At 42.8% G+C, this 72,089-nt stretch overlaps 2 protein-coding genes and 1 non-coding gene across 5 annotated transcripts; 2 read left to right on the top strand and 1 right to left on the bottom strand.

Annotated features, from left to right (window-relative positions):
• Positions 1-12,312: 12,312 nt before the first annotated feature.
• On the top strand, positions 12,313-12,386 carry trnat-agu (transfer RNA threonine (anticodon AGU)). The gene has a single exon. It is a non-coding gene; the product is annotated as a tRNA-Thr (tRNA).
• A 14,806-nt stretch (positions 12,387-27,192) lies between these two features.
• Positions 27,193-47,843, top strand: LOC139654969 (carbohydrate sulfotransferase 11-like). Of its 2 annotated transcripts, none has more exons than XM_071532253.1 (4): positions 27,193-27,652; positions 42,433-42,509; positions 43,901-44,065; positions 44,282-47,843. In XM_071532253.1, the coding sequence occupies exons 1-4, from the start codon at positions 27,559-27,561 to the stop codon at positions 44,963-44,965; spliced, it is 1,020 nt and encodes a 339-aa protein (XP_071388354.1). In that variant the 5' UTR covers positions 27,193-27,558; the 3' UTR covers positions 44,966-47,843. The 2 variants fall into 2 exon arrangements, with proteins under 2 accessions (XP_071388354.1, XP_071388353.1); XM_071532252.1 differs by having other exon boundaries at positions 42,427-42,509.
• A 3,217-nt stretch (positions 47,844-51,060) lies between these two features.
• Positions 51,061-71,331, bottom strand: LOC139654968 (solute carrier family 41 member 3-like). 2 transcript variants are annotated; one of them, XM_071532249.1, is made up of 11 exons: positions 71,260-71,331; positions 70,265-70,614; positions 60,651-60,758; positions 59,733-59,804; positions 58,218-58,362; positions 56,916-57,062; positions 55,674-55,818; positions 54,646-54,725; positions 52,193-52,327; positions 51,658-51,806; positions 51,061-51,234 (listed from the first exon to the last, which is right to left on the bottom strand). In XM_071532249.1, the coding sequence occupies exons 2-11, from the start codon at positions 70,577-70,579 to the stop codon at positions 51,061-51,063; spliced, it is 1,470 nt and encodes a 489-aa protein (XP_071388350.1). In that variant the 5' UTR covers positions 70,580-70,614; positions 71,260-71,331. The 2 variants fall into 2 exon arrangements, with proteins under 2 accessions (XP_071388350.1, XP_071388352.1); XM_071532251.1 differs by lacking the exons at positions 70,265-70,614; positions 71,260-71,331 and adding an exon at positions 64,053-64,247.
• Positions 71,332-72,089: the final 758 nt, after the last annotated feature.

The following is a 72,089-nucleotide window of genomic DNA, read 5'->3' as shown; positions in this document are numbered from 1 at the left end:
TTCTACATTCTCTAATTGTGTTAACTTCTTGTAAATGAAATAATGCTGAAGACCCCCTGGAACCCCCTCAAGGACCCCTGGTGGTCCCCGCACCCCACGTTGAGAACCACTGCCCTAACCTAACCCTAATTCCAATCATAACCCTAAACCCAAATCCTAACCCTAAACTAGCTAGGATTTCCCTCATCCTTCTATCCTTGTGAGGACATTTGGTGAAAGAACACACACACACACACCTATAATCCCCTCCTTCTCGCCGTCCCTCTCTCCTCAGCCATCCATCACATCTCTCTTTTCCTCGCCTCGCACCCCTCCTTTTTCCTTTCCCTTTTTTCCTCCTGACTGACGTGCATCACTCCGCTGCCTCTGCACCCCACATCCCCCCCCCCCCGACCATCTGATGGATGGACGGACGGACGGACAGATGGGTGGATGGATGGCAGGAACAGAGGGAAAAGGTGGATTTGCCGCTCCACCTCTGCGCTGTTATGATATCGAACGCCCTCCCACTCCTGTCAACGCCGCGGTAGCAAATAGATTACCGTTACCCTCAGCCACTTCACACGTCTGAATTGCTCTCTCTCTCTCTTTCTTTTTCTCTTTTCCCCCCCCTTTATTTCCCTAAAGCTCCTCTCCCTCTCTCTCTCTGTCTCTCCCTCACTTATAGAGTTTCATTTTTCTCTCCACCCCTGGCATATAAGCAACACCGGCGTGACGTTAATGATCAATTTAACAAATATATATTGAGCACGGTTCCCGGGAGAAATTTGTAATCAAGAAGCGTATCGATCCCGGCGTATTATTCTGTAGTTTGCTGCGAACGTTGGAACGAAGACACATAATAGTGCTCGATTATGGGCAGATACATCCCCAAATAGGAGAAGAAGAAAAAATGAGACAAAGGTAATACTGTGAATTGAGTTTCTCAAGAGAAGCGCAGTGCCTCGGAGAGCTGCTCACTGTAGGTTTGTTACGTTGATGGAGTGCGAGGTGCGGGGGATTAGATGTAAACTGCGAAGCGATGTGTCACTCCACCGGCATTTGGAACCGCTCCGATTCCTGCTTGTGTAGCGTTAACAGCAGAGTTTAGGGGCAGGATTCAGGATTTCCCCTTGCCTCTTTGATGATAAAGGAGTTGGATGGTCTATCTAAACATGGTGAAAGTATCAAAACGCACGGTCGGCAACTAAATCCACACAATCCATATTAGAAAAGCGAGCCTCTAAACGAGCCGTTTGGACTTCCTACTTCCCTACCTGTAGCTGCCGGGCCGTGGTGTCTCACGTTTCACTCTTGAAACGGTTAGCCAATCGGAACAGAGGGGTCGTTAATATTAATGAGCCTTAAAGACACGGCGACAGACACAGCCTGTTCTTGGTAAGGCTCAGAGAAATGCTGGAAAATGAATGCGTAAAAACAGATTGAGAGACACCACACACACAGCTTTGAATGGATCTCAAGACACAAAATACACTGGACTGGAGAACTGGACTGGACTGGAGATTATGGGACCTGTAAAGCTCCACCTATGTAATCAGCCTAAATCAGAAAACAGCACAGTTTTCCCAGATTAAACAGCAGTGAGCAGTACTCCGTCCACAGAAAGCTGGACTCACCAACATTAGATCTTTTCCTCTCTCGTCTCTTTGGTTTCCTTTGGTTGGTAAACAGTTTAGTAATGGCACCTTACAGGATTTCTGGGTACTGAAGTTCAAATGCATGAAACAGTTCCCTCTCACTGTTTCTCTGAGTCTCTTTCACTGTTTATGTGTCTGCATCTGCGCTTCTGTGCCTCCATTTGAACCTTTGGATGTGTGTTCCTTTACGCCTTTGTGTGTGTGTGTGTGTGTGTGTGTGTGTGTGTGTGTGTGTGTGTGTGTGTCTCCCTTTTCCTCGAAGACTCCGCAGCCACTTTGGCGAACCGCATGGAACAAGTCTCCTCCGTCGCCCTCGCCGCCTGCGGCACGCGGCGCCTTCCGCCGCTAATGCGCCGACCCGCCGGGAACCATGGGTAAATGGAGATCCCCGCTGCTGCGGCCGGATCACAGACACCCCGACCGACTAAACAAACACAACAAGCGGCGCTCGACTCAGCGGAGGCTGTATTACAGCGCTAATGGAGCGTTCACACTGTTCCCATTTACATTAGGGCTTTTTTTTTTTTTTAGTTCTGTTTTTAAATGATTGTGTGTGTGTGTGTGTGTGTGTGTGTGTGTGTGTGTTAGAGTCCATCATGGCGGTGTGTTTGTTCTCGGGTAGATTCGATCACAGTGGGGCTGTGCACACAACACACACACACCAGTCGCTCCTACAGTATCCATCTCTCTGCTGTGAGCAAATGGCAGGAGTCAAGCAGCTCTTCCCAGTGCCTCTCTGCTCCCTACAGTACAGCTCCGGCATGTCCGACACACACACACACACACACACACACACACACACACCAGTCTCTCCACGTCGAGATCACCTCTGCGGAAGCTAATCCATTTAGCTCAGCTGTGGCATTTTTTTATTCTGAGCCGGGCTTATGATATGTTTGAGGGTGCGTGCGTGCGTGTGTGTGTGTGTGTGTGCGAGCGTAATACGTGCCCACTTCCCATCACCAGATTAGTCGACTAAGACTTGTAATTGAAGTCTGACGAGCCGAATAATGTCGGAGAAAAGACTTCTTTGTCTAGCAGCGGGCTTTAGCAGACGTGGAGAAGTCTTTATCTCCGTCTCCAGCCCCCGAGCTTCAGGTGGCCACAGAACACACTCCCTCTATCCAGAGTGACACGCTTTTGAAGAGTCCTCCGTGTAAGATCTCACCCATAAGGCTCTGCTTTTTTAAAATGATGGGTGGTCCTTACGTTCAAGACGCTTCTGTCCTGTCAGACGTTCCAGAAGCTGACTGGATCCCTCTATCGCTCGTTTCAACTGATTCACATGCGCTGGAAACATGCCACCAAGGTTTATTATAGTAATCCAAAACCAAGGCTGAAACGAGGGGTTAGAAACACTGAAATAAGAATGTGAAAAAACTGTCTACATTTAAAACGAACTCAAATAAAATTTAAAAAAAATAGAGTGTTTTTTTTTAGAAATGTCTTTTTGTTCATGCGCAAGGTGAAAAGGATGAGTGAATTCCGGGCAGAGAATTTTTTTGGCTAATTGGAAAAGTCAATTATAAAACAGAAATTGAAAAATCCCAAAACTATAATAACCTTGGTCGCCACAAGTAGTCAGAACCAGCACTTCATGCTAATACTCAGCACTTGTATTAAAAGAGAAGCAGGTATCTGCTGGTGAACACAAGGCCTCGCAGCTACAATACAGAGCTGAGGTTTCTGCTAATTAGCGTTCTGGGCCTGATATGGGATTTTGAAGGCCAGTACAATACAAATATGTCTAGAATGAAGCTGCCAGAAGGTGATATTTGGTGCCAGTATTCAATATCTTTAAATCTGACCATTTTCATGCCAATAAATGTTAGGTTTTTTTCCCAGAATTTTATTCTTGTCAGTGTGGAAAAGCTTCTGAAACGACATTTAGAGCATCATGGAACACTAAAACTCTCCACTGAAACCAATAATAAATAAATAATAAAAAAAAAATAATAATAATAATCAAAATGAACATTCAGGTTAAGCGCTTCCTATAGACAACCAGTGTAATATTGATCAAGTCTACCAAAAAATATATGTGCGCAAACAAACTGCATCATACTGACATTGATTCATCGACATTGATAATATGAGATTTTTAATAAAAGGCCGATATTCGCCCAATAAATCAGTGTAACCCGACTGGTAAAATGTGACTAGACCTGCTGTAATGTGTTAGTCAGTTTGCCTGTTTACATAACTGCATGCACAGCCTTTAGGGAAGCTCCTGTGTGTGTGTGTGTGTGTGTGTGTGTGTGTGTGTGTGTGTGCGTACACGTGTGGGCACAGTTAGTACTCGGTCATGTCAAACTCCTGTCAAAGGCACCGAGTCTTACCTGTGACTTCCAGAGAAGATGAAAGCCGTTTTTTTTTTTTTTTTTTCCCTTTTCTCTGAGAGACGGTTGTTTTTGCCGTCTTTCTATCCCTCTGTCATCACCAAACTTCCATAATCTTCTTATGGTAATTCCTAATCATAAACCACAGGGCCGCAGCTCGGGCGATGTAGGTGCGCCGCGCGATGAAACGAAGATGTAAATAAATAATATTAACAAGCGACACCTCGCTCTCGGGGGGATTGGGACACGTCCCACGTGGCTTCACTGTTCCCACTTGTCAGCTGGGGAGAAATAAAAAATTATTAAAGAAAAATCATAATCCAGCCGCTTTTCACCTAAGAGCTTAGGTACGCAGCGCCGCCGTTTCGGGATAATTTTGTCTGGAGTGGACTTAGCATACATCAGCCTCATTTTACGCTTCTTATCTTTCCTCCCTCTTCCTTGTCATCCTTTCTTTGATTCGGCTGACTTTGTTTTCCCGCGCTGTTGACAGATTCCGCTCCTTTGTTTGTTGTTTAAACCAAGTAGGGATTTAGCCCCGCACTGACACAGCTTTTGGCCTTGGAGCTGAACTGTTTGACTCGAGGCAAACAGGTTTTTTTTTTTTTTTTTTTTTTTTTTTTTTCCTCCCTCCCGGCGCAGAGTGTAATCCTCACAGATAAAGCAACCTCTTCGAACACAGCGGAGTGTAGCAGTTGCTTAGGCAACAGACTATCCCATCTAATCCAACCAGGTTCCCCCCCGTCTCCCTCGAGTCTGAATACCTGTCCGATGGAAGAGGCTTCCCGAGCTCGCTCCGCTCGTTAGCCTTGAATCTCGTGAATAACATTTTTTTTTTTTTTAAAAACTGCGATTTCAATAAACGCCATTTCGGCTTATTCGTTGCAATTAAAGCTGAAACTGAACCCCTAACTCGTTCGGGGCTTGATGTCGATTCAACCGGTTCAATTTTTTTAAGGCGGTTCGGGAAACGACGATTCCGTGACTTCCTTAGCGGTTTCTCCAGTTTCTCCTGAAAATCGAATTGACCGCATGTTACCCCCGCAGGACACAACAACACTGTTTGTCTTTGTGTCCACCCCTCCCCCTCCTCCCCCACCCCCCATTCCTCCCGCTCTCAGTTCCCCACCTCAGAAAGAAATGATGGGGGCAGAGATGATCTGGCCGAGCGCTCTATAATCCTCCCTGGGGTGCCGGGGCGCAGCAAAGTGTTGGGGACATCGTATTGATTTATATAAAACCCAATGTTCCCTCCGCTGCCCAGACCTGAGTGTGTCTGGACGGGCTGAAGAGCGATAAGGGATTGGACTAATGTGAGATGAGAGCAGAAGGGGGCCTTGATGCCAAACGGATAAGCTCGGGAGTTTTAACAACCGGGCCCCGAAAGTTTGCTCTCTCTCTCTCTCTCTCTCTGTGTTTTCTCTTCCCCGTGTCGCCGTTACAGCGCGAGGTCCTGATGAACTGGAGCGTTAAGGATTACATTTGTCGAGGAGAGTCCAACCCCCGGTGCCTCAGGGGGGGGTAAAAAAAACCCGGAATACGTCAAGTCGGCGTCTGAGCGTTTGGGGGGGGCCCCCGAGACACCGAAGAACCCGCTCGCCGCATGGATTTCCGGCCAGATTTATACGCCCAATTAGTGGCGGCGGACGACTTGGCGGCGTCATACTTCCTCTCTAATGCTATCGAAGGGCGCCTGAATCTTGGAAATGTTGCTGCGGTGGCAAATGCGGCGCTTGATTAGCTCTAAAAAAAAAAATGCCCACAAATACAGTATAGACTGCGTGCGAGGAGGAGTCCGCCCGTGGCTAATTCCCAGAAAACGCAGCGTTGCAGTTTACAACTCAAACAGGCTCAAAGTCATTTACATGCGTTTTAATGTCAAATCTCAGTCGTCTTAATTGTCTCGTGAAACATCGCCGTCTTATTATTTCCCAATTATCCAGAGTGGCTAGCAAATTGCTTTTCTTTAATTACTCCATTATATTTTTCCTCACCGCGTTTAATAAACACACCCCTCAGGATCGGTTCTGTTGTCGGCGTGTTAATTAAGATATCCTGTTCGCTGAAATTCCAGAGAACCGTTTCGAACCCCGCGAAGCCCGCGAGTGAGGATGTGCCGCGGAAATTATAGTCGGAGCGGAAAGAGAGAGGAAAAAAGGTACAGTAGAGCCTGAGAAAATATTAGGAAACGACTCCAATGTTGCCTCGAGACTTAAATATGTTTATCTAGCCTCGCTCTTCCCCTTTCATCTCCGTCTCCCCTTTCATGACTCGATGGGGATTCATCCGGCAACATCGGAAAAAAAAAAAGGGATAATAGTTTTCAACCTGGAGTCACGCCGCCGTTCTGTTTAACAGCAAGAGTGTATGTGTTCCTAATGTAAGTCCACATTAAGGCACAGGCGCTTAACGAAACGCAATATTAAAGCGCTAATAACCAGAGCTTCCTTTTATGGATTCAACAGGTGAAGCTTTGCTGCGGTGCATTGTGGGTTTCCGACGTGAAATCTCGTGATCCCTCCAGTGCGGCGACACTCACTCGCTCCTGTGTTTCCATTACAAAGGGCAGCGTATGCCCCTTTGATGACAGGTAGAATGTGCTTTCTCTCCCTCTCTCTCTCTCTCTCTCTCTCTCTCTCTCTCTCTCCCTCTGAAACCCTAATGATACCTGCTTCCAAGAGCCAATTTCTCGGACATCAAAAAGGATCAAGTAGCGTAAAGTGCTCGGAGCCGCGGCGTAAAGGGACACATGAAAAACCCCCGCGGTCCTGTTTTGAAAACTCCCATGATTACCATACTGATGTAAGGGTGGGGGGAGGTGGGGGGAGGGGGAAGCTAGTTTTCCGTTGCAACAAGCAGGGATTCACCTGTGTGAGACGGCGGACTCTGGCGGTCTCTAACGTGGAGCGATGGCGCCATCCCGTGGACGCCGGCGGTACTGGGGCTTTTTCTCTTTTGAATAGAAGATGAAACCGGGGAAATAAGACAGAGGTAATGGATAAGATGCGGCTTATGTTCATATCTCATTCTCAAACGCACACTTGATCTAATTAGTTCCTCAGGAAATTTGAAGTAGGCTTTGGAGTGATGTTTAGGGGGCATTTGGGAGAGGTGTGTGTGTGTGTGTGTGTGTGTGTGTGTGTGTGTGTGTGTGTGTGTGTGTGTGTGTGGAGTGCTCTGCTTAAGCTATTTGTTGTTAAAAATTGAGTTTTGGCAGACATTGACAGTACATGACAGTCTAGCTGCCCATCACCATGGGGCATTGAACTTGAATCACATCTGTTTTTTTATGTTTTATGCTTTTAATATTGTATGTGTTAATAGGTTAGGCGGCCTTGTGGTGCTTAAGAGACCATCCTTCAACCAGATGACCAGGGTTCAAGCCTCATGTCTGCGAGCATCCTCCCTGCTGAAGTGTCTTTCAGCAAGAGAGCTCCAGACCCTGACTTGACCTTTGACCTCCCAAGTCATTTCCCTACAGAGATCATTAAAAATCACATTGTTCTTACTTGAAGAGCGCTAACCTGATTCAGTTCAACTTGTGACGGGTTGGAAAAAACATCCTCCAACAGCATCTGTTGCTGGAGGAAGGCCATGGAGCGCTGTATCTGTTGCTAAGCAACCGCTTTGACTCTTTATTTATTTATTTATTTTTTTGTTGTGCAGTACCGCTAACTAGATTTTCACCCAAGGTTGCAACATTCTGGTTTGAGTCCTCATCCCAAAAATGAAAGATAAGACTTTTTTATTATTGATTTTTCTACTTCAGCATTCACTATCCAATATCTTAGCAAACAGTTTCAAGCTGTAAAAAACGTCCTTGACTTACTCATTAGCAAAAAAAAAGTGGTTGCTATGTGAGACATAAGTACCATTATGAATATATATATATATTGTTAATATGTGATTTTTGGTTATTTAAATAAACTGTCATGTAATTAAAGGCCAAAATGTCGTCTCCATTCTTTACATCATTTTTGGATCATTTTGTATATTTCCAAACACATCTGCAACATCCTCTTAAGTATATGTGACATGCATTCTTTGTGGTATGGCTCCAGACACAATAAGGTGACTCTATTTTAAGTTAGCATCATGGTGAGATAACCGAAACACTGTATTATCTTAAGTACTCTCTATTTGTCTCACTCTTATCTGCATCTCTCGCTGTGCTGCTGTGATGACCCAATTTCCCCACAGGGATCATTACAGTTTCATCTTACCTAATCTAATCTAGAGGCATCGCTTATAAGAACGAGGGCGCAGAAACGTCAATATGTGGCACTCCGGTGGGACTCCGAAGTTTGTTCAGCAGGTAAATAATTAAAGAGGGAAGCGTAAAGAAGACCTGGGGGTGAGGTACAGTATGTGGGTCTATACCTGCAAGCACAACCCCAGCAGGACTGACTCAACAATCCACTATCCTTTGTGGTAAAGCCCCAAGGGCAAATCATGTTTCTTTAACTAGGTCCTGAACACATGGACACACATAGACATATGCACCCAGCCCCTACTCTCTCCTTCCTTCTTCCTCTGTCTCTTCTCTCTCACTTTTCGATCTCTGTCTCTGTATAGGAGTCTAAGGAGAGGAAGGAGGCAGCTTTGACCAGACAGCAGAGCCTGGTCAACCAGCTATTCAATCAATATCTCTAATATACAGTATAGGAGACCTCGCACCCATCAGTCACCTACACAAATGGAAGGGGAATGGGAGGAACTGGGGAACGTAGTCTCTCTGTTTTCGTTTTTTTTTTGTTTTTTTTGTTTTTTGTTTGTTTCTTTTGTTTTTTATATATGCACTTTATCTTGGTTCTGGAGTGGTGACACCTTGTCTGTAAAAAAAAAAATACAAAAAAATGATAATATACAGTATAGATGATCCAGTTAATAAAATAACTATGGTATTGTCAACTGATTTCTCTTGATTTTATCTAATCATATGATGTGACAAGGTTTCCATTCTTTAAAATAGCAGATAGCTCAATCTGGAGCATTTACCTGCTTATTTACGTACTTTTGTACTTACTTTCTTACATACTTGCTTCCTTACCTATTTGCTTAAACCCACCTCTAATCTACTTCCTCTGTACTTGTTATGGCAGGTTAGCTTGTTCATAGAGAGACAGACTAACACCTGGAGAGATGTTGTTTTGATCCCAGCAGAAGGGTGTATTTCAGCTCAGACCCGGGCGGCTTTGATTGCATCTGCTGTGCTGTGCCTCTCCCCAAGGGTGTTTCATTTTCTTCATGCCAGCACATATAACATTTGAACCAAGCTGAACCGGGGGAAAGTAGGGCAGGGTTGGAACGTGTGTGTGCTTCAGACATATGAGCATCCGGAGACGAGGGTTTTATGTCTTTAATCTGTCTGTATAACCTCAGTCTCTGGTGGTCTTAACTGTTCCCTGACCATAGCTGTTTACTGTTGGTTCAGTTTTGGAGATACCAGCAGTATGACGGAAATATGGCTTTGTCCTCAGGTAAAAATGTTTGGTTCTCCTAATAAGCAAGCTGGTTTGTTTTTGTAACAAGTTTGATTCTTGGCCAATGATATGCTGTTTCACATTTGTTGCTCATTTTCCCTCCTATATTCAAGCTGTAGTACTGCATGGCTGCCCACTCTTGATCAGCATAAAACAGCACATTGAAAGATAAATCTACAAATCTAACCCTATTCCTAATTTAGCCTAGTGTTGAGCCTTAAAAATCATATTTTTCCTAAAAAAAAAAAGTATAATCAAGCACGTAATTGGTGATAACCTGCGGCCAGTTAGGTGCAGGTTATCTTACTGGGGCCTTATTGGAGCCTAAAGTAGGCCTATACTAGATTGTGTAGTCACTAATAACTGTTCATGAATAGGCCTAATCAATGCTCTGTTATATGAAACTAAAAGATTAATTTTGGTGTGTGAGGTCATTTTCTTCTTGGTATATTTGGTGGTAAAACGCTACCTTTTAAATTGACAGTGTCAAACAGCATAATGTAAACATTTTGTGCTTTTCAAACAGAGTCAAAATCTGATTTAATTTTTTTTTTGCTGAGCCCAGAATTCAACCGTGAGAATCCACATGAGAGTCTGCTGCCCCACCAAGCCAGCTAAAGCTCCAGTGTGGCTGCTTGTTGAGAAACGTCTAGGTGTTGTATCTCTGGATCCTCCTCCATCTGTGCAGCAGGGTTTCTTGACATTTTGGCACTGACAAGACTGTCACACTGACTACCAGTGGGGTGTGAGATCATTTCACTCTTACTCGTGGAGTGATCTGCCTTTGTCTGTGCCGTTTAAACACTCACACACGTACTCAGCTCTACTGATTATTCTTGCAGTTTATTTTTGAAACACCGGAGGGGGTTCAAGCACACTGCATCCAATTACGTATCCAATGGTGTCGTATTGTCACTGTATGCACATGTACGCGAGTGTAGGTGTCAGTGTGTGCATGTGTGTGTACAGTATCGCCTGTGAGGAGCTTAACCTGGGTCTTGGTCCTCTGTGTCATCTTGTTTCAGAACAGAATCAAAAATGAGTCCCTTGTTTTGCTGTGGGACAGGCTCATGAAAACATAGTGAAACTTGTGTCGTGCGGACACACCAGGAAAAAGGCTCACAGCCCATTTCAGGGGCCCAACCCATGAATTAAGAAACACTGCTTTTGTCAACGATGCTTGTGTTTCTGTGCCATACTTCACTCTATTACAGATGGTCTTAGAACAAAGGTGCAGATTCATAGACACTAAGAATCAAAAGGAAAATCTGGATTCAAAACAACAATAAAAGGTTTGCAGCAGCTGCTTGTGAATGCTGCGACTGCTGCTATGCCACTGCGAAAAATAAACACCCACAAATTGTTTAATCTAGTTGTTGTTATATGCAAAACAGCAAAAGTCAATACACCCTATTTCCAAAAAACAATTTGGAGACATCTCATGACTGGAGAGCTGTGACATTCTATTATATTAAGCGGCAAATTATTAAAATTTCATGTCCAGCATTGAATTGTTTGGGAAAGGCAGAGGTAACAGAGTAATTCTCCTATTTTTTTTTTTAGATTTATTTATTTTAAATAGGGACAGTGCAAATGTAAATATGCCAGATTTAGCCACCAGGCTGATTTTCATCTGTTGTCCCTTGGCAGGTTGATGTCACAGTAAAAAAGAATAAAATCATCATAACCACTCAAATTAATTCAAATCGCTCTAGTTGTCCTGTTTGACTTTCTCTTTATAAACTTCTTTAGAGGAGGAGGGGCTAGCCCATGGAGGATTTTATACACCAAAGTAGAATCTGCATATTTTATTATGTTTTCCCAGCTCAACAAATCATATTTCTTCAAGATGTTACAATGATGGTACGCATTGGGCTTTTTGTCTAGAATTTTTAGAGCTTGTTTGTAAACAGTTTCAAGAGGCCCAACTTGTTATACAGTATGTCATATGTGGGATAATCACTGCATTAAAATATAATATAATAATAATAATAATATAATAGTTAAGTTATTTCTAATGTATCTAAAGTTAGACTAATTACATTTTATTCTATTTACAGTTCTTTTCACTTGTTGTTTAAAGCAGAGCTGTGAATCGATAATAATTCCTAAATATTTGAACTCATGTACCACTTCCTGCTTTGTTCCGAGTACAAACACATCAGGGTCTATATCTGTGCTTGCCTTTTTAGAAAAAAAACCTGCAAACAGTTTTCGACACATTGAGATGTAATGTAATTCTTGTTGTTGTGACTGCACTGGAAAGCAAAGTGACAGATTGTTTTTGGCAAGTCGCTAATAGAGTGCTGAGGAGTGCTGAGGATGGTTACAGCGGTGACAAGTGTCTCCAATTTATGTTTTCATTTGCAAAGTGACACACTTCTGTTACAAATAGCACAGACCCGGCTCCAAGCACCGCTGTGGGACCAGGGCCCGCCGCACAGGAGAAACTTAAAGCTGCAGTATGCAACTGTTTTCACATTTTTAAAAAACAATAAATAGTACAATATATTACATTATCACTCACTGTGTCTGTGACTCTATTCATGCCTAAATCCCTGTGATTGCTTGAAATTGTCTTTTCAAAGATGTTGGGGATGTTTTTGGGGTGTATACCATTAGATGTGGGGGCGTGGCCAACTGTGAGCTGGTTGTGGCTATCAAGGTGAGGCTAGCAGCCACAGGGCAGGAAGACACAGCAACAACAATGGAGGAAAGCAGGAAGAAAACAAAGAACAGCTAAGCTAAATGTTCAAAAACAGCATTTTTTTTTATTGCAGATTTGCTGCAATAGCTATGTTGACAGTAGTTGTTGAAGCAGAGCAGAGTGCACTAAAAGAAGACAGATATAATGGCGCTGTGGCTTAGTTGGTTAAAGCGCCTGTCTAGTAAACAGGAGATCCTGGGTTCAAATCCCAGCGGTGCCTTTTCAAGGAGGATGGAACAAAGTCGGCTCCATTAACGCCATGCTGCAATGAACCTTGGTTTCCGGTCTTCTCCAGCCTGCCGACACTTCCAACTCCATCCTCTGTGGCAGCCAGCCTGACCTGGCCACGTTATATATGAACAGTATTTTAAAAAATGTGACACACTATTTTGTTGGAATGGATGAGCTGTAATGCCCTGTGATGGTGCGGTGGTTAAGACCCCCCACCTCAGGAAGCACTTTTACCCCTGCTGGCCTGGGAATTGAATCCCGCAGAAGCTTTTCTCCTCGGTCTCCATGGCTCCGTGGCCCTCTCAGCTTTCCTACTGTTTCAATCATAACAGCTGCTGAGGTGAGTCGACTTCCTTTGAAAACAAGTTTACGTGTGCCTAGTGGTGGCTGAGCCTTTCTGGCGCTATGGTGAATGGTGTCTATATTTCTCTAAAACATTTGTTATTTAAAGCTTTAGTTATTTTGGCTACATTTTATTAGCATAAATTGTACTTATTAGGACCTAAAATGTTTGTCAAAAAATGTCATTGTTATCAATTGTCTATCTGATTAAATACATTTTCCTCTTTTGTGGTTAGGGTTAGGGTTAGGGTTACAGGCTTTTGTATAATCCAGTTCATTTCCCCCTTCCTTTACTCAATTACTGTCAAAACAAGTAATCTGGTTAGTATATCAGCTAACTCACTTTCCAGGTAAATCCTCTTATACTATATACTAACTATACGTTACATTCACTAGTGCATGTAGGCCTAGGTAGCAAAGTTACACAACATAGCTTAGCACTAACGTTAGCATTGTTTGACAAACTATCACTAAATGCCCAGCTAGATAGAGTCATGTACTGACGGTAGAGCATAATAAATGGTGTTCATTGCCTGTTCAGTAGGCCTACATGTGTTAGCATTACTGACAACATGGTGTAACTCTACAAAGGACTATTGGCTTATATTCACAGAACTTGAATGGATAGAACGTATTCCCATTCCAAACTACGTTCCTGGATGATTGAAGCGGCATCCATTTTCATGTGTAGTTGGGCTAGCTTCCATATAAACTGACTTAAGGCAAGTCGCTGAGAGGAGAAGTTTTGCATCAAGGACCAAAGGACTTTCTCTGTCTCCTTGCTGCCATGGGTTGCTAACATGCTAATGCTGACTAGAAGAGCTAGAGAGAGAAGTACAGTCTTAATGCTACGTTAACCTCATCGCTACCGTTAGCTTTCAGTTGAGCTTTGACAATTTGCTAAGCACTTGTGCTGCATCTGCACAGTTCTCAAGAAAGTGTGACACACTTTATGGCCTTATTGTACATACATACATAGAAATTAACCCTTAAAATTCCATAATCGACAAATTACCATGGCAAACAGTGGAAGGACCATTCTATCCATTCAAGTTCTGTGGTTATAGCTCATTCAACTCCACACATCTTCACTAGACGTCATCCTCTGCTTTGACTGGGTTTACTGCACTCAGCAGTGCTACAACACCTTGACTTGACTCATCCTTTTTGAGAGTGTGCAGTAAGCTTGATTTATCTTGCCATATCCTAAGTGGAAACATCAGCTGCAAGTTGAAATGAGATCTCATGTTTGTTCTTGCAGCAAGTATTTTGTGAAGAGAGGGTCGCACTCAGAAATATATCATTCACTTGATTTAATTGTTCATCTGTCACAGAGTAATTGTAACAAATACTACATAGGTCAAACATCGAAAGTTGAAAATTAGGGTCAATGAGCACAGAAGTAGTATCAGACGGGCAGATATGACATCACCCGTGGCACGCCATATCTGTGAACGTGGGCACAAAGTTGAGGATCTAAAATGTATTGGAATTGAAAAAGTGTGGCTCAACCGAAGAGGTGGTAATCATGAAAAATGACTCAGGAGACAACGGGAGTGTTTTTGGATGCATCAGCTAAAAACCCTTTATCCTGCTGGCATGAATGAAGAATGTAATTTGATCCCTTTTCTATAAACATAAGTCAAGTGACACTATATCTTCCAGAGTGTTATCTGTTCCTGCCATTCAAAAAAAAAGTTCAAAAAGTTGAAGTCACTTTGTAAGGAATTAAGAAAATTGTTCAAAGTTGCATTATACCAAATTAGTAAGTGTGGCTTTGATAACAGATGTGCAACTATTGGTTTGAACTGATTTATGAACGGTGAGAAACCTGAGGCCCACAGTGATAGCAATAGGTGTTTTGGAATATACTTTATGAATAATGCTAATTTTAAATAGTGTTATTTCAGTATGTCTAACTGGATGGTGGATGTACTTCAGATGAAACTGTTTGAAATTACAATGCACAGTATTGACTGACATTGAAATTCTATGTGATTACATTCTATGTGATGCGTTTCTATGTGATTACAACACCATGATTAGAAATGAGGTTTACCTGGCAATCTACCTGTCCCCTATAAAGAAGGAACGTATTCCTTCATTTGTACACACTGATGAAGGCTGGATGGCCGAAAACGTTCTGTGACAGATGAACAATTAAATCAAGTGAATGATATGTTTCTGAGTGCGACCCTCTCTTCACTAAATGGATGGTTTTCTGGAAATATAATTGTATTTTGTTTACATTGGTGTCTGGTTGCCTTATCACCAACCAGAGATCATAGTTTACCCAGTTTTTTATTTACCACTACATCACTGCGTCTGACCGGCCTGATTGCATGGCCAGATGAACTTTACAGCGATTGATGAGGTAAACTGACCTCAGACCTCCCCTGCAATTGGCGGATATTTTATGTAAACAGGCTCTGGTTCCCATTACAGGGACAGACAGAAGTGGCCAAGGCCCATTCATGTTTGATTTCACTCACTTTCACGCAAAAAATATTTGATTTGATTTAATTCAGCTTCTTGTCATAAGAGATGATTTGTCAGCTTGGCCTCACGTTCAGTTTACAAATAAAGCGATTTTCTTTTAACCATTTTTTTATTGAGTTTGGCAAGTCCCACTTTGTCTTGCTGTGGGAAAACGGTTTGTGATAGATCAAGTTTAGTAACCATGAAGGACTCTTACATTCAATCTATCAAATTAAATACATGTTGTCAAAATGTGATTTTGTAATCTGATGTGTAGCTCTGGCATGACACTGACACTGTCAGTGAAATATAGATCTGTCACATATCATTTATCATACATCCAGAATCTGAAGGTCCTGTAAGCAGTGAACCAGCTTCCGATTTTGTCTCAACAATTCATCCTTTCTGAAATATTCTTTTCTTTTGGTGCTCAGCTAGTCAGGTGGTCCGCATGTGTGTCTTTCAACCTTCCAGTTGCATTTATCCTGGTAGGCTTTGGGTCATGATAAATGGGGCAACAGGTTGTGAGCACATGTTTCCTGCTGTAAAGATCAGGTTTAGCGTAACATTTGGGTATAGATATGCGCTGATGTCAGATCCTGAAACTCCACATCGTTAACTTTTCAACATTAACGTTAACTTGGCTCTGCATGAGTGGCATGAAAAGGGCGTCAGTTGGTTATCTAAGTGAGTCCAAATGTGATCTTGTAGATTTTATCATTATAATGGAGAGCGAAGATCAAGCAAAAATGACCAGAAATCTATTTGGAAGCCATATCCAGGGCCATTGAGGACTAATGTTCCCTGCAAGCTGACAGTTTGGTGACCTACGACTGATATTTTATCACATTGAACAAATAATAATAATAATATCTTGTCAGTCATCAGTTACTGTTCTGTTTGTCCTCAGACATTTAGTTGATATAAGTGGGTCTGGTCTTTTTGCCGGAAAATTATATTAGATTCAGAGACTTAGTAAATTGACACTCCTGGTTGTGAAGCAGTGGTTACATGTACAGTAATTGACTATCAGCTTTCAACTACAGCGATCAATCCAAAGTAGCAAAATTGGACATGATGTTTTATAGGACACCGAGCGCATAAAAATCTGTCATCACATTATTGTTCCACTCATTTAACAAAGCAAATAATCAAAAGAAGGAATGTGCCACTGCAGGGACGGCCTCTCTTTTCTGTTGATGAAGTTTGAGTTTCTGTAGTTGGCGCTCTTTTCCTCCTTCTTTTTATTCCAAACAAACTGAAAATGTAATGTAATTCATGAACTGGATATAGGCTGACTCACTATTGTGATTAGCAGAAATTTATTTATATGAAAATGTCAAGCACTATTACTTTAAAGTAGCACATACTATGTGAGCTTGAACTTTTTCGACAATTGATTTATTTCATCAGTCTCTCTTTTGTTGCTGTTCTTGATCTTGGCCCTTGCCAGGATTCTCTGCAGTTCCTGGCCTCTGAAACGGGAAGAGTGAGACCGGTGAGCTTTTTATCTGTGGGAGAGGGCAGATGGAGGAGCGGGTAGAGAGCGGACTGATCTGCCAGACGCCTCCGGGCACGACCAGGTGGTCTGAGGCCAGATGTAGTCTCTGTTCTTGGACCGAGCAGTTACCCAGGTTTGGCTGCTCCTGGTAGTTAACCAGCAGCGGGCTTTGCTTTTGAATTGGCTCAATCGTCTGGCATGCACAGTTATAGTAACAGTAATACTGGCAGACAGATTAAAGAGGAAGCTGTAGTGTCTGTGACGCCCTTTTCACGTCACTCGTATCGAGCCAATATCACCTGCAATGTTAACACAAACCTGAGTGTAGTTCTATCTAATCCGCACGTACCAGAGTCTTTGTGGATGGGTGATCATGTGTGTGTGTGTGTCTGATGCCTGCTTTGCCTATTTTCCTCAACTGTGTCCCCCCCACCCCCCACCCCATATACACACACTGCTCCTACCTCATTCTCCTCACTCCTCTCCATCCTCTGATCCTCCCAGATGGTATATAACTGATATCCATGATGTGGTTGTTGGGTGATCAGTGCCTCCTGGTGGCCAAGGTGCAGTCGGATTCCTGTGTGAGCTGTGCCGTCTTCCACAGGGTTTCTGACACACACACACACACACACACACACTCATACACACAGGCACCTGACGTCCACCATATGTCACCCCCAAGAGCAGCTTTGTCACATTTGAAGAAAAATAAGATTTTACGACTCAAAATAGAGATTGTTGCTATGTGTTTTGCATCTACTGCAGATTCAGACATCTATGAGAACTCCTATGTGATGTTTCCAGTCTCTAGTATATTGCAAATGCCTTTCTTTTCGCTCCAGCCAAATTGGAGAGCGGAGGGATTGCTCGGGTCTGAGCACCACATGGGTAAAGCTGTATACTTTGGGAGCTGTTCAAGTGGCTTCGTTGTGGGTGAATATTCGGGGCTGTTTTACCCTCCGACTGGATGGCGGATCTTTTATAGATGGAAATGCCGGAGCCGTTCCACTGCAGCGAGAATCCTCCGAACGGTTGGAAGCGCGCGGAGTCCGGGGTCGGCGGTAATTGCACTGTCACTGCGGATAATGGCACAGTCAGCGGGGCGAGCTTCTACTTAGGAGGCTTCACTCTGGAAACGCAGAAATCACAGGCCTGATCTGAGGGCGTATTGTAATCTCTACCGAACGGGATTAGATCGATTTTAATGACAGCCTCGGGTCTCGCCATTTGATGTGGCACGGTAGAAAGTACCCGGAACATGATGGCCCTGCCTCGGGGCTCTCATTAAAGCCGACGTGCTAAACCGTTGGCGAAAGACGCAACATGTGGAAGCACTCGAGCTGTGTGTAGAGGCGACTCCCACTCCGAGGACCACCTAACCGCGCTGGAGAACAGCAATTACCGTGAAAAGAGATAATCAAAGCTACGTGGGGTGGCGCAGATGGACTCAATGTGACATCTGGGTTCTGCGGTGTGTGTGTGTGTGTGTGCATGTGAAACCCCTACACACTTTCCTGGAGATCTCAAATTGGAGCATGGGGTAGCATTGGAAGGTAGAGGCATCTTCAAAGCGATACTTTCTCTCTTAATCACCTTTTGCAGCGTGTCCGCAGGTTCTGAAAAAGGCGTAAAAGTGCCATAAATTCCATTAACTCAACTCAAGGTCGTACAACGTTTTGACTACAGTCAAATAAAGCTTTTCAAGTCTTAAATTCGTTTTTTTGACAGCTTATAAATGTGGTGGCAAGAAATCAGTCATGCAGAGGTTTATTCTGATTGGTCTGTGGCTGTTTTAAATAGTTGTTTCATAAGTGTCATTAAAAACTAACTACTTGCCACCCTGTTTTATCACTGAAATTGGTTTGTGCCATTTAATCAACTTATTTCAAAAGATGATTTCAATAATTGTTCCTCACCCGTATTTACCCACTTCAGTGTATTACTATTTCCTGTTTGTCCAGGTTTCAACCCAGTGTATGTTTCATATTAGAGCCGTTACTCTGTCTTCATTTATTTTGTTGATGTGAACGGCATACTTTGCGATGAAGTGTTAATAGTTTGATCTAGCATCATAGCGTTCCTGCTGCAGGAACACAGGCCTGTAAAGTGCTGAGGTCATATTTGGCTTCCCCCGTTTGGCAGAATGACTTATTGCAAGTCGGTTTAAGACGGCCGTTAAATGCCAAATGTTGGACCGGTCTGTGGACTTTAGTATTTACTTTCTGTGGTAATGTTTGTTGAAGTGGAGTCCTGCAGAATGACAGGATCTGTGGGGTACTGCAGTGATTTTCCCTTATTAAGTGCAATACAATCGTTTGCAAACATAAAATATATGATTTTGTGTAAATTTAAACTGCTTTAAATATAGTAGATAGACAATTAAAGATCCTGAATTTGAACGTTTATGTGTGTAATTTAACTTTTATGCACCATGTGTTTTGTACGCCAGCATGTGCCACAGAAAATAACTGAAAAAGCTGAAGATTCCACAGGTGATTGACAAAAGCCTTTTATGCCATTTTAAAATAGAAATCAGTGCAAATGTGATTGACTTTTTTTCCTTCAGGCACCATCAGCGTTTGTGACCTGTGAAATGAGCCTTCTACAAAGGACATCTGGAGTATCTATCAAGATAATGTGTAGTGGAAAGGTTGGAGCACAACATGGTTAATCTCAACACACTACACTTTGACTGGGCTCCTTCCACACATCAGAGACAATATCATCTATTAATAAAGCTTCAGTGAAAAAGGACACTGAAGATACGACCACTAGAAACTTATGAGCTTAGAGGGTTTTTATGTAAATAGTTGCACAACCCCATGTGTATAGTATGTCATTAGTGCATCAATATGGGTTGGGTTCTCTTTAATTCCAAGGTTTTATTTTTGCTCCTATTAGAGGAAGGAGGGAAGAAGACATCTAACATCTGCCATGTCTGCAGCCAAAACCTTGACATCTCTATTGCCAGAATAGCTGGCCAAGCAAGTTCCTGATGAAAGAGCAAGCGCTGGTCCAACGACATGACAAAAAAGTTTTGTGGCTGAGACACCAACTCGCCCTGCAAATAAAACACAGAGCTCCTGGTCTATCACCCAGCTGTAGCAAGGAACATTTCATCACATATACTGAGGCATGGCTGTCAAAATGCAGAATGGGTTACGCTTTTGTTACCTACTCATACTGTACTCTACATTACCAGCATAACAATGGCAAGGTAAGCTGTCTATCTCAGTGATTGTGTATCTTGTTTAAACAGCAATTGTGTGTTTGTGTTGGCTTTTTAAGTGTGGCGAATGTCAAAACCAGCCGACTTGGCTGTCTCCACTGAGTATTGATGCAGAAATCTAACAAATCACATATGCCATTTATGAATTAATCGGGTGGGAAAGTTTGCCAGGCGAGGAATTCAGTTTTTATTTATTCAATTCCAAGTGAGTAATTCTTTGCATTGTGGTCGGTATTCAGTGGTGTCAGCCAACAATCCTTGTATTGGCATTCCTAACATACTGACAGGCCAATAAAAACATCTATTTTATTTTTCAGTCTAACACCACCTATCTGTCTATCTATCTTCCAAGTTTTCCTCTTAGCTTGACTTCATTTTCACAATTGTATTGTTGACCTTTGTAAAAGGCTTCTGCAATCAAGGCAATTCACGAATCTTGGCTTATTCTGCTTATTCTTCACTTGAAATGGATAATGGCATCAACAAAATGCCTAAAGGTCATTCGAATGTCTTTGAGTTTTTGAACCCCAAGGCTTTGAGGAGGAGGAGGAGGAGGAGTACAGCAGAGGAACTCCTGCTTGCGACCTGCAGCAGAGGACTGACCGATGGCCACAATTACAGAGGTGGATCAAGTGGTGTGCAAGGTCCTGGCAGAGCAGGGTGATCATTCAGGCAGCAGGGAGGGACAGAGAGACGGTGAGGGCTACGAGACAGCAAGAGAAAAGAAGAGGAAGAGAAAGAGGAGAAAAAGTGGATGAGGAAGTCGTAATGTAGAATTCACAGGAGGAAGCGGAATGAGAGGGCAAGATGAGAAATGAAGAGAGGAAAGAAGAAGAAAGGGCGGAAGAAAGGCGGAGGTGATGAAAAGATGAGTGAGACCTAGTCAGGGGATGGAATGAGTGGGATACTGCAAGATGAAGAGGAGGAATGACAGAAAACAGAAAACAAACAGAATGCAATGCTGTAGTTCAGACCACCTTAGTTGAGTCCAAGTCAATTCCAAGACTAGGTCCAAAGGTGGTCGAGACAAAGAAAGACCTATTTAAGACCAAGACCAATAAAACAAACTATGTATATTTCTCTCCAAATGCAAAAATGCCAATGAAGGAGTTTCTAATGGGTGAACAGAGATGTAGATCTATCTGCAAATCTCTGTACTAAACCCTTCAACATCCAACTAATCAATGCATAGAAGCTTGAGGACCATTACTTACTTTCTACTGGTGAAATCCCTTCAATTGTTTGTATTGCTGGGGAGAAAATAGACCAAACATCGGCGGGTCATCGTCATCGTCCAATAGTAGCTGAGACCAAGAGTGTCCAAAAGTGTTGAGACCGAACTCAAGTACTACTAGAATTGGCGAACGAGCAGCTTTAAGAGTCTTGATGGTCAGGTGGGCATCACTTCCTCATTAACATCTAACAAGTGGTAAACAAGTACCATGCCACCTCGCTTTATTCCTCCCCTAAACCTTGCAGCCTCGAGTGACTTCTCTCATTTAACAGAGGAAATTCCCTTCTGACATCATGTCTTACACATGTTCACAATAAATACAACAGTCCATCTGTCAGGTACAATATACAAAAATCAGTCCTGTAAACACGCATACACTCAGCTCTTCAAAAGGCAAGGGGAACACTAGTAAATACTGACCGTTCACCTCCGGTGGTGATCTGACTCCTGATGGGAAGGGGTCTCCTGACCCCAATCCAGACGAGGCACAAATGGTCGCCAAATGGTTTGATGAGCATGAAACCACAACCAGAAACACATGGCATCTGGGATCTCAACCCAGCTGAACAGTTACGGGAGAGTCTGGTGGGCCATGTGAGACTGTGTTTTCCACCTTCATCAATAAAACATCAAATGATGTCATTCCTTGCGGAGGGATGGCGTTGCATCTCTCCAAGGGCGTCTCAGACACTTCGGAAAGTACTCCAAGGCGCGTTCTGAAGGTGTTCTGGCAGCTCGCGGTGGTACAACACCCTATTAAGACATGCAGCGTTGGTCCGTCTTTTATTCTGGCGCTTAACCTGCGAGTTTGCGGAGTCTTCTAGAAACAGGCCCTAAGGGTGTTTACCAGCAGTGTTCAGGGAGCTGTTTGCTTAATGCCTTCTACTGCTGCGTTTAGCATGTACCATTACACCCTTAACAGCTGAAAGAACACACGTGCATACACACACATGTACGCACACGCAATGATTCATGCTTTCCACGGCGCTGGTAATGGTTCAATAAAAGTGCTTTCACAGTCCAATAACCCAGCCACAGTTTACACTATAGGATGACTAATCAGCCTCATCAGATAGAATGCGCACAGTGGAAAAACGATCCAACGCCACATCAGTGTTTGCTCGAAAATGTCCTTTGTTGTAATGGGGTTTGCGGTCGGTCCTTCTGACAAAGCCTCCCAAGCACAAGAGGGACATCGATTCATCACGGGAGCGGGTGCCTCATCATCATTTCAACAGTCATCATCCCTTAAATGAAAAAGCTCAGTAGCAAATATGAAGATAGACGGGACGTGTTTACATATGCAGGATTGTTCGGTCGCATTGATGTGGTCTAGATTAGTGGGTTGTGCACGTATTCATCATGCAGTGTACATGTAAGTACAAAGTTCCCGTGTCGTGAGGTTTTCGTGGGAGGTTTGCTTATCCTCAGTGAGGGTCTAAGGTTGGGGTGGGGTCATAATATACTGTGAAGCCCTTTGAGACTGTAACTCTGGTTAAGGCCTATGCAAATAATGTTGAATCTAGTGAAATGTGCAACATATGAGAGTTAAGAGCAAGCATCTAGAGTTACACTTTCAGCAGATAGTGTATGAAATGTCCTCTGCAGCATTCTCACTAATGTGACATATTGCAGTTCATTTAGGCGTGGTTGTTTGAAACAAGCTGATATTACACAGTTGGTATATTATAGGTTGGTTTAACAGACTTATGGTTGCGTCTTTTCCAAGACAAAAAGCAAACTGACCACTTCCATTTTCTATATAACTGCTACATAATTTCATGGTTCTATCTTGGAGACGCCAAAAGAAATTACCAAGTACTTACCAACTCTACCATAGAACCTCTATTTTTAGTACATAGAGTTATGGTTCATTCCAGGACACTGGAGAAATGAACCGTTAGTTTCTGGGAAATTATTAGCAAATTGCAAACCCATAAATAAACCCATGGTAAAGAAAAAAGAAAAAAGGAAAATGCCCCTTCATGTTCTGCAGCATGTTTTAATGCCTTTCATACTATCATTGTCTTTCCAGTTCACAGGAGGTGTCTACACTTAAGGCCAGTCATCCCAACCCTTCAACACTACAAATACTTTAAACCATATGAGATCAAAGACAAGACTCTAACTGCAGTTCTTACAGTATGAGCTGAAAAGAACGACTGCACGATACTGTGGGAAGGTTACTTTGGTGAGAATTTTGCGATGGTGAGTCCTTCCAGCGATGACAGTTACCTGGATCCAATCCCCCTCAATCACAGAATCACTAGCCACATCCAAATTGTGCTCCCACTGAAAACGTTTCATTGGCTGCCTGATTAACAACAGGCCGGGCACATTGGTACAGCGTGACTTCATATTGCTGAACAGCTGAGACTCTGCAAGGACCCAGCCACTGTTAAATTCCTTTGGAAGACCGCCCTCTCTTTAACCGTGATTACAAGAAAACATCTGTAATGTCAGACTGAATTAAAATACTGTCAGACAGCGTGAAGTTATAGATCCACATCATACTTAATACAGGTGCAGGATGGAGGAAAATCAGAATTGAGGAGAATGGAATTGGATTTCTGTTTACAAAATCCCCCCCAAGATATATTTAATTAATCTTAATACATCAACACTGTGATTGCAAGGGCCTTCATTAGGACGTTTTAGTTTTGACAGGAGAGTTAGAAGCCAGGGAAACCTAAAACCCATTAGTGGTCCTTATCTGGCTCTGCAGGATTCATGTTGAAAGGGTTTCCACACTCAGGAGGATGCCAAACGTTGCAGACCATGCACAAATAAGTGACACTAATGATAGAAGTCTACATGTTTTTCCATCCTTTTGAGTGTGGGAACATTTAATGTGAATTGTGGACTTTTGCATTTTGCACTATACACTGCCAATTTGAGTCTAGAACACAGTGATACACCCCTTTTTTTCTCCTCACTCACTCTCTCTTTTCTGTCTACTGAATATATCCGTATCTGTTAATCTTCTCCTAATTTGAACACTTTAGTTCACATGTTTTCAGGACATATTGGTTTAGTGTTGGGAACTACTGTAGCTTATATTGGTTAGAAACACTGCAATGTGTCCTTGTGGTTGTATGCTCCTGTAACCATAAACCATAAATATACACGCAAAGGCCAAGCATCATACAAAGCATATCACAGCTATGTTGCTATGTTGCTCTCTCCCTAGCAACAGATCCTTATTGTCAGTGGCTGTCTTGGAAAAGGCGGGTACATGCAAAAATGAACCCAGTCACCCTGTCACCCAAACATGATGAATTTCATTGGATTCAGTTCCTCGCTGTGCCGGGGATACAGACACTAAAGATACATGCTTATTTACTTATCCTACAGATTCATTCCTTTCTTCTTTTTTCAGTCTTTCTTTCAGTCACTCTCAGATTTCATATCACCAACAGATGGCACTCTCAAATACAGTTTATCTGCATCTGTGACAGATTTGTTCTAGGTGCTAATGAGTTCCTTCAGTTCATAGTTGTGTTTTCACACACCCTCATTAAACTTGATATATCCTCCATTAGTACTGTATTCAAATTTGTCAAAATCCTAATGACTTCCTAATGACATTTTGTCTGAATATCAAGGAAAAGTTGCAAGAAAATAAGTAAAGGTCATTTTCAACTAGCTGTAAACACCATCTGAATCATTCAGCTCCCCACTAATAGTTGCAGATTATGTCCAGCCTGGATTTGATCCTGGATGGAGGTATAATACAGTATTTGAGCCATAATAGATGAGAGAGAAAGTTCAAAAGAGAGAAAGAGATGAGAGAGAAAGTCCAAACAGTGTAGCTCCATAAGCTATTAAACAACAACACTAAATCATCCCTTGAAGTTGACTGGACTGCAACTGTTTAGCTGTTTCATTTAAAAGTAATTTGAAGTGTGAGAATGATGAGGTGAGAGCAGTTTGAAAGTAAGAGTGATGAGGTTCAGGGCTGCATTTACTACTCTGCAAGGTTCTTGCTGTTAATAGGAATGTGTTCCCATTCAGGATGGGATTTTCATGCTGGGCTGAAAAAGCCCAGCATGAAAACCTCATATAAACCCTGGTTTATAGGGCGTACAGGTCTGGAAAGTCTGCAAACATAAGGAAAATGTAATTTGATAATGTCCAGGATTTAAAATTTTGAGAATTGCATAAAAACAGTGGAATATTACAGGAAAAGAAATGTGTTCTTCAGTCATTTTATACATTAGTAGTTGCAGACGTGTCGTTTCATATCATGTGATATACTCTTTGTTTTTGGAAGAAATAATCTTCACCTATAGAGCAATACAGCCCAACCGTTACCAACAAGCCCTGAAAAAGTATGGAATTTTTAATGAGAAATGTGAAGTTTTTATTGGTTATCATACGGACATTTTTTCTGTGAAATTGTGTCACATTCCCAGATATGTAGGCCTGTATGTGTCCAGCTACTGTGACAGAGCAAAGACCGCTCACAGAGACCAGTTCCCCAAAGACCACCACACCCTGTCAGCAACACTGTGGCCTCATCACTAGACCAGAGCCTGGCTGGCTGACTGTGCCAAACAGTTCCCCTCCAAGTCAGCCAAGGCTCCTGTTGAGCGGGGATTATGTCATGGTCCTACAGAAACCGTCTATATTTCCAGTTTTGCCTTTTGACAGCTGGCAATGTGGGGAATATTCCAAATCCCTGTCATAACCCAAACTGTTGAAGATATAAAATGTCAAAACTGTCAAATCCGCCTATGTTGCCACAATTCTTGAAAATGTAATTCCCGACAAAGGACTGTATTGCAATACTAAATCATAACATGATGCACAAAGCAAGGCAAAACTGGGACAGTGTTGCAACCATATGAAGTTTGTAACAGTGACAGAAAACGCAATCAGGAATCACGTGGAATTGCAAATAGACCTTCAGCTACAGATCACAGCAGGTCAGGTAGTTAAAATATGTGTTCGTATCCTATGTCTGTTTTGTACATATTAATTTCTCCCCTTTTGGTAAATGTTTATCAGTGTAGAAGTTTAATGTGCCTCCAGTTTTATTGTAGTTTCATGTGGATTAAGATGTTTTGCTGCCAACATCATTTACAACACCACTGTCGTTTGCATCTGAATCAGAACATGTTGTTCCCATCACAAGTGATGACCAGCTGTCTCTATTGAAATCTCTGTGGATGGATCTCATGCTGCCTTCAAGCGCTCCTCCTAAGCTCCGACTTCTGAGATCCACCGTCTTATACTGTCAACAATAATAACAAAATGGAAAGATATTTCAAACAGCCACAGCCTTTTTTTTTTAAACATTAATGCCAATGGTAGGTGGCTGATAGGCAGACAAAAAATGTCCGCTGCAAATACATCTGGGTGTTATTTATTTATTTATTTTTATGTGACAATTGATGTTACAGTTAAGCTAGTGACAGTCACAGGTCACACAGATTGACTACTGCATATAACAAACATTTCCCCCGTGGAGCACTTTCTTAAGTTGAGAAAAGTTGGAAGCAGTTGTTCCCATGGATGTATTAAACTAGGTTGTTCCTCTGAAAAGTATTGTTTGCTGTCGGTGGCATCCACTGCAGCTGGTTGATATGGAAACAACGTGTGAGTCGGGCAACACACTTTTCATTATCAGCACAAAATGTAGTTGAGGCAGAGCTTTTTCGAAAAAAAACAAAACATATGTCACATCTGGCAACTAAATAATAATAGCCTACTAATAAAGATTTATGTTTCACGAGTGCTTCACAATTGTGGATATATCATCATCATCTTTCTCAGCTTTTACAGGTTTGTTGGGTCGATCGTGTGCACAAACGTCGTAAATTCAATATTTCCGACAGCACATGAATGCAGCATAAGTAACGGGGGAGAGAGGTGGGTGTGACGTCATGGCATGGTGCCTCGTCCATGTTTGGAGGAGAAAAAGAAGTTTGTCAAGCTTCGACAAACTCCACACACCATTTAGTTGGGCACTAACTGGAGTCTCTTTGTGGAGGGATAACCGTTACAGTATAGCCTTTCATATTGCTTTTGAGCTTGTAATTTTCAATGTAACTTTATATCATACTTTTTCCGAGTTGACCTTTCTCATTTTATCATTATCATTATCTCAAAACACCGGCAAGCCCGGAGCGAGCTGTTCTGGTTTACGTTTCTTTTCCCAGCCAGACGACACATTTAAATCGGTTCAAATCGCCGTACCGTTCACTAGCCTACTCTCTCCGCCTTGGAAGGACCGCGGGCTTTTTTCATCTTTAATTAAAAATTGCTTGTTCTTCCGTGAGTCCCCCAGCATCCGCCGGGCGGTCTCGTATGAGCGCTACCGAGGGAGGCACGAGGGGTCGGGGGCTCCGCCAGCAGACCGGGGCTTCAGGATGAGGATGCCCAGAGGAGGACGCCTGTTCCTGGCGACGTGCCTCGGCTCGCTCCTCGTCGTCGTCTTTTACTTCCAGAGCGTCACCAAGCCAGGTAAGACCACACACATAGCCTTAGGAAAAAAGAACTGTAGTAACCCGATAGTAACACATTTAAAATGATATTAGCCTATAGAAATAACACAACAAAACAATTACAGACATTATAGTGATACCATAGGAGATAAGAAATACCAAACTCACCATAGAGTGCCACAGACTCACTGTAAGTCCCTGTAGGAACATTATAGTAGTTATAGTAACATAATGTAGTGTTTTTTCGTAGTAGCTTGGTGGTATCACATGAACCTCCATTACAAAAAAGAAAAAATAAATGTTTAAAAGGACACTATAGCAAAACGGATTTAGGCTACAAACGTTACACGTCAAAAGTCTGGAAATAGGCAATAGGCTATGGAAAATGATATTGTCCAATGTTTCTAATGTTAAAAACATAGCAGCATAAAAGCCTCAAAAGTAAAAAAAAAATGTATGGGAACATGTTGTTCAGTCTCTATACACATATAATGACTACAGATTTTATGCATTTGTAGACTCACATATTATCTTATTTGATGTGAATAATGATCATGGATAATAATCACCTATAGAGAAAAATGTCCCAGTTGTTAGTCATATTGTCCAGCCACTATCAGGGGCCATGGATTTAGGGTTATCAAAGCTATAAGTCCCTATAGGAATATTATAGTGATTTTTCATTAGGATTCATTATAACCAGGGATTACGGTAGCAGGGTTTTCGCACATGCATTAATTGCAATCCATCACTCAGGTCTTTACATGGGGCTGTCTGACTCCCACCTTTAGTAGTCATGTCAGTATGATGTGGGTGATTCATGTGTGTTGGCTGCCAATATACAGTGTATTCCTGGTGCTCTTGTAAATTTTAGGACCGCTGGCACAATCGTTTAAACACGATCAGATGTGTGTGTGTGTGTGTGCGTGTGTGTGTGTGTGTGCACGCGTAATAATACATTGAAGTCTGAATGAAATCAAGTATGAATAAGCTCACTGTGAAGAGGGGAATGTTTTGAAAGCCCCCCTCCTAGAGACCCCAACACATTCCTCTGCCTTTTCAACCCAACTTTCCCCTCCTCTCCTCTCTTCCCCTCTCTCCTTTCCCCTCCTTTCGTTTCCTCTCTTTCCCTCTCACATCTTCTCCTCTCCTCTCCTCTCCTCTCCTCTCCTTGTCTCTGAGCCTATTCTGAACAGAGGAAGACAGATTGGCCCCAGGAGAATGAGAGAGGTCAGAGTTACAGAGAGAGAGAGAGGGAGAAAGAAAGGCAGAGATGACTGATGTAGGCTCACCGTTTATGTTGAAGCAAAACAACACATGGGCATTGAGGAGCGAGAGGAAGAGCATGTGATAGGGGTAGGCGGTGGGGAAGAGAGAGTAGGAGAGGGGAGAAAGGTGGAGAGGGGAGCGGAGAGGAGGGAGATGAAGGGAGCAGGAAATGAGTAGATAAATCAGTGAATGGGTGTTTTATTGAGATGGAGTAGGAGTGAGTTGAGGGTGTGGACAGTGCGCTCTGGGTGAGGAACATTTCAAAACAAAATGTTTTGCTAATGTGGCACCCTTTGGTGAAACATGTCAAAGCTCATCAAAATGAGTCATCCTGTTGTCATATAAAGCCAATTATATGTATTGATTCTAAAAAGAAATACATAGCAAATACAAAGAGCAGATGAAAAAAAACCCTGGTAAAAATAAAGAGTCATCTTATTCATAATTGCAGTTAAATTTGTATATTTTTACTGGACTTTGACTGTGTTACATTTGACCAAAATGTCACACCGCCCCTTAACTTTCTCCAGGACACATCACACCCGTGTGTTTTGATGCAGCAGTTCAAAACCACAGCAATAAATCAACTTTTGATAGACCACCAAACCAAATTTATGCAAGGCTGTCAATGGGAGGGCCTTACTTTCACCTGACATGCAAACCACATGCTGCCACACACAAGCACCAACAGAGAGGAAATTCTCATTCATGATGGTTGTTCCTGGTCATTACACTCAAGTAACTAATAACATTTCCTCACATTACTGTAACTGAGTAGGATTTTTGTGTACTTGTACTTAAAGTCAGTAATTTGACTTTTACTTAAGTAGGATTTTACTGAAGTATTGTACTTCAATTCATTTTAAATCACATCCATGACAGAGGACAGATGTTGAAGGTTCTCCATAAGTATCAGAAACTGGACAATCATAAATTGGCCAATTGTGGAGCCATTCACAGTGAACAGTCAGTCAGCAAAGAAGAGAAGATTAATCTGGCTTTATTTGGTTTGTACACTTAATTTTATAATCTCTACTTTTTCCAGTTAAAAGAATCAAGTTTGAACGTGGCACTCTTGTCATTAGAATTGCATGGAAAAGATCACAGCTAACAGTGTTAATTTTTCTAAAAACTAACTTAGTAAATTTTCCTCTGAGTACATTTTAATTAAGCTACTTTTTACTTTTACTTCAGTAGATTTTTACACCGGTACTTTTACTTCCACTAAAGTAAAATATCAGCAAAGTAACAGTACTACTTCTACTTCATTCTAGTGCTCTAGGACATTCTAGTGCTCTTTCAACAGAAGAAAGCAGTGTTACTACAGGTTTATGTTCCGTTGCGTTATGTTTTGCCTTGTTAGATGTATATAAACAAAACTGGCACAGTAGTCCCATTGATCCCCTTCACCATCTAGGTGTATCCCCTCACTGCCTGTCCTGCCTAGGCTTGTCTTGTCTAGTTTACAGCCGCACCATTAGCCATGTAGGCCACATGAAAGGCATGGTGGAGCCACTATAAAGGACTGATTCACAGGAAGTCAACAAAGCACAGGGCTTCCTTAATTACTGTGCATCACGTCAAAGAGGGTTTGAAAACCAAAACCAAATTTCTTTCTCAGTTCTGTTCCATTCTGTTGTGTTGATTAAAGGGAAAATCTGCCTCGTGTGCATGTACGAGGCTGCATTTCCCAGAATGACTTTAGACCTTGTTGCGTTCAGCTGGGGGTTGTACGTGTCGGTGGGGTGAGCAATACTGATAGTCACAGCGTAGTAAGAACAAGAGAGTGCACATTTCTCCCATTGAGAAAAAGTGAGAGCCACGCTCCTTACTCAAAACTCAACATGTCATGTGGCTGTATTGCTTTCTGGTCTCTTTCCTGCTACTGTGGGTGGAGAAATTGGTCTCCCTGCCTCTTCTGTGATGGATTTCTCCCTGTATGATTGTGACACCAAAACCTGACGTTTACCATTGATGTTTTTAAACGCTGAAACATTTTCTGCTTTTTTCAGTGCTGGAAATATCTGGACACGACGTCACATTGTCTACATTTGGCCCATTGGGAATAAGAAAATGCAAGGAACATCGCTAATAGCTGTTTTTAACAGGGTTAATTTTCTTTTAATAGTCTTCATGATTTGAGCTCAACATGTTGACTTTCCACTGTAGCGGATCTTCTAAATGAAACCTAAATGCTCCCATTATTAACTGCGGAAAATGAAATTGTGATGTGCAGTAATACACCATTACCTTTGTAGCCCTAGTCATGTATGAACAAGGCATGCTTTTCATCCTCCACATCTCAGTTTAGTTAGGCTCACTTTTCAGCTTCATTTAATCCTCATCTGATCTGCTTTCTCTGCTCATTTCTTTGTTTCTCATAAAACCCTAATTTTAACACTGAGCCCTGCTCCCAAAGGAAAATGCCTTGTAAAATGGGTGGGTGAGAACCTCTGCATGGACAGATGAATGCCGTAAAAGCCGTACAGTTTGAATAATGTCCTGTACTAGGATGGACATATGCCTTGTGAAGACTATTTCATTGTACAAATTGATGTTTGCTTACCTGCGGAAGTGGCTGGTAGATTTATTACACGAACATCCCAGCCACATCCAAAAAGTTACCAGTATACTTTATATACTGAGCCTCTATAGGGGTGAGATTCAGTGCCAAGGCTTTCCCTCTTCTACCTCTGTAGATATAAATCTTCAGCCTTGAAGCGAACATCAAAAAAGAACATTCAGTGAAACTCAAGAAGCATCTTGTGAAATCACTTTGTAAATTACTTTTTTCAAAAGAGGGATATCTCATTTTGAAACAACTTAAATTCACATGTTCTCAGACTTTCTTGCGTTTGGACAGTGGCAGGCACATGAGAGCATGCACACACACAAGAACACACACGTGCGCGCACACAAACACATACACACACCAGCCTTGCACAGCCACATCTCCCCTTTAAGCCTACTGTATAATACAGAGCAGGAAGCCGAGTGCATATTATCGTTCTGATCCCATTGTCTGAGTTCCTGTACCAGTACACTGGGTTTGGCACTCAGGAAAGAAATACGAGTCCTTCCCAATGTGCTATTATAGGCTCATTAGTCAAGTCAAGTCAGCTTTATTGCCATACTATGAAGGCAAATAAGGGCCATAAATGTTTGAATTTTAGCAGCCACTGAATAATTAATATTGAAAATTAATCACAGCTGAATTCATAACATTAAAATATTTTACTTTGAAAACCCTTGAACTTAAAATATTACATTTCTTGATTTGCAATTTCAAAAGCTGAAATTGAAATATATTTTTGTCAATGTTCACAAATTCAGATCCAAAAATTCAAGTTTCGGAATAAAAAAAAAACATATTCAGGTTTCTCACATTCGATTGGTCAATTCAGGTCCAGAAATTCAAGTCCAAAAAAGTCAAATGGAACATCATTCAAATTCGACTGGTCAAATTCAGATCCAAAAATTCAAGTCCAAAAAACTCAGTTTGCAACATCCGGGCTACCAAGGGCAGGCTAAAGCAATCGAGTCTGAATGCAATCAAACTGATTTCTGGCATATCAGAGCACGGTCCGTGAACTGTAATCTGTTATGTTGTCTGTCTGTGGTGTGGTAGGTTGCACTGCTGCCTGTCTTGGCAAGAACACTATTGAAAAAGAGATTTTTAATGTCACTGAGGCTTTTCCTGCTTAAATAAAGGTTAAATAAAATACACCATAGTCGCATTTCTTGAACTGTGACCAATTTGCGCATGTGTCCAGCTTACCATGTGAAGGTAAAAGTTAATTTTAGTCTGTACTGGGCTAGATTAGGAGGGTGATTCTTACCAATATCTGTCATCCACACCAGCTTGTAGGATATATTTCAGTTGATATCGCTATATCCATCCAAAGGCGGCTTGACAGTGGTGTGTTCCATCTGCAGCCTCTAATTTCATGTGGTGCGCAGTTTCAAATCTCAGCGCAATCAATCACACATGTGTGCCTTGATTAAATATTGCACAATCAGCGTCCTGCTCTTGCCAAATTGGTACACAAACTTCTGTGTTTTTGTGCACACCAAGCTGGTAGGCTATTCCACGCAGCTTCCAAGTCTCTACAGTGCAAATCATCAGGAATACAGGAGACAGACGGTGACATCCTGGAGACACGCTGGACACAGCGGCTCAGCTCCATCCAAACACCCCGCAACAACTGCATTCTCTTGAAATATGGAAGTGCTTCAGTCAACGGTATTATATCATTATTACCATGCTTATCATACGCATATGATAAGAAATGGCAATTTCATGTATAGAATGGTCCAGTGATGAAGTATTTTCAGGTCAGGTACTCAAGCAGTAGTCTACATCACATGAACAGGCCACGCTATAGAACAACACATGAAAATCAATATTAGCTACTTTCATCCTACAGTAGGCTAGGCTATATGATTGGTTTTTAGAACTTTTTTATAATCTGTAAGGTTTTATTTGGGCTATATTAGGCCACACATAGTAAGACCGTATAGGAAAAGTAGCCTATAGAGATACCAGGATATACGTAGATAGATGAGGACGCTATGAACTTAATATTGCGTTTTCATATGCCACTTCTATCGTTTCCTGGTTAAATACCCCCCCACACACACACACACACCTGGTTAATCCATCTGATCTGCTAGATATCAGACTTTGTTAACCATGTTGCTTATCACTTACCATGCTGCAGTCATTCACAGTTGGCCTAAATACAGCATGAAGAATCCTCATGTCTGCAGTCACTGTACCAGATTTGTATGAATTTCTACATAATAGTTATTAACCAGCCAGCCAAATGGCTAGCTGACTCCCATCTTATTTTGTCATCAGAAATGATTCCGTAGTAGCATTTCTATCAGCTGGTTTGAAGTGAATACATAGGCTGCCTCAAGGTAGAGCCTCAAACCAGTGTAACTGTAGTGTGACAGAGTTATTGAGGAAAATTTCCTGACATTTGCTGTTTCCATTCAGCCTCTCTAATTTGATACATCATAATTTGGATAAAAATACTCAGATGAAAACCCAGCCTCTGTCTCCATCTCGGTTCCTCCTTCATGTGGTTGCATCCACACATCTTGACTCTGCAGTGCGGTGGTGCAGTGTCTGTGTGTGTGTGTGTGTGTGTGTGTGTGTGTGTATCTGTTTGAGTGTGTGTGTGTGTGTGTGTGTGTGTGTGTGTATGTGTTACCATGTCCAGTATGCTAGCTCAACACGTGGGAGGGTGGTGTGGACTTGTCAGCTTTTACAAGTTAGGTCAAATCCTCACTCTTGTGATAACAGTGCTGATGTGACAAGTCTTCAGCCTCTGCCTTTAAACACACCAAACCGTTTCTTCTCTCATCAGCCCAGCGCCCCAAAACTAGGATTGATCAGTGCACCTAATTTCAAATTGTGATAAAAACATAAAGGGTAATACCGCTCGATTTAAGAACTGACATATACTATTCTTTTGGCCGAGTTACTCTCACAAATATTAATAATTCTGGAAGACATCTAACCTTGTGGGAGGCAGCTGCCTGACAGGCCTCACTGAGGGAGCAAAAATCCCTCCGGCGCAGGAAAGAGGCTGTCCGCAAAGCGGTCCTGTCTCATTAATGCAAGATTCATTCTCCATTTGGTTCGCATTTTGGAGGCTGTAAGGCTAATTGCCTTTCAGAGAAATAAAGGTTTAGTCTACTCTACCATTCTCTAAACAACATTTTTTTTAAGATTTCAGAATTTTGTTGCCTGTAACTGCTCAAAAGCAGGCTAAACCACAGTTTTTACTGACTGCAAACAAGTGAAAAGTGAGGGGAAAGGGCTTTACTTGCCGCCTCTTGGGAACGGTGTGTGTGTGTGTGTGAGCTGTTGGGCTGTGTGTGTGGGTGTGTGAGCTGTAGGGCTATGTATGTGTGTGTGTGTGTGTGTGTGTGTGAGCTGTTGGGCTGTGTGTGTGGGTGTGTGAGCTGTAGGGCTATGTATGTGTGTGGGTGTGTGTGAGCTGTAGGGCTGTGTGTGTGGAAGCTGTGTATGTGTGTCTCGTCTCTTCTCCGCTGACTCTGCTGAGCGTTGTTCTCAACACCTCTTATTCAATGTTTTTGTTATTTTGATTAATGGCTACATTGCAAAAGCAAAATGTTTTTTTCGAACTATTATATTGATGAAAAAACATCGGCACTTCAAAAAGTCATATCAGCACTGAAGCAGCCCATCGTTGATGTCCGATGACATCGCACATCGGCACAACCCTACAGCGTACATTGTGCTGTTTACTGTTGAAGTCACCTTTCACAACTTTTCCAGTTCATTTGCCATGCAGCTGTACATGACTTCACATCACAGCGGGTGGGAAAAGCTGCTCTCTCTCGTTCCCAGATTTGGGAGACAATAGTGAATGCTCAGATGAACAGACCAAACTGTCCCCAGGCACAGGAAGAATACATTTCAAAAAAGCAGGTTTAAATTCAGCGGTCATTTTAGGGTTTGAGTGGTCTGTCACAGCTGTTATCACACACACTGATCAAATCTGAGCCGAATAAAAAGGACGGCCACAAATGGATGACAGGCTTTTGAAATTAATATCTGCTAGATATCACAGATGCTCTACAGTGTAGTTCAGTCCCAAAGCAGAATCTATTTTTGACAGTGATGGATTCACCTTCACAGCTCTGTTGAGTGCTGGCATCAAGGCTCTGATGGCTCCGGCCCACACACAGTCAAGGAAGCTGGGAGCATATTGTTAAACTGGCTCACACACACACACACACACACACACACACTGCAGTCATTTAACACCGGCACACTACTTTGTTTGCATACATACGGACATGTTTATAAGTACACATACACACACGCTGTCATCCTTTTCTTGAACACACATACACATGGACACACACACACACAGGCACGCTGTAATCTTTGTCACTGAACACACGCACACGACTTTGTCTCTTCTTCCCGACAAACACACTTACATACCCGCGTACACACCCAATCACATAGGCACACTGTAATCTTGGTCACTGAATGCATCGATGCTCCTTTATGCGCACACACACACACACACACACACATACTGCCACGTATCATCTGAAGTAGGCATCGGTGCGGCTGTTGTGAAACAAACAAACAAAAGATGCTGTGATGCCTGTGAGCCCCCCCACAGCGCCGGAGCGCTCACTGCACCACATGCTACACCTGCTGGCTATTTGTTCTGCCTCGACAAAGCCATGCTCTGAATGTGTGAGGGGTGTATCAAAAGCCTACTTGTTATTATTCCAAACACGCCGTATCATGTGAATTGTTAAGCCAGTTGCCTTCTGGCTTTTCCCTGCTTACAAACAGCTAACATTAGGGACTATTTGAAACAGAGGAAACACTAAAGCGTATCTGCGTTTATACGCAGAGACAGGAGCTGGAGGCTTGTTTCTAAAGAAGTGAAACACAACGGGAAAACTGTCGGCATGCTGAAGTTTACTGAACAAGGTGTTATGGTGTAAGGGGCTGCTTAGTTCTAGAGGGAACGCAGCAACGTGGCTGCCATAGTGCCATCTGGCCAAAGCCTCTGATCTTCCTTGTTGTAAACCGGCAGCGTTGCTGTTGTATTCAGGTGTAGGTGAGCGGTGTCCTGACTGTGGTTTGTTCTCTGCTTTGTAGAATTTGTGTTGTTTCAGTGATGAGGGAATTTCCCATTGTGGAAGAAGTACTACTACTACTACTACTACTACCGCTTTTACTGCTACTACAGTTAGTATTTCCAGTGCAATGGCCCAAACCTTCAACGCACTCCAGAGAATCGTACTGAAAATGGCTTGTGATGATAACAAGCATTCTGCACTGGGGCCACTGTGTCCCTTTCACCTCCCTTCATCTTGGCCCTAACATGTGTGCTGTGTTTGTACAGTTGTGTATAATAGCCCATAGTTGTTAGGGCCTCACAAATTGAGGGGCTGCCTCCATGCAGCGTGTCACACCAGAGCCTTTTAGTTTTCTAGAGCTCTAAGAGAATTAGAGGGGCCCCGCAGATACATTTCAGGTCAGACTAGACTCTGACATCTGTTTTTTGAAGTGAGACTTTCGCTTATTTTTTTTGCAGCAGTCAGGGGGTTCAAAGGCTAAGGGTTGTATTCAAAATCGCACAGTTCTCATGTTCTCGAGAAAACATGAATTTTGAGAGGTGTATTCCACATAGGGAAAGTCAATGAATTTCAGAAATTCTCAGGGAATATCATGGAATTGTCCAAATGGGTCACTTTACAGGAATGTACCAGATTGTGTTTTACAACTTGGTTTACCCATTCATTGCATTAGGTGATGGTTCAGCTGTTTTTCCTCTACAGCCCAACTGTAGTGGAGACCACTGTTTACCCCTTTAGAACTTTTTCTGAGCTGCAAAACAGTAACAAACCAGGAAGGATTTTTATGGATATTGATAAGTTAGTTATAGAAAGTCATGGAACAGTAATTGAATTTTACATCAGGGCTATAGAGGAAATCCTGATACTGTTACTACTACTACCACAGCTGCCACCACAGTTGATCAGTTGCTGTGGAGCCACTGATAATGTAATAACTGCTGGATTATGTAATACCTTGAATGAAATGCCCCTCTAATTAGGTTAAACTGACTGGTGATTATTACATCATATCAGGTGTAACATCATTTTAACTGATAATGTAGGCCTAATACTAAGAATACTACAAATGTAATAACTGAACTTATGAAATAATTAGTCAATATTATTATAACATCATCAGTTAAAAGCATGTTCCAACACTTATAATGTATGATGCAATAATGTGATGTCATTACATTATCCAGGAATGTATTACAGTAACAACTTTAGTTACATTTTTCACCCATTTAAAGGGAGATTTTTTATTATCTTTGGACAAGTTATTACAAGTTATTACATTAACTATGCAAGTGAACATTCGGGAAGGTGTTGTTTTCGAAAACATTCAGCTGCATACACAAAATAAAGAAGAGCCGACTGCCCAGCTGGAATAACAGTGATCCTAAAGTCGCCCACTCCTGTTCATTTAATCCCCACCATCTGCAGCACTCAGTCAAATGTCTATCAGCATGTAGGTGGTGTGACACCTTGAAGTGGAGCTTCCCTCAAAACATGATCTCACCCTCTCTGTTTTCATTTTGTGCCATCCTATTTTCCCTTTCAGGCGTTTTCAGTTGTGTTGTGAAACGTTCATACGTCACGATCCATTGTGGTTCACTTTCAGTTCATGAGGGAATCTTCCATTACGTGGCCCTCATAAAGACAGGCCTTGATTTCAAGCGCTATCAACTTCTGCTGCCCTTATCAGGATCAGATAGAGAAAGAGATTTGTTTAATACAAAAGGAAGCTCATTAAGCCTATAAAAGAGGATGTGCAGCCTGAGAGACCTGCCGTGATGGAAAAAAGATAAAATTCCAACAACAAAAAAAACATAGTGACGTATTATTGGGCCCACACACATAGTCAAAAAGCATTTTAACATATTGCTTAACCGACCCCCCACCCCCACCCCCCTCTCTCTGTCCCTCTCTCAGTCTCACTCAACTGATTAGTCACAAGATAGTGAGTGCTGTGTGTTTACGAGGAACCAGATGAATATAAACAGGCTAAATGGGACCTTGTTTGTATCAAGTATAACATTAGGACCTCTTTACATCGCCTGAGAGACTGGTAGAGCAGACCGGCCCAGAGATAGCGGTTCAACATGGTCCTGTTTGGCTGTGTAGTAAGACTGTGGCGGCCTCTTCTTCCACAACTGTCTGCAGTGTGTCACTTCCTGGGTCTGAGAGGAAGTGGTCGTTTTATGGTGTAAACATGAGACAGAACGGATGTGAGGTGACAGAGAGATAGGAGAGCATGACTTGAGAAGAGGAAGGCGGTTTATGATGATCTGTGTGGAGTAGCCACACAACGTGCACACTGGGTATATGAAATATTAGCACCTGAACACGCTCTCTCCATGTAATAGACAAAATATGACCAAGTGAATCCAGGTAAAACCTTTGACCCATTATTAATTTCACCTATTTAATTCATTTAATAAAGGATAGATGTAGATCAAGGAGAGGAGGTTAAGGATTTTTGGAGATAAGTGAGATGTGGATTGTGTATAAAGGGTCAATATTAGGAAGGCATTCCTAATATTTTATATGTTCTCAGTGTATATTTCAGCTAAAACCTCAGTTTGTATGTCTGACAAAAGATAGCAGAGCTAGTGGAGGAGAATTTCTAGGCGATGACTTTAGATGAAAATGGTGCCAGTACATGTACAAGCCCAAGATAGATAAAGGTGAAGGCAGAGCTTGATAAAATCAGATGACAGTTTGTTCAGTGGCAATAAGGAGGAGGGATTGGCAACCCTTGTACTGGACTTGAGGAAAGGGATTAAGAGTTATTGGACATTCAGTTGTAGCCTGGGGCTGGAAAGTAAATTGAAAAATGTTGAAAACACAGCAGAGAGCAGCTTCTCCTCGCGTTATAAACAAGGTGTTCTTGTACTGTGTAGAGTCCCTGGCCTACAAATCAAATTACACGTCAGAAAGAATCTTTCATTTTCTTCAAACACAGCAAGGCCTGAGCATGAGGAGCCACCCATCCCCCAACCACACACACACTTTCACACACGTAGAAGAAGCTGTGTCCACATGTATCACAGTACTATCACGCTCTCTCAAAACAATGGCTACAGTAGATGATGTTATGTCATTATCATGCAGCCCTAGTGGAGCCTTCATAGAAGCCCCTCTTTTTACATGCTTGCTACTACTGCAGCATTGTCACATACCTATAGATGACTGTCTATGGATGTCTGTCTTCTCACTATCACCCCCGCTCTATTGACTTTACTTGACAAGTTTTCCCCTTAAGCCCATTTGTCATTTACTTTCCCTTTATCAGCCGCATTGTTTCACGATGTCAGTGCGGATAAAACACTCAACTCCATGTTTGTTTCCCCCTCCACCGCGTAGCGTTAATACTTAAAAGACCGACAATAAACCATTAATGCGAGTAGAGCCTCCACCGGCGTCTCTTGACCCACTTTCCAACTTCCTCAGGAAGCTTCCTGGGTTGCGCAGACGTGATCAACAGAGCCGTTGACTGAGAGCGTACACACCTCATCCATTATATTCAGTAGCGCCAGAAACTCTCATTTTCATGCATCAGGGCATTTCTCTTTCTTCCAAACAGGAGCCCACTCTAAATCGGATTCTGAGCACAGCCCAAAATCTTTTATTGTGTACAGAATAAATAACATTTAGTTAGATATTGTATATACACACCTATATTATACATAAATAATTGCGTCTGATATATTCATACAGTCATTCATACACTAGACATCATGCAAGGCCTAAGATGTGGCTTGTATGCACATCCAGCAAAGCCTTTCAAAATAGTCCAGGAAGAATTAGATGTCTATCCCTGTATGTTTAGATGATGTGGCACAGATGAACCCAGAGGAAGTCGAGGATTTTGGTGATTCATGTGAGCTCAAGCAGAGAGAGAGGAGGGACTGGGAGAGACTGCATCACTACAGCCTCAGACACTCTCTCAGATTCTCTTACAGTACCCACTCCAGTACAGTCTTGATTTAGGGCTTGGTTTTAAGCTTTGGGTCAGGAACAAGAGTGGTGATATGTTTTTAATGAGGCTGGAGTCCCAGGCCTACACTAAAAATTCTTAAATTTGTGTGTAACGGTTTCAAAACTTCTAATTTAGATGTTTGATGTGAACAGAGAGAAGAGAAAAAGCGGGAGAGAGAAGTCTCTGGCTCCTTCTGGATCACATACTGTTACACAACCTAACCCTTCCCCTTGTTTTTTTATGCTTACTCACTGAGATATGCTTTCCATATGATCACACAGAGCTTTCTCATCATTGTTCCAAGCAGTTTCCTTCACATACATTCTTCTCTCTCTCTCTCTCTCTCTCTCTCTCTCTCCCTCTCCCACTGCACACTTTCCCTCCACCGTTCCCGCCCTCTCCTCCTCTCTCTCTCCCAGCTTTTTGTGAGATATGCATTCTTCTGGCACATGTGCAAAACGTATCACTTTCCTCTCTGAGTGCCATTTAGCTGCAGAGCCCTCCGCTGACCTGCCATCAGCCCTGCAGAGGGGTCGGAGTTCAGGGGGTGGGAGTGGGGGTTGGATGGAGACGACAGAAGTGTTTATAGGGAGAGGAGGAGAGAAGGGGAGACAATGACTGGCTTTCCTTCCAAGTATTTTAATGCAAATTGCGATGTATCAAATTAGAACTGAAAAGAGGCGGCCAATTTCGACGCAATCGCAAAAACATTTTCATGCTTACCCAAGACAGAGTTCATTTATTTGTTTTGGTCTGGATCCTTTGTTTTCGCATTCAGAAAGCTTGACATATTGCCGACATTAGCTGACACAAAAAACAATAGCATGTGGCCCAATGCAATGAATTTGTGAAATGTCTATTTCCATTTTTGTCATGGTTTCTGGCTCCGTTCTCTCAGGAAGACAATTTGTTCGCTTCGACCCAGCTTTTGGAAACCCACCTAATTAGTTTTTTAATGTGTAATATCTCCAAAGTTTGCTTAATATTCACTTGACAGTTGGATTGTTTAACAAAGTTAATAAAAGGACAGGAGAGGAAAGGAGGAGAGAGGAGGAGAGAGGAGAGGGAATAGAGTGAGAGGAGGCAGAAGCGTGTGCGAGAAGAGAGGGGAGGGCAGAAGTGATTGGATGGGAGAAGTGTGCGGATCAAAGGGTGGGAAGAGAGATAAGAAAGTGTGTAGGTGGACAGGGGTCTCTGACTCTTTCCACTGTTCTGTCTCGTACTGTGTCCACCGCTTAAGTTGCTCTAGATAAGAGCGTCAACGAAATTCCTAAAATGTGAACGTGAAATCAAAGAGCAGAGGGTGAGAAAGAGGGATGCGGCAGCTAGAGCAAAGAGAGAGAAAGAGGAGGGAGGTGGAGAAACGTAAGTTATGGAGCAGGAGGTACATTGAGGGTTTGAAGGGAACAAGCTGTTCTTATGGAACCTGTAAATGAGGAGGGAGGATATTTTTTTGAAGGGGGATCACGTCATGACAAAGCCGGAGGAGGGGAGGAAAGTTGGCTCTGACTGACCTTCCCTGTAGCTGTACAGACATCTTTACAATGTAAATTAAACCTGCGTCTAAATGGAATACACATTTAAAAAAATGTTTCTCATCTGTGATCACTATAGCCTTGTGAAAACAAATGACAGGTGGTGAGCCTTAAGTCAGTGGTGATGAAGCCAACAACAAGTCATTTTTTGACACTTGGCACCGCATTTGCTGGGGTGTTACTCATTTGCGATCACTATATAAGCCTGTGAAACGTATGTCTGGCGAGACAACGCAGCCGTAGCACACTTGCCATCAAACTGTGTTTTTTCCTTGATGCATAGACAATCAAGAAAAATGTGGCAAGTAACTGTAAACACATGGCCTCTCCATCTCTCTCTCTCTCTCCCTCTCTCTCTCTCTCTCTCGCTCTCTGTAGCTATAGAGCCTGGGGTGAAGAGAGGCAGCAGACCAGGGAAAATTAGGAGAAGTCCACTGCAGACCCTCTACAATGGAGACCAGGTGAGAACACACACACACACACACACACAAAGTGTCTGTCAATAACTTTCTCTCTGTTAAGTTTTTGCCATTGCCTGTAAAGACAGAATAACTACTGACTATTGTAAAAAAAAAACCCAGTAAGATGCTTTCTGGAAGGTGTTGCTGTAATTTACATATCTGACCTTTTTTTTTTTTTTGTGAAAAATGGTGGTCATCTACGTGTGTGGACATCTGTCTATTGCTTTGCCTCCAGTACAAAACCACACTTCCCAAAACTGCATTTCACATTACATTTCACAGCACATTTTACATTTTAAAACTTTGGTTGGCTTTGTCCCACTATGTGGTACATTTCGTCCAATTTTGAGGTTCAGCCATCATGAAGGTGTTAGTCTTTCCAGATGTTAACTATAACCATGACATTTCCCTTGGAACAATTGTTGACTCGGGAAGGAAAAAATCCTCACCTAATTTAATTTAGTGCTACTCACAGATTTGTTTTCTCACAAAATATTGGTTTGGGACAATTTTTGGCATCTCAGTTGAGGTTGTTTTACATTCCTCTGAGGCTGATTGGGTGTGATTTCTAGAATTAATTCAAGGCTATCGCTTTGACTGATTTCACACTGCAGTTCAAGACCTTTTGGACTTTCCAAGTAATCCAATTATCCAGTGAAGCACAGATGTAGTTGTCACAGAATTCCCAATCATAACCTGCTACACTGCTGCTGCTGCACTCTACCCATCCCAAGAACACCTATTCGGAAAATCCTTTACTGTAGGGTGGGGGTGGTGGGACTTGGCTACTCTACTGCTTACTACTGCTGGGAAATACAATATATGAGACTTCCCATAACTTCTTCTTGATTATAAAAAATGACAGATTACAGCACAGATACGGCGGAAGGGTGGTTTACCACGATCGTTACTCAGAAGCAGACTTGTTAAGCAAGCATAAATGCCACTCCTGCTACAACCTGGTGGCTGGTGGAAATGTCTGGTATACATTTATAAATTGATCAGCTTATTAAACTGCTCTTACCCTTCCTGGGCTCCACTCTGTCACTATGTGACAATGGCGTATAGTACTTTCTGAAGAGGTAATTATTGTGGAAAGTTTAATTTTCATCTAAAGTGTGAACACTCATAACTAAAATTAAATTGAATGATTCATGAATGATTTTGATAGCACATGGTTCGCTTCGAGTGTCTCACCCCTGACTCATCTGAATTTGCTTCTTGATGATCATGCTGCTGTTTCGCCACTGTTAAAATAACTGACTGTCAGGATTGCAGTTGTGTCGGACACACATCTCGCACACAACAATTTCCAATGAATATTTCTGTTTCTGCTTCTTCCTCTCTGCTTCATTCTTTGCTCGGTGTCGTCATGATCACATCGCCGCCAGCAGTCGGAGCTGTCGGCAGCCCAGAGGTCTCTCCAGGGCCGCAGGGATGTGTTGGAGCAGGCGTGTCTGAGCCACACCAGGAAGCGCAGGGTGCTCTCTCCCGAGGACCTCAAACACCTCATCGTAGATGATAAACACAGCCTTATCTACTGCTACGTACCCAAGGTTGGTAAGGGTAGTTGAGGTTATACACCACAGAAAATGTCCACTGTAATAAGGTGTAACACCTGTGTACACAGGCACAGGTACACCTGTGTTTGGATTTGTTTGATATGTCCCTTTTCTGTATGTACTGTTAGTATGCATTTGCTTGAAAATAAATACAAAACAAATTCTTCTTCCTCTTAATCTTCTTCGTCCTTTTCTTCTTACTACTTCCAGGTGGCCTGCACCAATTGGAAGCGTGTCCTGATGGTCCTTACTAGCGATGGCCGCTACACCGACCCCCTTGCCATCCCCGCCAATGAGGCCCACGTGGCGGGCAACCTCCGCACGCTCTCCGAGTTCTCCGTCTCCGAGATCAACCAGCGCCTCCGCAGCTACCTCAAGTTCATCTTCGTGCGGGAGCCCTTTGAGCGCCTGGTGTCCGCCTACCGGAACAAGTTCACGCGGAGCTACAACACCGCTTTCCACAAGCGCTACGGGACCAAGATCATCCGCCGACACCGGCCCGACCCAGAACCCGAGGCGCTGGAGAAGGGTAATGACGTTTCCTTCCCGGAGTTCGTCCAGTACCTGGTCGACCCTCGGACTCAGCGAGAGGAACCTTTCAATGAGCACTGGGAGCGGGTGCACTCCCTCTGCCACCCCTGTCTGATCCACTACGACGTGGTGGGGAAGTACGAGACCCTGGAGCCGGACGCGCAGGCCGTGCTCAGATTGGCCGGAGCGGAGGGGACGGTTCGATTTCCGACCTCCGGTAAGAGCACCCGGACCGACGGGGACATGGCGGCGCGCTTCTTTAAGAACATCAGTCCCTTCTACCAGAAGAAACTGTTCAACATGTACCGCATGGACTTCCTCCTCTTCAACTACTCCACACCACAGTACCTCAGGACTCGATGAGGGGGAAGTTAAAGGGGGTTGACATCCGTGCCAGGGATGGAACTTGCCCATCGAGGGTATTTCTTGATACCCTCTCCATCCACATCCAATTCAGTTTTTGGCTAGTGAAGATAATTTTGCACTTTTCCGGTTGCCATGGGCTTGCAGGCTTGTACAATTTCCACCCTTGCCTAGAATGATGTGTCCATCAGGAGCACTGGCCTTTCACTATGATTCTCCAACAAAAACTGTGGAGAATGACTTGGGTTTCTGGATTCAATGAGTGGAACTTCCTCAATGGTGGCAAATTGCCTCCTAAGGAGGAAAGACAAGCAGGTTACGCTGTATTGTCCCAAGTTATATGCAGTGAGTGCATGCGTCACTTTGTCAAATGAAAACTGGAGACATCCTCAACATTTGAGAACCATCACCTGTAACCATCACTTCTTGGTTTGCTCTCCAATGTGAAACAACCAAAAATTATGTTTTCTCTCTAATCTCCGCCCGAGAAATGAGATTTTATGTTGACGGATTGTCCCCAGAATGCGTTTAAAAATACAGGTGACGCATTCACTTTCTTTGCACATGGGGCCTTTTTGTTTGGGCTTTGGGTTCAGTCCGAATTCAGTATTTATTTTTCATTCACCTGGTGGCTGTTTGACTTCCAATTCTCTCCAAGCAACTATTTAGTCAAACTGGGCTAAATTCCCTTTGTTTCTATTCCATTAGGCCTGTATGTGTGGTTTAGAGTTGGTGTGATGTGCCTTGCTAGACGTCCTACAGTGCCTGCTACTACAGCAAACATTCACTCTGACGGCTTGCTTGTCTTAAAGCCAATGAGCCATATATAAGAAGTCACCCTTAGGAGAAGCCGGTTCTTCTCTTGCACGAGTATCCGCATGAATGCGCCGACTGTGAAACTGATTACAGCCAATTATCTCAAAGCACCTACAATATCTCTGTAACACCTTTATTTATGTACGTCGAGGCTAAAAGTATTTATTAAGAGATTATGGACTCATGATCTCGTGAATATGAATGAATTTTATATGAAAGAGTGTTTGGAGATGTTTCTCTCTTTCAGAGTGAATATTTGCTTGCATGAAAAGTCCATCGCTGTCTTAGCTTTTGCACATGAACTGATGCCAAATTGGAGCCTTCCACAGATTTGTAAAACTTGAATACAGTCATATCACACGCTGTTTTTACATTGTTTGATCAAATCCCAGCTCAAAAAATATTACCTGCGCTCGTTTCGTGTAACTTGTCACACTATCTTTACATGTATACCTGAGATTCATTTTCAGGGGAACTCGCAGTCAGTTGCTAATTCCAGTAATAGCCTGGATCTCCCCTGTGTTGCTGTCTGTATTTAGCTGTGGGCAGGTAGGCTGAACAAACAGCCACATAGCTGTGGTGGGAGCTGGAGCTGGGTCGGGCCCAGCGCTACGCCTGGTCAGAGCTGCCCTTGTTAGGGCCAATGCAGACACATGAAGGGTTAAACCACCCACAGTCATCGCCACTACAGGGCCTTGTTCTGCGAATGTCATGGAGTTTATGGTGGGAATTTATGGTAATAGCATGGAGATGTTTATAAATGGTGTGCACTGCAAAAAATATTCATCTTAACAAATCGTTTAATCTAGGATTAAGTCTTAAAGTCAAATTTTTCTTAAAGCAAGTGATAAAATCTTCCAATGGGATGAGACAATTTCACTTTTTTCAACGTTTTTTTCTTAAATCAAGCATCTTTTCTAAATACTAGTGGAGTGATCTCCCTTATTCTGCCTTGTTTCAAGAAACTGTCATTCTGTTCTAGAAAATTCCTGACATTGCATTAGGAACAAGTGGAATTATTTCACCCCGTTGGCAGAATATTTTACTTATTTAAAGAAAAATAGGATTTTAAGACTCATTATGAGACTGAATGACGTATTAAAGGAAAATTCCACCGTCTGATACTCCTACACAGTTATCAATCTGTGATGTTCAATGCATTCCAGGGGTTACTTTGTGGTGAGGTGGTGGAATTTAGTCCACTGGTGTATCAACTTACCATAAAATGGACGTTTTTTGCAGTGTGGAGACTAGTTAAGGTATTTGCTCGAAATTTGAGTCATTTGAACTACCAGGAAACTACATTTTTTCTGGCTGAACATAACCTAGGTTACTCCCAGGCAGGGCCATCGGGGAAAACGCTGCATTTCATCCATGCTTTGAAAAGTGCAATATTGGAGTGTATGTGTAGTGTGTAAAAAAGCTGCGTCTTTATGAGTGAATTCCTCTTTTAATCAAGCCTGTTACTTGTGCCACCTTCCTTGTGCCACATTTTATTTTTCTGTGTGGCTCTGACTGCAACCAGGGATTACAGGGTTTTTGTCTATCAAGTTCTCCAGTGTAACAGTATGTGATTTAAGCCATATTATTACAAGAAGCTGTGACTTGCCAAAACCCAATCACGTGCTTCGACTGTTTTTTTTTTTTTTTTTTCTCTCCATGCTGGCTCGATGACATACTGCACTAAATATACCGTTCCATTTTCTCATCATTTTTTTTTTTTCTTCTGGAAAATAACCAAGGAATACAAAGTACAGTAGAGTAGCTTGTTCTTTCTAATGGATACAGCACATGCTCATCAGAAGAGTCCGCAGACGTTCTCATCGGTCAGACCCGTGACTCGCCGCTGGTGATTCATTGCGAAATCGCGAACGCAGCGAGAATCTCTCACGCACCAGCTTCCCCTGCACAACGAAACTGTGAATGTGATAACCGATGTGCACTTGCTGATGTGATGGTCGGTTGGCTGGCTGGTCATCTCGAATTGAGTTTGACTAAATACAATTCCTGAACAGCGACAGTGTGTGTGATCATTTTTTGTTCCTCACTCAAGCTCAGTCATCTTCTCCCTGTGATCTTACACATTGTCAATAATCATAAGAAAATGTACTTGCACTTTGATTATACTGTTGGTTTTTATTAAAATAGAACTATCCAGAGCCACAGAAAACACATGAACACTCACCAGACATTTGTTTGGATTTCCACAGTTCGTCTTTACGCACACACAAACGACTCGACACAGGTATGGAAGCTCAGGTGACAGTGACCACAGAGTTTTTAGCGTGTGTTGATCAAGTCCCTCAACTTAAAAAGTGGCAGTGTTAGCGTTACAGTACGAAGTCTCGCCCACAGAAAGCATGAGAAAAAGGGGACAGTATTTCAAATAAAGCCTCTATTTCCTTGACACTGACATGGTTGTAGAAGTGGACATTTAAGTTGAGACGGTTGTCATTGCTTTGGCATTCAAGGCAATCTTAGATGTACCGTGAAGACGTTGGTGTCGGTGCAACTTCACATCCAGGTAATTTGCTATCACACTCTTCTACCACAGTATTTAAGACAGTGATGTGCTGTTACAAGACAAGCTTAGCTGTGGCCTAAGTCTCATAGCATCATGGTATCGCACAGATCTGCTAAGCTCTAGTGAAATAAACTTGAGCTTCTAGTGTTAACAGTGTCACAATAGAACGCCTGTAGCAAAGCACTATCAATACTGACATACATCACATCAAAGATCAATTATTGACAAGACCACGTATTTTTTGTGACACCGTCTTTTCTGTGATTGTGCGGCTCGTCTATCACGAGGAACAGCAAACAGCGAGAATGTTCCACTTGATTTCATGAGTGCATTTACACACACGTTTATATTTCAGTGTGATTTTGGGATAATCAAGTATTCTTTTTGAGTCGGTGCCTGTAACAATTATGAGAAATCTAAATACTTCAGGATGCAAACACTGTATCCCATTTACCGTTGTTCTTTGCAATCTGTGTGAGTCTTTCTTCCATGCTAATATTTGCAATCTTATGTTTATTCATTTAAACTGGGATATTCAGAACTGGGATTTGAAGATGCATATACCAAACATAACGTTAAAAGGTGATATAAACTAATGTCAAGAATACTGTGTGCATGTATACGCACTCACTGCTGTACTGATGAGGTTTTATGGTTCTGATAGCATTTTTACATATTCTACTGTAATAACGAACAGTAAGGCTTGGTGGATCCCTCCGTTAAAGGGACTGTTAGTAAGTAGTGAGGGAATACCCAGGATTCTCTGCAGCTACACAGTCGTAAACACATAAACCTGCCGTGACCAATGGAAACATCGTCTCCAAATAAATCACTTCTTCAAGAGTTAAGCTCGTCCACCTGTGTCAGTTCACGGTGTGTCGGCTTTTTACAACGTGAAGTTACCGGACGGTGCGGCCGTGCAAACGTCACAAAAAAAATCATACTGTGAATTTTTTTGCTGAATATTGAGATTGCTATACGTATTGCGATACATTTTGTCGAGACTTCTTTTTCAGGGTTTTCATAAAATGTTCAAAAAAATACAAACCGTGGACGGAGGAGAAAATTAGATATTGCTTATGTAATTAATTAAGCGTTTGCTCCCATGCAACTTGATATGTAGTATCTGGTTGAGTGGGATTTCTGAAACCCCTTTCACTGAGAAAAAAAAACACAGTCTCTTGACTGGGAAATTGCAACAGTCAAATCCAGTTGCAATTGCAACATGGAAATATTTCCATACATCCATTATATTAATTGTGCAGCCCTACCCACCAGGATGCGATCCTGATGGGTCCTGCAAATTCAACAAAGTGCTTGAGAACACGATTGTTTAGGCCTTGGAACTATTGGCTATGATGATGTGAAGTAACAGACAAAAATCCCATTGGCGCAGCATTATTTGCATGGGCCAATTTAGTAACGTGGTGCAATAAAAGGCAATTAGTCACGTGCATATTTCTCAACACATTTTGGAGACAGTGTGTCATCACTGCAGACGTCCTCACTAATACCATAACCGTCAAGTTGTTCGCAAAATCAAAATCTCGCCTCCTTGTTTGAGAAAGAGAACGCAGAATTTCTACTACTGTGGAGAGCAGAGGATGATTTTTCTACCGAGCTGCTAACAGAGAACTGAGGATGTCTCCAGGTCTGACAAGTGTCTCCAATTTTAATGCACTGTATTTTTTTTTGTCACATTTCCAAGTGACACATGCGCTTTCATTCCATATTCTGAAACTTCTATGGATGTAGACGAATATGGAACTCGTCCATTTGGAAGATACCAGGCTTGTGTGAAGGAACGTTCAGAAACGCCTTCCTTTGTGCCTGACAGACAGGATGTGAATGGGCTTGATGGGACTTCTGGTTATTATCTCTCAGCACATAAAAGGACCATACAATTCAAGTGAACTAAATGGAAAATGGTGGAGTTACAGGCCTTTCATGTGACAACAGCGAAACATCTCCCTGCATGCCACAGATACATAACCTGAATTGTAGGAAAATGACATCTGTCCCGTTTATTCTGAATCAGTAATGAAGTCATATCTTTGACAGAAGATTCCAGTTACACCCTTCCCAAGCTCCAGCATTAATGCATAGTATAGCGCAACCACACACCTCCATGTGTGGACTGCGGTAAGTCCATTGGTTGTCCATCCACAAGTCCAACCAGATCTCCACAAACCAGTCCAGAATGTTTCACAGTAACGGCCGTTGGAACAACATTTCTACTGAACTGTACATTATTCGTTGGGTTTATATGCGGTCATATTGCCTTGCTGCCTTGATTTAGAAGTCCTGGGCGCTACATATTCTTCTGATGAAGCCAAAAGACGTGATCTGAGGGGCAGCAGCAGTACAAAGCCGCTGATCTCAGGCATAATGAGCACAGGACAACCAAAAAGACAGCGAAAGAGAGAGGGAATGGTTGTATTTTGTTGTTCAAACCAACGTTCAAGAGAAGAATCGGATTGGCGTCTGGGACAAAAGTGGTTGTTTGGCTGAAGGGGTGGGTGCGTTCAGACTCTCCGCCCAAATGGGTGGGTGCTAATTTGTCACCCATGCTTTCTCTCAAACCAATGAGTGGGTTTGAATTGGTGGCCTAGGCGGACTTCTTGGTTGGTCCGGTGACGAGGGTCGATGGAGCGATTTTTTTTCTTCCAATCAAAAGTGTCTATGTGTACGAGTAACAAATTCGGTGCAATGAGACAGTGGCCGGCTAAGAGTTCGGGGTAAAAGGGGGCAGATTTCAGAGACCCAGACCCTGGACCAGTGAGACGCAGCGGAAGCAGAGGGCCAGGAAGCCGGTGCCCAGCAGGTCTCCCAGGGCGGTCAGGTAGGGGATGGAGAAGTTGTCCGGGTCCAGACTCCGTCTCCACATCAGGCGAACGATCAGGTCCGCCACGTAGAGAAGGATGCTCACCTGGAAGGAGGACACAGGTTATACAGCGGAAGAGAAGCATGAAACGGGAATCTGTTCCAAAAGGATACTGTGTTACTGTGGAGGAGGTCAGAGAGGTGTTTCACTGCAGAAGTGGACTTTTAGCTCTGGCCTGGAACAAGTCTTTTCTCACCAAGCTGCTGAAACACCAACAGCTGGCCCAGGTAATTTCACAGCTAGGTAACAGGTGCCAGCCACCATTTTTTATGAGACTGTACACAGGCTAGTGGTGAGGGACCTTCTGGACGTAGCAATATGTCATGTGAAGTATGCAGTGTCACGTGAAACTTGAACCATATGTCTCTTTACCAATGAGACCGAGATAAATCCCTGTACATTTAATGTATCTGGATTCTGTGGGCCAAGGAGTTTATGTGTCTGCATGTATCCAACTGCATGTTGTACCTGCAGCAGAGCAGCACACAGGTAGCAGACGGTGAAGGCCACGCTGATAGGCGCCTCGCCTCCCTGCAGCAGAGAGATGGCGTAGAGGAAGACCAGGTGACCCGGGATCACCAGCAGCAGCAGCACCCGCGCCGACTTGGAGTTCACCCCTGGGAGACACAGAGAAGAGAGCCGTTCATTTCCTGCTCCTTAACCCTGCCTTATGCCGGGATCACACTTAATCCGCAATTTCTGCACCAACAAATGGGGACATGAGGCAGCCGTGGGCAGTATCAGTCCAGGATTCTCTGGTTGAAGAAAATCAACAGACTTCTGGCTGCTGGTTTGTCAAGTTGCTGACAGTGTGCATTCACAGTTAGAACAGAGGACAGAGGAGGTGACTAGGCTATCTAGGCTATCTAGGAATTTAAGCTTCTTCTACTGTTACAGTCACTGTGGGTAAGAGCTTTGGCTAAATGCCTAAAATGTTATGTAAATATTGATGTTCTGGTATGCATCCAGCGAGTCAGTGTTACCTGGGTCGGGCTGGTGTTACCTGAGGAGAAGAAGGTGATGCAGGGGTTGGGCCAGTACTGCCTCATCTTGTAGGGCAGCACCCCTGGGACGCTCCAGCAGTGCAGGTAGGTAGAGATCCGACTGGCCTGGATGGCCACCAGGTTACCACCCACACCTAGAGATGGAGAGACAGAGATGTGACTAAGTGACAGACTGACTCACTGGGCGACTGACTGATTGATTGACTGAGTGGGTGACTGACTGAAGTGAGAATGTGAGCAAGTGAGTGAGTGAGAGTATGTAAGAGTGAGTGAGGGAGTGAGCGAATGAGAGTGTTTGAGAATGAGTGAGTGAAAAAAACAAAGGTCGCCCTTAGCCATGTTCAGTCTGGCTAAGGTAAGCCAGGACCAGAGCAGCTGCCATCACTTGAATCCATTGCTTGTGGCTTTATTTCTACCTCAAGAACAGCAGGGTTCAGTTGCGTGTGAGCCAAACAACCCACTATTTAATTGCTGCCCCGATTAGCTTGATCTCCGAGGCAGATATCGATTTCTCGAGGCTCACCCACAACTGAAACAGAATGTTCTCTCCCACAGGCGACAGTAAACACGCCGTTTAGAATCAGCAACGCTTAATCTTCTACATCGTCGCCTGCGCTGCGTTGGCCAAGTTATGAAACGAGCCTGGCTCAGCCCCGGATCCGGCCGGGAGACTCTACGGAGAGTGGAGGCCGTTGTAATAAACCACATCGGCCAAAGCACAGCTAAACCCAGACCAGCGGAGTCACGGCATGTAAAAAAACCCCCAAAAAAACCTCAATGTGACAAAGAGAGAAGACGACAGAGAAAAAGTTCCTCCCAATACCTCGGAAAGACATGAGAGCATCGACGCATGGAAAAGGTATGGAAAGTGAATCAGCCTGTCCTACGGTTCCAACAGTGAAATGTGACTCTGGGTGTGTAAAACCCATTATGTGCTTCCCTTTCCAGACTTGTACAGGATGCATGGTAGCGACTGACTTCATATGGGCGCATTGTGAAGATGGCACAGGATCTCGGGCTGCATTCGCACAGTGAGTAATTGTCCGATTCTCTCTCTCCTCAAAGATTTTATCCCCTCCGTCTGGCGTGAGTCAAGCCTTTCATTCGCTCTTCAAAGCCACATTTCCGCAGAATGCAAAAACCCGCCGTTTAAAGTCCTCCTTAATGTTGGTGTTGACAAGGATATCTGAGCCTAATTCACTTACATCAAACACCTATCCAAGTATCCACCTCTAAAACTGGCGCAGATGTTCTTTTGAGGGATGGAAAAGACTTGAGGGCGACATTAGTAAAACATAATGCCGGTTTATGCAAGCCAGTGGGGGAAAATGGGAAATTCAAACCAGATTGGTGAGTTTAGGGTTTAGCAGAGAGAGGGAGAGAGAAAGAGAGAGAAACAATACATAGATGGGAGGGAGATAGGCAGAGAGTCAGAGTCAAAATGAGAAACAGTGACTGAGAGAGAGAGAGAGAGAGAGAGAGAGTTGGTTATTCAACTGCTTGTCACTCGTGCCAGTACAACAGTGGGTGTGCACCATTAGTGGTTTATATATCGACTTTCCTCCAACTCTTATACCCAGTGGATCTCTCTGCATGCATCACTTCACAGCCAGACCGCATATTCCGAAGATGTGTTCCTTTTTTTTTCCTTTTGCATCCCCTTCACCGTGTCTCAATGCATTTCCATCATTCTAAAATAGCATTATGGGAAAGTAACACAGCTTCTGCAGATATTTGTAAATAGAGCTGACAGTCCTGCACTAGCTTGTAGTTTCTCGATCTGATTGCTACAGCTGACTGGAACTCGCTCACGGAGAACGAACCTGCACGCAAATCGCAAGTCAAAAAAAGTTAAACAGTTTACAAAATCGGTGCACGTGTTCCGGAAAGTGTGTTCTCTCTTCTCTCTTTCTCCCTCTGTTCCTCATCATCTCAGATCCTTCCACTCTCCCTCCATCTATCGCGTGTTTGTGTCTTGGGTTCATAAATCGTGGATTCATGTCATGTAATCCCATGTAAAGTACAGAGGTAAGCCTATTAAAGATTTCTTTCATGTAGGCCACTGTAGCCTGTAGTCTGTCCTCAGTGTTAAACAAGGTTAAACCTGGCTTATTATGCTTAATAGATTCATTTTGTGCATAGTTTACAAGTTGTGTGGGTGTAAAAATGAGAGTGGGGGAGGGGTAACATTTGGAATGGGGCTGCACCGCAATCAACATTAAATTTATGTCTCCTATCTTTGATAATAGCACATTCATGAAACATCCAAAGAGCAGCTCAAACAATGCAAATGATGAATTTTGGCTGGTTGTCATTTTGGGTGATCTAAGAAATGAAACGTATCTACTCTTGCACTCACTGTAAGTGGAACTGAAAATCTGAGTCTGTCTTTCTCATGCTGAAGTGATCACTTCCCGTAGCCTGGTTTGATCTTAAAGAGCATTCGACTTACCGTTGATGACGGGTGTGAACACAGCCATGCCCTCAAAGTTGGGATCACTCACAGTCTTGTCCAGTATAAGGCCTCCGAAACTGGAAACCAGAAGCACAGTCAGGATCAGAACAACTTTTTGAATTTTGTCAGGTTTGCAAACCTAAGGTGAAAACAACAGAAAATACATGATGCATTTGTGGTGAAGACATATTGGCAGTCAAGGAATCAAGGAAGAAGGAAGGTAGCTTCCTTATTCTTAGAGCTTCCTAGTTAGATTACCTAACTAGGAAGCTTCCTAATAAGGTTCTTTGTTAGAAGCTTCCTTGGGTTTGAGACAGGGCCATAGACATACTGTAATTAACGATCAGTTTATTTTAATGTGATCTCATCTCTTCTATTAGGCTACTGGGCTGGCTAGTTAACATTAGTAACTGAACCTTTAGCAAATATATCTTATAGCATATTACATACACAGAAGCACTGCCTATACAACAATGTGCTTTATTATAAAATGCCAGAGTGTGTATAGTCTTACCATCATAAAAAGGTTTAGCTATATATATATGCTATGTACAGTACATCACTGATTCGCAGCAAACTAACAGACAAAGAACCCAGAAGTTCATTCTCCTGTCATGTGACATAACTGAAACTCATTTGCATAAGACGAAGAATATGTGAGGTGTGAATAGTTATACATTTTCACAATAAAGCAACTTTTACTTTGTTTTATTAATGATATACTTCTCAATAAAGAACAGGCTTCTCCAGCACCATGATAAAGTTTAATGAAATTACTACTCTATTATTATTCTTAATGCAACCTGTTTTATTCAAGTCTGGCAGTTTTCTATTCTGTTCATTAGAAGTTTCATTGTTTGTGATGCACTTTGTGACACGGCTTCGAATTGTGTTATATAAATTCAGTTATATAATACAGTGGGTGGGTGGGCATTTTCATATCTCGATGGGTGACACAGTAGGTCTACCTGCCCTGTGTGTGTGTGTGTGTGTGTGTGTGTGTGTGTGTGTGTGTGTGTGTGTACCTGCTGATGGACATGGCCACTATGACGGGCTGCCATCCCGAGCGGAGAACCTCCCTGATCTGAGGACTCTGCCGGGCCACCACCACCCACAGCGGGATCAGAGCCAGGAACACCACACACACCAGGGGCGACAGGTACCAGACATCTGTGGGACGGTGATGAAGTGATGAATAAAGGTGGACAAACTACTGTATGACCTCCTGTCAGTCGTCATCATAAGGCAAACAACCACCAATATACACAAAGAACAACTCTGTATATCTGACTCTATGCTCATATAATTAACACATATATCCATAGTGGGATATGAGCCAAAAAGAGAGCGGTACCACATGTCTGTGCATGATAAAAACATACAAGATTAAGGTGCACACACTCTCATCCACAGTGAAATAAGAGCCAGGAGGATCACACACACACACACACACACACACACACACACACACTAGTGGAAACACGCAGTATACATTGCAGAGAACGCACGGGGATAGGATCTAAGCTGAGAAGATCAAACCCCCTAAAGGAAAGAAGGTACCGTACACACAGTTCACGGACGGGTGCGCACACACACTTATGCACACGTACAAGCGTGCGCGCACACACCGACACACACACGTCGTGATGAGCTGTCTGAGAAAAGAAAAGGACCAGGGCAGTCGACATGTAAACCGGACTGTTGCTGCCACCTTGTGTTGTGGAGATCAGCATGACAAGCTCAGAAAGGTTTGAGGGAGCTACTAACATCCTGTAACGCTGTTGAGACTGTTCCAAACAGAGTTACTAGTATCAACTGTATTAACTGAAGAGTGTACACACTTATACAACCCAGGTGTTTCAGTATTCCGTTTTTAACACAGTGCCAGAAATGACTAGCCTTTTGTTTCCTGACAAAGGCCATAAGGGTCAAAACGCTGTACTGCATTGAATACAGTATTCAGAAAGGAGCTTCAAACCAAATAATCGCTTTTTTGAATCACTTTTCTTGACTTTTTATCCAGCATCTGAGCCTAAATATAGGTTGGATGTGCACACCTCTACTTCTCCCTTCTTAACCTTTTGTTTCTACCTTGATTTTGCCGGTTGCTGCATCCAATGGAGTCTGATTTCAGGCCTGTGCACGTAATCTACACGGAGACGCTCACCTGGCTGCTGATACCCACAACCTGCTTAGACATGCATAATGCAGAGACCATAAATCAGACAAAACGCCAACTTCATCTCCCTCGTGTGTTATTTCCTTACCTTTGTACTCATAGAGCGTGGTGCTGACCCCGGCCAGCAGGGACAGGGTGATCAAGTCACCCAGACTGGCGGCGATGGGCGTGGCCACGTTGTCGGGGTTGATGCCCACCTTCCTGGAGCCGATGATCACTCCGATCATCACCAGGCCTATAAAGGGAGAGATGGAGGGAGGGAGAGAGAGTCAGAGTGAAGAGAGAGGGGGAAATAGACAAGGAGAGCAATAAGTAAGTGTGAAAGGATGGAGAGGGAGAACAAATTCAGCCACTCTTGGAGGTGGATGGATGTTCTAAAAGCCAATGAATTCTGACAATGAATGACAATGAATCTTCAATATTTTGTCATGTAATCCTAATGAGGGTTACATGACAAAATATTTCACGTCATGCTGATAAAGGCATTCTGTCGAAATACGTTGTTTTTTTTCTGTACGGTTTTTAGAACATCCATCAGTCTCCAAGAGTGGCTGAAAATGTTCTTCCTCTCTAAGGTGGAAATAGAGGGAAGAAGGGAGAAATTAAACCCTTCAGCAAGCACTGTGCATTGTGAATTGTGCAATCCAAGCAATAGAAGCAAAGGAATTTATTGAGAAACATTAAAAAGCGGCACTGAAGAGAGGCTCTGCCTGATGACAGTGCTAGCAGCAGCAGACCACTCAGCTGTTTGAGTTACTTCCCGCTGGGACAATATCCCACACCTCAGTGCATTAATGGAGATAATAAATAATGCACTATGCAGCAATTATCTACGGGGAAGGGAGTGTGTGGGGACAGGTGCACAGTCAGAAATGTAAAATCTGACCAATAAAAAACCATAATGAAAAGCTACCTTTTCCTTCGTAGCCATTTTCTGATGTGAAATCCATCAAAAGGAAGTTTAGCAGATTGGATGAAATACTGGATATGGACGATTAATAAGTCTCTCTACACAAGTAAAGCCATAAAGACCAACCTAAAGACAGGGCAGCTATGAAGGCAGGCACTAGTGACTCAGCTGGGACACGGGACAGCTGTCTGGACTACAGAGACCATCTCCTGGATGGTCCTAGGATCCTTCTAAACTGACAGTAAACACCTTTTCTTGCTTGTTGCCTGTTCTTTGTGCTCTATCCAATTACAAACTGATCACCTAGTATGTCAATGTCAGGTGGGAAGAAGGTCATGATTACCTAAACCTCTCTGTTGTCCAATGGTATAACTGATCCAAGGACAATAGAGTACACATTTGGTCATTTTGTGCCAGTCGAAGTTCAGTTCAATTCAACTGGGGATGCAAAATGGTGAAAGCGTCCCATAGGGTACCAACCTAAGGAGAGAGCAGCTACGAAGGCAGTGATGATACTGCTGGCGCACAGGACGGCCGCCTGGTCCAGTTCCACCCCTCCTCTAGAGACCGCCCCCAAACACACCGCCGCCACCGCCGCGAGGAAGCCCACCACCGTAGCCTGGACCTGCGTATGAAGAGATGTCACCATCCTTGTCAATTGCTCAAGTTCTGGGACAGCAGGCTGATGCTGCATTTGCTCCCGACTCATCTACAGCCTAATATGAATTTTAGTATTAAGAGAGAAATGCACAACACACAAAAACGCTGCTGTAAAATGAATGTAGAGGTAACGGAATGAATGGTTTCGATAGAGATTGTCAAATAAATACAAGTACAGTTAGAACTTTTTTTTTTAGACTGAATGTTCTTTCACTTCTCAACATGTAAGCCACTTTCACAGCGCTGACTTCTACTCAGTTCGCTCCTTGAGTCCTTGAGAAACAGGCAGGTACCCACCAAACAGGGGGTTACCATAAATCTAGCTTTATTTTTCTACCAATAATATCAAGAAATGGCAGTGGGTGTGGAGGAGAGTCAGAACACAACACAGTTAATGTAATATTGAAACCTAGAAAAAAGCCCACATCCTACTTATCATTAGTAGGCTGATGTGAACAGTTTTTCCCAGTGGGCAGCTTGTATTTGCGCTAAATTGTGATATGACATACATGCGGCAATAGAGAAGAGAGGCTTTGTCTGTGTGTGCTTTTTCATATTTGAAACACCTGCCATTAAAAACTTGAAGTCAGAAACTCTGATCATTCACTTAGAAGCATCTGGTCAACTGTAACAGCTATAACATCTTCCCAGATTCAGAATCAGTATACTGAGTTGGAAGTATAGATACATTACCTGTATAAGTGCCAGGTTGCTGCACACAGTCTAATATGAATTTTAGTATTAAGAGAGAAATGCACAACACACAAAAACACTGCTGTAAAATGAATGTAGAGGTAACGGAATGAATGGTTTTGATAGAGATTGTCAAATAAATACAAGCACAGTTCGAACTTTTTTTTAGACTGAATGTTCTTTCACTTCTCAACATGTAAGCCACTTTCACAGTGCTGACTTGAGAAACAGGCAGGTACCCACCAAACAGAGGGTTACCATAAATCTAGCTTTATTTTTCCACCAATAATATCAAGAAATGGCCAACCGACAGTGGGTGTGGAGGAGAGTCAGAACACAACACAGTGCTGCGTTCATGTAATATTGAAACCTAGAAAAAAGCCCACATCCTACTTATCATTAGTAGGCTGATGTGAACAATTTTTCCCAGTGGGCAGCTTGTATTTATGGTAAATTGTGATATGACATACAGAAGAGAGGCTTTGTCTGTGTGTGCTTTTTCATATTTGAAACACCTGCCATTAAAAGCTTGAAGTCAGAAACTCTGCTCATTCACTTAGAAGCATCTGGTCAACTGTAACAGCTATAACATCTTCCCAGATTCAGAATCAGTATACTGACTTGGCAATATAGATAAATTACCTGTATAAGCGCCAGGTTGCTGCACACCATGGTCCACTGTTTATCTGGGTCATCCATCTGACCTGTGTTGGCCTAAACACACAGAGAGAGATAGCACTAGGTATATAAACACCAGACTGGAAGACGAATTTCAATCATTCAAGTTATACACGTCTGACAGCATTTTAAAATGCAGACCTACAAGTAGTTATAAGTTACTTTTAAGCATAAGTTATAATTATATGTAGTTACATTACCTGGAATATTATAACATAGCATATTGCTCAAAAAAACATCTTAAAGAGGCAGACAAGTGGAGATATGGTGAGTCTGAATGTTAACAGTAGTTGATTTCAGAGTTGGGTAAATCATGAATGAATTAGACCCCATTAAAATCATTTAGTTAACTAGTTAAGTTAAGGGCCCATTCAAATGGGTCCATTGTCCGTGCAAGAGCAGTCAATCACAGAAACAATATCTGAATAGATTTCATTTCAGTCATTCTAAATAACTCAAAGTATGATGTTACTCCACATTATTTTGCTTCAACAAACACCATTGAATCCAGTCTAACCAACTGAACCCACCATGCAGGCTCCATTGGTGGCAATGCAACCTAGGGCTGCTAGACATGCAGGTCAGGCTGTATCGAAAAACAATGCAGACTGTTACCATGCCAAGTGTTACTATTGGTATGGATTTTTATGGTACCAAAAGGAATGGAAGCTGCAAACCCTCTTATGGTTCATGGGAATTTGTCAAGAAGAAATCAAACGAGCATGGTCTGATTCTGTTTAGGAAGGCAAATGGCATGTGCAAATGTTAAACAGAAATAGTCTTCTTTGGATAAATAAAATGGCATCATGTTAGAACCAGTCACAAACGTGAAACGGCATTAACGATACGGAAATATTTCTAACGATACCCATCCCTACTTACAGCAGTGGAGAGGCGAGCAGCCAGGGTCATCTCCAGGTTTCCTTTGAGTCCAACCAGTGCCGGCACCAGGATGAACACCTCTGTGATCACCTTGAACACTTCCCAGTGCTGAAACACACACACAGGGAATTACATACTGTATGGACAGTCACACAAAAACACACAGATACACATCCGCTAAAACTTATTATGACCATTAATTACCATCATCGCAATCGTCACCGCTCAGCATCATCAGTTCTTCCTCACCAATACTGTGAACACTACAACAACTCATCTTCCTCAATATCATCCTCATCAACCTCTTCGCCATCATCACTACCATTACCAGTTTGGAAAAGTAAATGAATGTATTATTACTATTAGTAGTAGTAGCAGTAGTAGTTGTCGTAGTAGAAGTATCCTGACCTTAACACCAGGAAAAGCCAATGGATTTTAGACCTTTAAGAGAGAGCCAACAAGCTGTCAATTGAAGGGGGTAAATATAATTATATCAACTATTTCAGCATGACCACCATCTTCATCATCCTCACCACCACAGAACCACCTTCTGACCCACAACAACCTAATGTTTGTCCTAGTGCTGCAGTTAAATAAGACCATCACGTAACCCAGTAGCCTACTTTCCTCGTTTCCACATCTCTGAGCATCGCCAGACGCCACACCATACTGCTGAGGTTCACAGAGTTTAGGAGACGCACAGTTCACGGAGTCTACGGCATATTTTCTGACTACAACTGCAGCTGGCAGTTTGGATCTTTAAATAGACCCATATATAAAAGAACAGCTCCTCCGCCAAGGCGGACGGGGAGCAGAGGCAGCGAGGGAGGGAGGGAAGGAAGGATGGGAGGAGCGGCGGACAGAGTGGGCTGGAGATGGAAGGCCGGAGGGAGGGAGGAGGGCGGGGGGTGGGGGCAGATTGGAGTGTTACTTATGCAAACATTTCTGTTCTGGAGGCAGAAATAATCTCATTAAACCTCAATGGGAGGAGTCAAAGTTTTGCAATCTAGCCATAGTTATCTTGGTTAGCTAGTTAGGCTAGCTGACCTTCCAAGTTCAAACTAGACATACTAGCCAATAGTTGTCTTGGTAAGCTAGTTAGCTAGCTGCTGACCTTTTAAGATCGTGAATACCATGGTCATGAATGAATGGAAAAACAGTCATTGCCATTTATATCTTTTTGAATATATATTTGACCAGAGTTCCTTCTTTGCTAATCTCGTTAGATCTTGCCAGTTAGCTAGCTTGCGCTCTGAAATATTGTGCCTCTTTGGCTCCGCCCATTGAGGTTTAACTCAACCAATAAGAGAGAGGGGGGGGGGGGGGGGGGGGTGAAAAGGGAGGAAAGAATGGAGGCGAGGGAGGAGGAAGGAGGGTAGAGTGACGATGAGGCAGGAGGGGGCGAAAGGGGGACGGTGGGGGAGGATAGAGGGATGAATGGGAAGACTGAAGAATGAAGGATAGAGCTGTGTGTGTGTGTGTGTGTGTGTGTGTGTGTTTGTTGGAGTAGGGGGTCTATTTATACTCACTGCTCTCAGGTTCTGGACTGGTAGGTCTAGCTGACGCCTGTCATATTGGAGGCTATCTTGGGACATGGCCCACTTCTGTTGCAATGCTGCTGTGCTTGAATCTGATGGGCTAGAACCCAAGATAACTCTGCATATACTATGTGTCTCTCACTGATATGAAGTTATGGTATAAGTTGTTGTTTTACTGTAAAGTACTGTAAAGTATTCCATGACATTGTATAGATGAAGTCCCATGTAAAAAAAAATATTATTGGTCTTACAGTTATTGTTATTAATACTTACAGTATATTATCACTATTATTAGTAGAAGTAGCTGTAGTGATACTAGTGGCAGTGCTAATAGTAATAGAGGCATCATCATCATCATATTGTCAATATACTCAATTGAGAAGAGAGTTTGCTTACTTTTTATTAAGTCAGTTTTCTGAAAATATTAGCACTAGTGGGCCACCAAAAAAATCACCAGCATTGCTAGTGAAAATGTAAAATAAAAAAAACATGCCTAATACAGAAAATTAGCCATTAGAGGCATTGTGTAGAATTTGCAGTTTCATCATTAGAAATTATCCAAATAAGAAATATAGCAAACACTGTGGTGTAGGCCATCACTTTCTTTATCTGTCTGTTTCCCCTTCATGCCTGCTTTCTTTCTTTCCTTGTATCTATACTTAGCAAGAACAGGAAATGTTCTTATACCTCCTCTGATCTCTGTATCTCTCTCTCTCTCTCTCTCTCTCTCTCTCTCATCCTCCCACCACTTATTAAATTAACTGTTCAATTGTATCCCGAGGCTCTCTCTGTCTCTCTCTCTCTCACATCTGAATCTGATTTAGAAAGGTGCACGTGAGACAAGGCTCCATCTGCTGAACACAAAACAGCCTCGCCAGCAGGGACAAAGCTCTGAGACTCAAACTGTCTATCTACATCAATATTTCCATCCATCCATCCATTCATCCTTTGCGCAGTGGCAGTATTGTAGCGTATGAGGTTTATCTGCTAGTTGAAACTATCTATCTTCTATCCATCCATCCATCCATCCATCCATCCAGATACCAGATACACCTCTCTGTATTTGTCTGTCTTTATGGAAACTCTCCAAAATCTCTCCATCTTCCATCCATCTGCGCATTCATCCCATATCACTGCCTAAGTCCACCCATCCATCCATCCATGATTGGTTTCCCTTGGGTAGCCATACTAAGATTTAACTGATATTTTGTATTGAAGCTACTAATTGCCTGTATTTTGTGGTGATTTTCAATATCTTTAAATTTGCCAGTTGCTGAGTACTCAGTTTTTCCCCCAACTTTTATTCCTGCCAGGGAGGAAAAGCCTCTGAAACACCATTTACACCATCATGGGACACTAAAAGTCATTATTGAACAGTTAAAAAAATAAAATGTGCAAAAACATTAGTAATTGCAGGTTTTACAGACTGTTTTCTATAGCTGTGGTCAGGCAGGAACCTCTATCATATCGGAGATGGACGACACTCACTGGCCAATATGCAATATTTAATAAAAGGCCAATATTGGTCTAACCCTAATCCATACTTGTGGATACCAAATGATGCCAGTTGAGACCATTCCCAACCCCAGCACCAGGTGAAATCGACCTCTCTCTCTCTCCCTCTCTATCCATCCATGTTTAAGCTTACATTTCTCCCAAACCCCATCGATCCATTCAACCACCAGGCTGTCTAGCTGTGTACTCATCTATTCACACGTCTATTCCATCCATTCATAATAAATTGTTTCCCTCAAGTTACCCTACTTGTCTGAGGTCAATCCATCCAACCATTCACCCATCCCTCCACCTATCGAACTCTTCAATCCATCTACCCACACAAAGAATCCCACAAAGGGTTTCATACTTGGATGAGGTCCATTACGATGCCGGCGGAGACCATCCCGAGCCCTGACACCAGGTACGGCACTATGACCTGGGCGGCGATCAGCCAGGAGCTCTCTGGGAGGAAGCCGTGCTCTGAGCGGGTCAACTTCCAGGTCACACCGCGCAACTTCTTGCCCTGGTAGCGCAGCTCCAGCTCCAGACGAGTCACCACCATGTTGAACGACGTGTTACTAAAGCAGTGAGTTAGTTAGGCCATGGTAAACAATCCAAGTGTAAGGGCAGTGAGTTCAGGTGAAGCAAAAAAAAACGTGTTTCTGATACAGCCGAATAAACTTGGCTTGACTGGTTCGACCTGGCCTCGCAATCAAGGGACAGAGAAGTGGGCAGGATGAATTCTGAAGAGGAAACCAATCAATGTTTCTGTCCTTGGTATAAAAAAGGCCAAGGACAGATGTCTCCAGCAATCACTGAGGCCTATCTTGAAGAACTGAGAGACAGGCTTTGCATGGTTGATCCAGTTTAAAACGATTATGAAGATGATCTGCTTGAAATTACAGGGTTTTCTTATTGCCTCATAGTAACCCCTTGACATCAGAAGAAAATTGAGCAGCACACTCTATTGCCAGTCATTCAGGTGTTCAGAAAAAAAGAAATAAAAGAAATGAGATTGTCTCATAGAGTTTGGTTGGTTCTGATGAACTTCTTATTGATTAACTTTTTCTCAGAAGAAATCCAAGTTGCAGAAATGAACTTGAGAGCAAAGGAGCGTGACATCTTCGTCCCAGTGGGGAGTGAGTCACTGGTGATGAGGTGTCCGTTTGTCAGCACCAGTGGGGCACATAATCATTCACACCATCTATTATTCACGGGTCACAATGTTCTCTGTGGGTCTGACTTACTGGCTGACATAACTAGCCTCTCAAAAGCAGTTTTTCCCCCCAACTCCCACGCTGCTTTCCCCTCAAGTGAAAGTGAGCAAGAACGAGCTCTGCATAAAATATCACGTTAAAGCATCTGAAGGCAAAGACGCGAGAGGCTTAGTCTCTTCATCACGTCGCGAGGCGGACATTGTTATTCAGAAGCCAAGCCATTATTGTAAATGACAGTTTGTCTTTAACTGACCTGCCTTTTTAAGTAAAGGTTACTAGGAAGGCTCTGGTTTCCCTCTGGCTGCTACTCAGACAGAAAGTGAATCTGACATTGAAGAGTTCCTCTTGTTTGACGTACTCCAGAATCCACTTGATCTAGTCCAGTCCTTTAATCGAGTTTGGAGTTAGCTGCATCCAGTCCTCACTCCACTTGATCCAGTCTGAAATCCAGTGAAAAGGCACAGTTGCATCCAGCAAACTCACTTGTTTCTGCGCTCCTCTTCACCTGCTGCAGGTCCAATCGGTTAGCCTCGTCCGGAAGGCCTCGGATAGCCGGCCGACCGGCAGGAGCAGGAAGATGAGGAAGAGTCCACGAGGTCCCGTGAGTTAGAAGCAGCAGGATCCTATTGGCGGAAATCTTGTGGTCGTTTTTTTTCATTCAGACAAGCTCTCTTTTTGGCAGGCTGACAACGATGAGGAGGGTGAAGAGGAAAGCGAAAAAAGGGGTCCGCGAAGGCAGTAAGGGATCTAAAAGGTCCACAGACAAGATGCAGCAGCCGGCATCTGGCAGGCTGGAGTGCCTCTTTCCATCTCTCTGTGTGTGTGTGCTGTGTCTCCTTTCAGCATCAGGGGAGTCCTGCTATGCTCTGCTCTGTCGTGACGTAGCAGGGGAAGGGGGAGGGCTGTCTGCACCGCCTGACATGCAAACTCATTGAGGGAAATGACCGGCTTGCCGGCTAATACTCGTTTGCTATTTCTTGCTGCGTGTCTACTTCTCCTTTCCCTTTCCGTCTCTTTCTTCCTCTCTCTCTCTCTCTCCCTCTCACTCCGTCTCGCCGCATGCCTCCCTCTCACAACCCCACTCTTTCTCTAACCTCTCTCTCGATCGTGACTCATTCTCTCTCGCAGTTTATAATCCATTCCTTCCATCTCTACCTCCGTTCCACCTGCTACATTTGCGCTCGTCCTGTCATAGGCCCTTGTACCTCCTTGTTCTCTCATACCGAATGTCAAGACCGAACAAACACATATGACTGAGACATTGCCTGAACTAAAATATTGATTTCACTTCACCCTTCTCTCTTCGAACACACAAATACACACGTGTCAATATAAAAACACACAATTTGACTTTAACTATGAATCTTGACATCTTAGCTGCTAATTTCATCAACAATCATCTTGTATTCAGAAACAACTATACATCATCACCATAAGTGCACCATTGAACTGTTCAGAATCCATAGTTGTTTCTTCTTTTGGGATGAGATGGCTAGTTTTTTTCTTTTCCTTGTCTCACCTACACACTTTTCTCATCTATCATTTGTATGCGTAAATAAACTAAACTAAATTTGAACCTAGTCCTAGACCTGCAGCACTACACTCCTACACAGAACAGAAGGGTATAGAGTTGTTTGTTTTGTCATTGTTGTACCTTTTTGTTCGAGATACAGCCACAGTGACAAGAGGTTTAACTCTGTTCTGTTTTTCTGAAAGTGTAAATTAAAATGCTTTATGCATAACGATGCTATTTTCCTCTTAGTGGCTGGGTGAATTTGGGCCTCCCACGTTCTGTGTCTTTATCACAGAAGCAGTATTGAGATTCTTTTGCCCAAAACTTGCACAGTGTGGCCCTTGGCAAACTGACCAATTATGGCCAATTTCACCACCCCAGACACAATTTACACATTTTGGCAAATTCTTCAGGTGTGACTATGATCAGCAGTCTAGTGGTTCGGTGTGACAGAGTCGGGGCAGCTGGTTAAAGACCTCAGTGTCCAATTCTAGCCTCCAAAAAACATTCTGGAAGCAGAATCAGAAATGTATCTGCATAATTGTGTATTGTGGCCGGTATTACAATGTGGTTACGACTCTGGGTGACACTGAGTGACCAATAAGAATGTGGCAGGCAACAACATGTGGGTGTGGCGTGCCAATACAGATCGAAACAACAGTCAAAGCCGTCAGACTGAAAAGAAGACTATCAGCGGATGTAGGATGTAACATGCAGGACATAGCATGTAACATGTAGGATGTAGGGTGTAGGATGTAACAGGTAGGATGTAGTGCTTAGGATGTAGGATGTAACAGGTAGGATGTAGAGTGTAGTATATAACGGGTAGGATGTAGTGCTTAGGATGTAGGATGTAACAGGTAGGATGTAGGGTGTAAAATGTAGGATGTAGGGTGTAGGATGTAACAGGTAGGATGTAGTGCTTAGGATGTAGAATGTAACAGGTAGGATGTAGGATGTAGGGTGTAGGATGTAGTGCTTAGGATGTAGGATGTAGGGTGTAGGATGTAGGATATAGGATGTAGCCTCATCACATAGCATGCCAACAGAATATGCTGAGTCTCGCACAGTGAGACAAGGCTGATATCAAGATTCACACTTGGGTCCCATCGCACAGTCTGCCATAAGTTACATAACAGCAAGCCATGGCAACAAGCCTTTTTTGCTGATACTGTAGCATCCTTTCTCCATCTCCCTCCTGTTAAGATAGGCGATTCTCTGTGTCCTTTTCTGTCCCCTGTGCTTTGGTACACTCTGCCAAGCCAAACTCATGACTAATCCACTACCATCAGACGCAGGAGAGTAAGATACTGTAGAGGGGAGAATGGTTGAAATACTGATGAGCAACAGAGGGGGGAGAGAGGAGAAGAGGACACATGAGGATAGGAGTAGTGTGTTGAAGAGAGAGGGAGAGAGAGAGAGAGAGAGAGAGAGAAAGAGAGAGAGAGAGAGGGAGAGAGAGAGGAAGAGAGATCCCTCGTCCCAGCTCATCATAAAGCAGACAGCAGTGTGTCTGATTGCTCAGAGCCCAGCTGGCTGCAAACCAAATGCCAGGGACGCCTGGCAGAGGACAAAAGCACAAGCAGCCCACACACACACAAACACACAGGTACCCACTTCATATCAATTAAAACCCCAGCCAACTAGATGTACAAACACACTCACGCAATATAGAGGGCTTTCAGGTGCCATACCACACACTTTGGCAGCCATATTGGAGGTCCTCAGCTCTGTGAACAGCTGGTTGTGTTTCTAAATTTACAACTTATCCGTCTCAACAGAACCGAACAGACATGTTCATTTCTGTACTGTTTTTGACTGAGAAACTGATAATTTTATCACTGATACATCTGACTGATATTGTGTTTAGATAATGTCAGCTTGTTAGCTAGCTAACCACAGTATCTGGTCAGCTAATCATCACTGTCTTGTTGTTAACACATCTGATATGTACACTAGCTCACACAACAACCCTTGCTAGCAGAAGTTATCGTTAGCAGTGGCTAGTACTTACATGTTAAAGCTACTCTAGAGCACTGGTTCCCAACCTGGGGTCCCGACCCCCACTAGGGGTCGCCAAAGCTTCACGGGGGGTCGCAAGGCCCTCTTGGTTTCAAGGGGTGTAAGAAAACTTTAAAAAAAAATATATATATATATACAGTATATCTCAGCATTTCATTAATTTCTGTGAAGAAAATAACTAAATGTAGTTGTTATTTTTAAAGTTTAGATTTTTTTTAAGATATAAACAAGGATAAGGGTGCGGTGAAGACATGAACACAAGCTATATTCACTCTCTGCTGAACAGCCTCGTCCTGCATTAGAAAAGTTCACAGTTAAAACAACCAAAGAGCTAATAGAACAACGGCCGAGCGTCAGGGAGAAGAAAACACTGAATTTGTCTGAAATAAGCATAATAAGTATGTATAATAGTTAAAAATAAATAATACAGAGAATTTTATAAAACATTCCTAAAAATATCAAGAAAACTAATCTCTGATGCAATATTCACATAATCTGCTCAATATTCATCCAAATTGCTCGTTTTACACAAACTTCCTGCAGTTATTGCGTTCACTATTTGGGTTCATTGTACAGTTATCAGTTGTTCTGTGCTGTTATTGTTATGCATTGAATATAATATGAAATATCCATAAAATATGTCACTTCGTCAGGGGTCGTCTGTTTACTCAGTGATAGAATAGGGGTCCCTTAAGGAAAAAGGTTGGGAAGCACTGCTCTAGAGTCCTGTCCAGACAGCATTATTATTACTAGAGGAAGTCATAAATTACAAATTCTTTGCGCGGTAAACAACACACTCCAGAATCTGACGGAGATGATACCCCCCACAGTAATTTCATTGGTAGTCTGTCACGGGAAACTGACAGACTACCATCCTCTTAGCTGCAGTAAGTCCAGCTAAAATGAGGCGCCAGCAGCATGTGCTCAAATCCATCAAGGAAGTGTCATTAAGAAGTAGCACTGATTGCGAGCCAGGAGTGGCTCTCATCAAGAGGACAGAGAGTACGTGATATTATCCTCCCAAAATGTCTTAACCTCTGGGCAGTCCCGTATCATATGAATAAACGTGCCGATGGTGCGGTCTGGGCAAAATTAACAATATGGATCAGCTCTGTATTTCATTTGATGCAGCCGTCGAGGTGAAAGATAGCAGCTGTGAATTAATTTGTAATGAATCTTTTGATGTTTAGAGTTCCTCAAGGACAAAAGATATATTAGACACGGATGGAATTCCAATTCAAAGATACAGAGGTTCGTTTTATGTCTTCTCTCCGCAGGGTATCCAGTGGAAGATGATGCTTTAACAATGAAGTTATACAGGAGAGTTAGTGTTAAAACATAATAGCTTCTGAAGAGGATGAATCTTCAGAGGTGTATCTAGAGGGCAAACAGCAAATATTTGAACTCCCCGAGTCCCTTCTGCCCAACAGAATCTGAGAGGCTGTGCACACTTTTTTCACTCAATGGTGGAAATATAAGAGTTTTAAAAGAGTTTATCATCAATCTTGGCAAACGACTGAATTTGATGGCATATAGAGAGCAGGTAAAATATATTTATATATTATATATTAAATCTGATAAATTATAGGGGCAAACTAGTTTTTGGAAATATATCTTATCAAACTATTCACTTTTACTGAGAACGTTACTGAATGGATTTACAGCCACACCACAACAAGTGTTCTCAGCTTTTATATTTAGGCATAATTTGCACACCGTCAGTTCTCCAATAGACCTCCCAAGATGGCGCCAAATTTGATTACTGGGAGATGTGTCACGCAACTACAAAGCCTCTAGACCAGCCCAGCCCCAACACTCTCCACTTACCTGCACGTTGTCCAGCACCATGCCGGCCATCACCATGCCCATCCCAGCCAGCAGGTAGGGGAAAACCACCTGGAGACAGATGGCGATGGACGACTCCTCCTCCGCTTTGACCACTGACACTTTGGGCCTCTCCTCCACTGGCTTCTTAGCAGGCTGGAGGATCGGGGGTGAGAGGAGGTCATCCTGCCCGTCTAAGGTGCCTGCCAGGTGGGTGCTGGGACTCCCGCTGGGGCTCTTCCCCTTCCCCTTGGAGCGGGACTTTTTGTTCTTTTTCCTCTGGCGGGGCTGTTGCGGTTGCTGATCCTCACCCGGCATAACGGCGGTGGTGGTGAGCGGGGCGGTGGCTTAATCTGGGGACAGTGGGACACACATACAGAGTTAGAATGGAGAGACTATGTGGGTCAACTTGGTTGTTTTACTGCACTTTTTTTTTTACCCCAAAATCTATCATCATATCAAGTGAGATGCTGTTGCAAAATGATGATGTAGGCTAGTCTCACACACCAAAACTAAAACACAAATCTATCATTTGTCAATCAAAGACATCCATATATCATCCATATAAATGAACTGTTCCAGATGGGAAATCTGTTCCATTCTTTTCCATTTCATTCTTCATAACGAAAAATCACTGTGTCTGTGGTAGTTAATAGTGTATTTACAGTGACCTTATCATACTATCTGGTATTATTTCTATCTCCTATGATATTACTAAAGGATTACCTGTGGTATCGTTTTAGACAAATTACAGCTGCATGACGTAATAGCCTATTTGTATAGTATTCTTTTAAAATGTATCATAGGATTACTATAGGCTAGCTCATTTTCCTAATGGTTATTCTCTTCTATTCTACTCTATTGTATCACAAGTATTATGCTCTAAATACATTGCTGATTTCTATCAGTAACAGCACGGTGTGAACGTGTCGGCTGATCGTTTAGTAAACAGTAGGCGTCAACCCAATCCAACACAAACAATACAAATATATACACACAATATCGTCGCCAGTGTCCCGGTAATGTCGCGAGATGTCGACCTTCCTCTGCAGATCCATTCATCGCGCATCAGAACCGTTAAAAGCAGAAACATGAAACTCTCTTCTTTACATTTTCGCCATGCAGGCTGCTACAGGAGGCTGCCATGTGTACACCCCATAATAACACTTCCCCGGTAACCATTGGTTACACAACCGAGTGCATTCTGATTGGCTACAAAACTGGAGTAGAAGAGCGAAGGAGAAGCAACGTGTGGCCCCGCCCCCCCCCTGGAGAAAGTGAGCTGCTGTGTGAATTTAAGAAAATAATTATTGAACTGAATGAATCCTGAGGCAAGACTGACTCTGTAGTACATAGAAGTGACAAATGTGTTTTATGTTAATTTACTTCTAGGAAACAGATGCTTTTAGACACTTTTCCCACTCCCCAGTGTCAGATCAGAGGATTAATACTGGCTCTTAGGACAGGAGGTCCAAAATTTTTCCAATGTCAAAGACCCCAAAATAGATCCTCATGAGACCCTGGACCCCCATTTGATCAGATTATGTCTAAACTAGTGGGATTACCACAGTGGGGAGAGTGAAACGTATCAATTAAAACAGTGTTACACATTCTCTCATTGTGCTGCTTTTGAAAAGTGAATTCAACTACTCCTCATTTTTGCTGGGGACCCCCTGGTGGTCCCTGAACCCCACTTTAGGAACCATTTGGGAAAAAGCAAGTGTGAAATCAACAGTGTTTGGCCTACATCTAATCATCTTAACTAAACTGACCTAACAAGCCAAAGAGCAGGTATTGTACAAGCAGTGAAACTAAAAAATACTCCAAA

The sequence above is a fragment of the Centroberyx affinis genome, unplaced genomic scaffold (assembly GCF_046629955.1).
Source record: "Centroberyx affinis isolate AG114_WGS23_722 - 3 ecotype Tasmania unplaced genomic scaffold, CSIRO-AGI_Caff_v1 ptg002180l_1, whole genome shotgun sequence".
Lineage (NCBI taxonomy): Eukaryota > Metazoa > Chordata > Actinopteri > Beryciformes > Berycidae > Centroberyx > Centroberyx affinis.
The sequence above is the reverse complement of the archived record's forward strand: the minus strand, read 5'-3'. Positions and strand labels throughout refer to the sequence as shown.

Coding starts and splice junctions, on each gene's coding strand:
- LOC139654968 (XM_071532249.1), bottom strand. CDS start 70,579: ATGCCGGGTGAGGATCAGCAACCGCAACAGCCCCGCCAGAGGAAAAAG. Junction 60,759..70,264: donor TGGTGCTGGACAACGTGCAG/GTAAGTGGAGAG, acceptor TGTGTGTTTCAG/CACTGGGAAGTGTTCAAGGT. Junction 52,328..54,645: donor GTTCACACCCGTCATCAACG/GTAAGTCGAATG, acceptor CTCCATCTCTAG/GTGTGGGTGGTAACCTGGTG.
- LOC139654969 (XM_071532252.1), top strand. CDS start 27,559: ATGAGGATGCCCAGAGGAGGACGCCTGTTCCTGGCGACGTGCCTCGGC. Junction 42,510..43,900: donor CCCTCTACAATGGAGACCAG/GTGAGAACACAC, acceptor CATCGCCGCCAG/CAGTCGGAGCTGTCGGCAGC. Junction 44,066..44,281: donor TCTACTGCTACGTACCCAAG/GTTGGTAAGGGT, acceptor TACTACTTCCAG/GTGGCCTGCACCAATTGGAA.